Below are 72,089 nucleotides of genomic sequence, written 5' to 3'. Positions count from 1 at the left end.
CAGTCACTAATGCTGCATAGGGTACCTCCTGTACCTAATTAAATGGCCACTGAGTGTATGTTCATGGTCTTCTGCTGCTGTAGTCCATTCACTTCAAGATTTGAGGTGTTATATGTTCAAAGATGCTTTTCTGCATACTATTGTTGTAATGCAATGTTACTTGAGTTTCTGTCACTTTCCTGTCAGCTTGAACCAGTCTGCCCATTCTTCTTTCATTAGTAAGACACTTACACTCACAGAACTGCAGCTCACTGAATTTTTGTTTTTTTTGTTTTTTCTACCATTCTCTGGAAACTCTAGAATCTGTTGTGCACAAAAATCTCAGGAGATCAGCAGTTTCTGAGATACTCAAACAACCCTGTCTGGCACCAACAATCATTTCACGGTCAACATCACTTAGATCACATCTCTTCCCCGTTCTGATGTTTGTTCTAAACAGCAACTGAACCTCTTTGCCATGCCCACATGCTTTTAAGGGAATAATCGTGGTCTTCAGAAAAGTGCAGACAAACCATCCCCCTCTGTGAATACGTGGTTTTCCCGCAGAGAGAGTTAAGTGCACCAAGTTCCTGGGAGTTCACATCACCGATGATCTCACCTGGTCCTTTAATATCACCTCCCTGAACAAGAGGGAACATCAGTGCCTCCACTTCCTAAGAAGATTGTGGCAAGCAAAACTCCTCCCCCTCCCCCGCCGCTATCTTAACTGTGTTTTACAGGAGCACCATTGAGAGTGTCCTGACAAATTGCATCTCCATCTGGAAGGGGAGCAGTTGAGCATCACAACTGAACTTTACAAAGAACTGTGAGAACAGCTGAGAGGATCATAGGGGTCTCCCTACCATCCGTCAGGGACATTTATCGGGAGCGCTGCATAGGCAGGGCCCTTAGTAAGGATCCCACCCATCCATCCAGCGTCCTCTTTGATTTTCTATTATCAGGCAGGAGACTCCGATGTATAGAGACGAGAATGGTTAGGATGAGAAACAGTTTCTTCCCACAGGCTTCTGAACTCCCATAACATCGTATTCAAAGTGTCACTGATTAATCTGTTCCGCACCTTACAATATTTAATATTAATGCACTTTAGTTTGCTAGTTATGTGTGATTCATCTTTAGATTTTAGCCGAACCTTCATAAGTTATCATGTGTTATGTGTACTACTGTACTTTACACCCTGGTTTGAAGAAACATTGTCTCATTTCTACATACATTATATAGTTATATATGTTATATACATATATATAGTTTAAACTTGACTTGACTTTTATGCATTGAATTGCATCCACGTGATTGACTGATTAAATACTTGTATTAATGTACAAGTGTGCTAATAAAGTGACCACTGTGTGTATATGCACATATACAGTACACCCTGTGCACTGACTTCATACGTTTAGGTAAATCCGACCAGCAATGGTTTAATATCTCATCTGGAAGACAGGACCACACCCACCCCTCCAGGACTGCATTGGACTTTCAGTCTAAGTTCTGTGCTCAACTTTCTCAGAGAGCTATAACTCCAACCTGCAAGTCTGAGTGAGTTAGGGTACCATAAGACCATAAGATAATAAGATATAGGAGCAGAATTAGGCCAAGTGGCCCGTAAAGTTAGCTCCATCATTTCATCATGGCTGACCATTTTTCTCTTAGCCCCAATCTCCTGCCTTCTCCCTGTAGCCCTTCATGCCCCAACTAATCAGGAACCTGTCAATTTCTGCCTTAAATATACCTGATGACATGAATATGAGAGACATCAGTGTTCTGAGAGATTTTCTATTGGCTACTTGTTCGATGTATATATTTGGTTGGAAAATGAATGTAAAGGAAAACACATTCAAATAGTGTTCTGTTTCTGTATGTTGGCATAACGTATAATTAATAAAGTACAGTGCTGTGAAAAAAGGCATGTATATATAGCAAGGAAACCCAAGACTTTTTCGCATTACTGTATTTGTCAGGTGGGGTAGAGAATGAATGCCAGGGGCAGGGGTTGGTGTGAGTGCAGACACACCCAACCCTGAGAAACCAGGCGAGGCCATTTGATTCCAAACAATCGGTTTATTGTTCATTACCAAATCTCTCTCTGGTGCTTCCTGCTTCCTCCCCTCTCCCTTCCCCTTTTCCCAACCATGATTCCCCTCTCTCTTCCCCCTTCCCACCCTCAATCCACAACAGAAACCCATATCAGAATCCGATTTTATCATCACTCACATAGGTCATGAAATTTGATTTTATTTTGTGGCAGCTGTACAGTGCGACACATAAAATTGATCTCTTACCCATTAAATGAAGACAAAAAAAAGTGAAATCACTAGGATTTTAGTCTAGAGGGGGTGAAATGACAAGTTATATTGCAATTGTTGTGAAAACTGACCAGAGCACACTTGTGAATAGTGCATTCAGTTCAAGTCACCACACTAAGATAAATATACAGATGCTGGAAAGGATACTGCAAAGATTTACAAGGATGATACTGTAGCGGTGTGCTACACGCAGCGCTAAAATTACGACACGGAGTCGGTAACTGCAGTCGAAGGAAAAAACTTTATTCGAAAACTTCAGCCTCACTTTTAAGCCTCCCTCAACCGGCCCCCCATGGCGCAGAGGCTCCAAAGCTCTGTGCTCGCAAACCCCCGTAGGCTATCTAATTGTGAGTGGTTCGGATGCGCCAGGAAATGGGTCGCCACATAACCCCCCCCCCCCCCAGAACCGGCGATACACCCCCCAATGTCCACAGTCTGGGCCAGAACCTGCTTGGGAGGTCGGCCTCTGCGCCGAGGCGCCGGAAACTCGGCCGGTTGCGCCAGGTCCACATGGGCCGGTTTGAGGCGGTCCACCGTGACGTCCCCCCAACGTCCAGCACGAACGTGGACCCGTTGTTCCGGAGCACCATAAACGGCCCCTCGTATGGCCGCTGCAGCGGCGGCCGATGCCCGCCCCTTCGTACAAACACAAACTTACAGTTCTGTAGGTCTTTGGGTACGCAGGTCAGGTGCCGCCCGTGCTGTGAAGTGGGTATGGGGGCCAGGTTACCGAGCTTCTTGCGTAGTCTGCCCAGGACTGCTGCGGGATCTTCCTCTTGCCCCCTTGGGGCTGGTAGGAACTCCCCGGGGATGACCAGGGGCGCGCCGTATACCAACTCGGCCGACGAGGCGTGCAGGTCGTCCTTGGACGCTGTGCGGATGCCGAGTAGGACCCAGGGAAGCTCGTCCGCCCAGTTGGCTCCTCGCAGGCGGGCCATGAGGGCCGACTTCAGGTGACGGTGGAAACGCTCCACTAGCCCGTTCGACTGTGGGTGCTAGGCAGTTGTGTGGTGCAGCTGAGTCCACAAAAGGCTGGCCATAGCTGACCACAGGCTGGAGGTGTACTGGGCACCTCTGTCGGAGGTAATGTGGGCTGGTACACCAAAGCGAGATATCCAGGTGGCGATCAGGGCTCAGGCGCAAGATTCGGAGGTGTCGGTGAGCGGGACCGCCTCTGGCCATCTTGTGAACCGGTCCACGATAGTCAGGAGGTGCCGTGCTCCACGCGACACTGGCAGGGGGCCCACGATATCCACATGAATGTGGTTGAAACGCCGATGGGCGGGATGGAACTGCTGCGGTGGGGCTTTGGTGTGCCGCTGCACCTTGGCCGTTTGGCAGTGCATGCACGTTTTGGCCCATTCACTGACCTGTTTGCGGAGTCCGTGCCAAACGAACCTGCTGGAAACCATCCGGACAGTTGTCCGGATGGAGGGATGTGCCAAGTTATGAATGGAGTCGAAAACGCGGCGCCGCCATGCTGTCGGGACGACTGGACGGGGCTGGCCGGTGGCAACGTCACAGAGTAGGGTCCTCTCACCTGGGCCCACGGGGAGGTCCTGGAGCTGCAAACCGGAGACTGCGGTTCTGTAACTCGGAATCTCCTCATCCGCCTGTTGCGCCTCTGCCAGTGCCTCAAAGTCTACCCCTTGGGAAAGGGCATGAACGGTAGGGCGAGAGAGCGCATCCGCCATGACATTGTCCTTACCCGAGACGTGCCGACATCCGTCGTGTATTCAGAGATGTAGGACAGGTGGCGTTGCTGGCGGGACGACCAGGGGTCGGACGCTTTCGTAAACGCAAAGGTAAGCGGTTTGTGGTCCGTGAACGCGGTGAAGGGCCGACCTTCTAGGAAGTACCTGAAATGCCGGATTGCCAGGTAGAGCGCCAACAGTTCCCGGTCGAAAGCACTGTATTTGAGCTCGGGTGGTCGCAGGTGTTTGCTGAAAAACGCCAGGGGTTGCCAGCGACCTGCGATGAGTTGCTCCAGCACCCCACCGACTGCCGTGTTAGATGCGTCCACTGTGAGGGCGGTAGGGGCGTCCATTCTGGGATGTACTAGCATTGCGGCATTCGCCAAAGCTTCCTTCGTTTGAACGAAAGTGGCGGCGGACTCCTCGTCCCAGGTAATGTCCTTGCTCGGACCCGACATCAGGGCGAACAGGGGGCGCATGATCCGGGCAGCTGAAGGGAGGAAGCGGCGGTAGAAATTGACCATACCTACGAATTCCTGAAGGCCTTTGATCATGGTGGGTCGGGGAAAGAGGCGGACCGCATCTACCTTAGCGGGCAGAGGGGTTGCCCCATCTTTAGTAATCCTGTGGCCCAGGAAGTCAATGGTATCGAGTCCGAACTGGCATTTGGCGGGGTTGATTGTAAGACCGTACTCATTCAGTCGGGCGCAGAGTTGACGGAGGTGGGACAGATGCTCCTGACGACTGCTGCTGGCTATGAGGATGTCATCCAAATAGATGAACGCGAAGTCCAGGTCCCATCTCACCGCGTCCATTAACCGCTGGAACGTCTGTGCGGCATTCTTCAGGCCGAACGGCATGCGGAGGAACTCGAAAAGGCCGAAAGGGGTGATGAGAGCCGTTTTGAGGACGTCGTCAGGATGCATCGGGATTTGATGGTACCCTCGGACGAGGTCTACCTTGGAGAAGATCCGTGCGCCGTGCAGGTTTGCTGCAAAGTCCTGAATGTGCGGCACAGGGTAGCGGTCCGGTGTGGTAGCCTCGTTCAGCCTGCGGTAGTCGCCGCACGGTCTCCAGCCCCCCGTCGCTTTGGGCACCATGTGCAGGGGGGAGGCCCATGGGCTGTCGGACCGCCAGATGATCCCCAATTCCTCCATCCTCTGGAACTCCTCCTTCGCCAGTCGGAGCTTGTCCGGGGGAAGCCGCCGAGCGCGGGCGTGGAGGGGTGGTCCCTGGGTCGGGATGTGGTGCTGTACGCCGTGCCTGGGCATGGCCGCTGTGAACTGCGGTGCCAGAACCGATGGGAACTCCGCCAGGACCCTGGTGAAGTTGTTGTCGGACAGCGTGATGGAGCCGAGGTGAGGGGCTGGCAACTGGGCTGCACCCAGGGAGAACGTCTGAAAGGTCTCGGCGTGTACCAGTCTCTTCCTGGGCAGGTCGACCAGTAGGCTGTGAGCCCGCAAAAAATCCGCACCCAGAAGCGGTTGGGCTACGGCGGCCAGTGTGAAGTCCCACGTGAACTGGCTGGAGCCAAACTGTAGCTGCACCTGACGGGTGCCATAGGTCCTTACTGTGCTGCCGTTCACGGCCCTCAGGGGGGGACCCGGTGCCCTGCTGCGGGTGTCGTAACTCGTCGGAGGTAAAATGCTGATCTCAGCCCCAGTATCGACCAAAAACCGGCATCCTGACCTTCTGTCCCACACATACAGGAGGCTATCCGGATGGCCAGCCGCCGTAGCCATCAGCGGCGCCTGGCCCTGGCGTTTCCCGGGAACTTGCAGGGCGGGCGACAACGGCGGGCTTCTGCGCCCCACCGCTGGTGGTAGAAGCACCAGTGTTCTTTGGGCCAGGGGTTGGCGGGCTCTGCGGCCGGGCCTGGACTGGTTTGCTGCCGGGAGCGTGGCTGGGAGATCTGTGCGATGGACGCCCCGCTCACCTTTTTGGTGTTCCACAGCAAGTCCGCCCGGGCTGCCACCTTCCGGGGGTCACTGAAATCCGCGTCGGACAGCAGCAGGCATATGTCCTCGGGCAGCTGCTCCAGGAATGCCTGCTCAAACATGAGGCATGTGTGTCCGTCAGCCAGAGACAACATCTCATTCATTAAAGCCGATGGAGGTCTGTCGCCCAAGCCATCCAGGTGCAGTAAGCGGGCAGCCCGCTCGCGCCGTGAGAGTCCGAAAGTCCTGAGGAGCAGGGCTTTGAATTCCGTGTACTTGTCGTCTACCGGGGGCGACTGTACAAACTCCGCGACCTGGGCCGTTGTGTCCTGGTCGAGGGAGCTCACCACGTAGTAGTAGCGGGTGTCTTCTGAGGTGATCTGGTGAACGTGGAATTGGGCTTCGGCTTGCTGGAACCATAGGTTCGGTCGCTGTGTCCAGAAACCTGGCAGTTTCAACGAAACCACATGAACAGAGGCGGCGTCGGTCATTTCTGGTCCAAAAATCGTTTGGACCGTCGGGGTCACCAATTGTAGCGGTGTGCTACACGCAGCGCTAAAATTACGACACGGAGTCGGTAACTGCAGTTGAAGGAAAAAACTTTATTCGAAAACTTCAGCCTCACTTTTAAGCCTCCCTCAACCGGCCCCCCATGGCGCAGAGGCTCCAAAGCTTTGTGCTCGCAAACCCCCGTAGGCTATCTAATTGTGAGTCAGTTCGGATGCGCCAGGAAATGGGTCGCCACAATACCACACTCAGAATCAGAACCTGAATTAGGTTTATTATCACTAACATATATTGTGAAATTCATTGTTTTATGCAGCAGTACCATGCAATTACACTAAATTACAATGATAGATAGATAGATAGATAGATAGATAGATAGATAGATAGATAGATAGATAGATAGATAGACAGATGAATATCAAGGGTATATATCTCAAGAAAGGATGACCAAATTGAGGTCATTCTCTATGTTATGTTTTAGTCAGTGTATCTTATGAATAAAGCATACTTTTGAAGATAAAAAACAAAAAACAATCGCATATTAACTCTTGCCATGAAACACTTGGCCTTTCTCATCTCTTCCAAAATTCTCATTGAACCGCCCAATCCAGATGCCATGTCTAATTTCTTTCTGGGGTAACTGACACCTCAGACTCTGCATCTTGCTGATTTCCATGATTTCATTGTTAGACTTGTCTCATGGTAATGCACTGGTAAAACCTCCTCAAAGACTACTCCCGCTATGTGTGCTTGCACTCTATTCCCAATATTACAGCCAGGGGTCTCACCATCAAAGCAATCTACCTCATCTACCTCAGACCCCTTCTCTCCCTCACCGTGTACCATGTTCAAGAAAGCAACAGATATTCAAGCCTGTTCTTCAGTGTAGCACTTTATTATCAACAGTGCCATATTTGGATTAGACAATAAACAAAGGTTTGTCTCCCCTCAAGTACTAATAAACATACCATAATACTTTTCAAAAACAGCAAATTTCTACTAGGTGCCAGTCATCCTATCACAATCTCTCATATTGCTCATTGGTTTCCCAAATTACAAATGGTGACTAAACCTTAAAAGTCTTTCATTGGCTGTGATGTCTTGAGGGCATTAAAAATTATACAATCTTTCTTTCATTAATAGCATTTCCTAGGAAAAAAATGTGTTTAATGTACCAGCAAAAGAGACCTGAGTTTCAGAGGGTAGACAGAAAGGTTTTACAAATTCTAGAGCGCATGGTCTCTCAATTCTATATCCGTTTCTCGCAATAAGACATGAGAACTCTTCAAATCATCATTATACAGAAGTGCCCAGCTCTACTGCTTGAAATCCTCCCTAACTGCAGGGAAATCATGGAACTCATTTCTTGGCAACAAGCTAAGTGCCATGAGTGCAGTGATTATTCAATTCCTTGTAGGATGCAATGCAGATGATGTGACACAAATCATGTGCTATCTCCTTAAATAAAATCCCAATCCCTTCAGACAAGAAATGAAGTAGTCTCCAGATTATATAAGAAAACATTAGAATTCTAACTGGAAAAGGAGCCAGAAATTCATTTGACAGACTTGTCAGTGAGTTCAGAAACGTCTTCATTTACTATCGGCTTTCTGCTGAGCTGCCCCAGTACAGGTGTCTAAAGCTGTTCAGGGCAGCTTGGCTACTGATGTAAAGCCACTCCCTGCATCAAGTTGCAGACTCATCTTAACACAATAGCTAGACAGTGGAAACAAAGGAATAACAAACCCATATAAAATATTTCATAACCTCAATCCACCCCAGAGCACTTTACAGCTCCATGATTTCTTTTTAAGTATGTCACACTTGCAGAAACACTGAGTGCAGAAGGATAAAAGAAAGGCAATGTAGGAGCAAACTGTTTTGGTGAAAGGTATAAATCAGTGAGCATATTGCCCCAGTACAGGTGTCTAAAGCTGTTCAGGGCAGCTTGGCTACTGATGTAAAGCCACTCCCTGCATCAAAGGAGTCAAGTTGCAGACATATCTTAACAGGATAGCTAGACAGTGAAAGGAATAACAAACCCAGTTTTTAAATGCACCAGTTCAGTAAGTTAATTTGTACATCTATGTTAAACTAGTATTACTTTGATATAAAAGGCTCATTTGGAATGAAGACAGCTCTGCACTTACTCCTATCTTATTTGTGCATGTGTTTGTAAGTGAATGTGGTTCCTGCACATATGAAGTACAAACTGAACAAGTTAGACAAAGCCATCAAATCACATCTCACCTTCTCCTCAGGTGAGCATTAAAAACTCACTGCTAGGCAATAGTTCTGACTGGTTTTGTGATTGATACCTAAAGCCAGACTATCTGATGTCTTTTACATTGCTTTTTGTGCAACTTAGTTATACAACGATATTTGTTTACTTCTTCTAATAGAAAAAGCCTTTGAGATGTCCTTTGTGAATGACACCCTACAAACACAATGTCCTTTCACTCTGTTCACATTCTATTTTTCGTTCCAAACCCTGTACATGTAGAGTACACATCTAGTGGAAAACAATCCTTCACCTCTTCTGACATTGTATAGATGATGTACATTTGGTTGCTAATACAGATGTGATTGGTGGAGCTCAGAAACACTACAACAATGCAAACTAAAGGGTAACTGGAGAACTCCCAATGCAGAAAGACTAGAGAAGTTGTTATTGTTCTCCTTAAAGAAGAGGTTAAAGGTAGATTGTATAAATGAGAGAGGCATAACAAATTGTAGATGCTGAACTTGGACCAAACACAAGGTGTTGGAGGAACTCATCAGCCAAGCACCACCCATGCAGGGAAATGGACAGATTGTAGTGGTGTGGTACACGTAACGCTGAAATAACGACACGGAGTCGGTAAACTGCAGTTAAAAAAAGATTTTATTCAAACTTCGCAGCCTCGCTTTAAAGCCTCCCTGATCCCGCCCTCCCCAGGCGCGGATGCAGTAGGGGGCACGTATTCATAGTCCCGCGCGAGCTTTTCCCTTTGTTGGTGAAGCAAACCTGGCGCCCTTTTGGGACTGGCCTTTATGCCGGCGCACTGGCTATTTGTGAGCCAGTTCGAGTGCGCTCGGAAGTGGGTCGCCACAAGATGACATTTTGGATCAAGGACCTTCATCTGGATCTAGAAACTGTGGGAGTCGGTGGGTTAGTAGTAGATGCTAATTTATAACCTACCTCCTGAGACAGAGAAACTAAGAAACAGGAGAAAGGTGTCATAGACGGACTATGTGAATTTATGTGTGATGCTTAAGGTGGTAAAAATCGATGAGTTCCCTATAATTGCAGGAGAAGAGATGGCTGCATCAATGCATTTGTCAATGTGGCAGAAGAAGAGTAAGTGCATGGTTCCCATGGACCGTTCCACATTGACAACAAAAAGTTAGGCATACTCAGCTCATGCAAGTGGCCATGGCTACACCTTTGACTTGGAGGAACTGGGAAGAACCAAAAGAGAAATTGTTGAAGGAAAGCATGAGCACTGCCAGACAAAGGAGGGTGGGTCAAGATAAAGTGTCTTAACTTAAAACATCAACTGTCCACTTCCCTCTGTAGATGCTGCCTAACCTATTGAGTTTCTCCAGTTTTTTGTGCGATCATCTAAATCAGTACGGTTGTGAGTGAATAAATATAGAGAAGCTACTGATAACAAAGAGTCTGTAGTTAAAGGATATAGATTTAAGGTAAATTGCAAAGAAGCATAGAATACTTTTAAAAACAATGCTTTACACAAGTTAAACTGCCTGTTAACATGGTGGTAGCAAGTTAAACACAACTACACTCAAAGAAGAACTGAATTCAAGAGGAAACAGCAGAAAGGTAATGTGAGATGGGTAATTTGTCCCATTTTAGCCCATGCTTGTTCTCAGGGAAGCAAATCCATTAATCTCATTCACATTTTTTATTTCTATACAGCTCTGTGACATACTCTGTCTCACGTACACCAAGCAATTCCATCTCAATTCTTGTTGTCATTACTCAACACATGGTGAAGTGTGCAGTCACAAATTAACCTACTGCCACAACTTTGGCATGCAGGAGGAACATGAAGCCACTGGGGGAAACCCTGTCAGTCACAGGGCGAGTGTGCAAACTCCACACAGGCCGTCCCCATGGTCAGCTTTGAACCTGGCTGCAGCACTAACTATTACACATTGTGTCAGCTGTAGTGCTCCATCAAAGGATTGGCACAAGTACATTGCACCAAATTATTCTTCATGCCTATTCTACAAATTATAGATGACTTATACTTCCCTTCCTTATAAATTTATGTAGCCTGGGGAAAATTACACACGCAGGACAACAAATACTTTATCAGGTCTTTAATTCCTTTATCTGTTTAGAAGTTTTATTGCAGAAAGAGGGTTTCAAAATAAAAACAACAAAATTAATTTTTACGAAGTTCCCGCTCTTACAATCTCAGCTTGACTTCAGACCACTCCCTTGTTACGTATGCAGTATGAAAATAACTAAAACAAAATATACAAAATCAATACAGGGTAGTGGCAATTATTTGGCACACAAACGCTTAACTTTCAAACACAAATAGGCTAGACCTTGACAGGAGTTCCCTTCGCTCATTCTAATAGGCCGATTAAGGAACTTCGCAATCACACTGTTCCAACGTTGATCAATTTTTTCTCACAAAAATCTTTCCTCACCAAACCTGGGTAATGCATTCGAATGCTGTCCTTTCTAGAACGTGGCAATTCTTATACACCATGCATTCAAAATAACATCACCATTTTCTCTTAAAGGCACAGGCAGCTATTTTAGCAATACCAAGGTGAACACATGAGTGCACTTTAACAATAAAAAAAGATATTCAATGGTCACCTGGTTACATAAACCTAGATCTCCATGGTAACACAAGCTTATCACTAGTGCCCCAAAGTCTGACAATAGTCATCAGCAGATTGCTCTTGACACAAAAACAGTATAATTCTAAAGAAAGGATTTTTTAAATAGTTGGGAACAGTAGATTTGGAGCCACTTGAACAGATAACCAAAATATTTTTGAAAATCAATGGGGCTAATGGAAATGTAAATTTCCTGATTTGGATTTTTTTAATGTCAGTGGAAAACCTTAATTTAGTGCAGGAAAGCAATCCTTAGATTCTCATCAGTGAGGTCTTGTACCAGTATGGGCCTTCGATCTCCCACAGTATCGGCATGCAGAGGTGGAAGAGACAAAGTCTTGTCCACAAAACAGCTGAAACAAACTTTGAACATAGAACATACACCATACAACAGTACAGCACAATACAGGTCCTTCAGCTTATGATATTGTGCCAACCTTTTAAACTACTCTAATATTAATCTAACTCTCCCTCCCATATATCTTTCTAAGGTTCTCTTAAATGTCCCTAGTGTATCTGCATCACCCATGGCAGTGTTCTCCATACATGTGAAAAAAATCTAACTCTGACATCACCCCCTGTACTGACTTCCAATCACCTTAAAATTATGCCCCCTTGTATCAAATTCGTTTAATTATCATTGAACCATTTAAGAACACAGATGTCCTTTGGGCTAAAGTGCAAAACTTAACATAGCAGATTCAAAATAGCAGGCAAAAAAGCATAGTCACACAAAAAAAAACAGATATATATAGCACAAATCGCTGAGTGACATGTCCCACAAATTGATGGTGCAGATCTTGGCAGTGCACAAACATTTGCACGCAATCCAGCCAGTAATTCTACTAATTGAACATCGCAGGGCAGCATCCACTGGAGAGGCCAGTCCCCAACCAAGCAGGATGCCATGCTACACTCCCTCTGATGTCTCCTCTCCTGGCCTGCAGCAGCAGGCAAGCCCAGGGCTTGAGGCCTTGTCCTCACTACAACCAAGGCCAAACAAGGGAAACAGGCGGCATCTTACACTATCAATGTCCAACAGGGTCTTGCAATCACAAGGGAAATGTCTAAGGCAATCACCCATGGTTACACTGCACGCTGCCTTCACACACCAGCTCCAGTGCCTTTGATGCCTTCCTGTAGCAGGCAGCAACATGGTCTGCGCCAGTCCAGCACCTCTGCCAACAAGCTGATGAGGTAGACCTGCAGTACCCAAAGTTCTTGGAGTCCAGCATTGTCTTGTGATCATTAAAAAAACTTATGGGCCCTATGTACAACCTTAAATTGTATTAGTGAATGTTTGGCACATAACGATGATGTATTAACTAATTGAAGAATTCTATCCCAATTCTCACTAGAAATACTAAAACTAAGCTCTCTTTCCCAATCCTGTTTAGTCTTATAAAGGGGCTCTGAACGTATCTTCATAATTATATTATAAAGTTTTGAAATAAGCCCTTTTTGAAAAGGGTCTAATTCAAATAAACTCTCCAAAGTATCTGAAGGCACAAAATTTGGAAACGTAGAGAGTACAGAACTTAAAAAATGTCTAATCTGTAAATATCTAAAAAAATGAAATCTCGACAAGTTATATCTGTTGGATAATTGTTCAAAAGACATGAAACAATTATCTAAAAATAAATCAGAAAATCTTAGTAATCCCTTAGTTTTCCATAAGCTTGATCTATAATGGAAGGGTGAAAAAAACAATTAGATACAATAGGACTACTTAAAGCGAATTGAGTCAACCCAAAAAATCTCCGAAATTGAAACCAAGGATATTGTCAAATTGTCCAAGGATAAATTAGCTCATTTTTACTCTCATATAAGTCCTATTTGTGATAGATGTCATTCTGAAATTGCGTCTTTAACTCACATGTTTTGGTCGTGTTCATTTTTGGAGAAATATTGGAAAGATATTTTTGATATTATTTCTGCGGTTTTGAATATTGATTTACAACCTCATCCTATTACCGCAATTTTTGGTTTACCAATGTTAGATTCACAGCATTTATCTTCTTCAGCCCGTCGAATGATTGCATTTCTAACTCTGATGGCTAGAAGATCTATATTGTTGAATTGGAAAGAAATTGATCCTCCCACTGTATTTAATTGGTTCTCTCAAACTATGTTATGTTTAAATTTAGAAAAAATTAGAAGTGGTACTTTTGAGACTTCTATTAAATTTGAAAAGTTATGGAGACCATTTATTCAACATTTTCATATGATGTAATATGACCCTGTGCCAAGTACATTTGATTTCCCAGCTTTTAGCTTATGTATTTTGAGAGGACCGGAAGTGACGGCATTGATGAATACTTATTTTTGTGAGATATTATAAACAGCCCACTTTTTTTTTTCTCCTTCTCTTTTGTTTGTTTTTCTTTCTTTTATATTACTTATTAGTTATAGTTATTAGATTAGATTAGTTAGTTTTGCATTATATAAATTTTTTTTTGTTTTTTTTTCTTTCTTTTTTCTGTTTTTTTTATATTATACATTATGAAATATTTAGATTTACTATGTCCATACATATACCTTATGGCTTATGTCTTGGTAAACTCATTTACATTGTAACTATTATGTATGTTTTTTTTCATATGTAATGGAATGTGTATGTTGGTAATTTCTTTATCAATATATCATCTGTATTCTGTCCATATTACTAATATTAATAAAAAGATTTAGAAAGAAAGAAAGAAAAAAACTTATAATTTAAAAAAACCTTTGGTAGGCCCCCAAGAGGCCACTGCATTTGAATATGCAGCCACCTTCCCAAAAGTCAGACTCCTTTTATTAGCTATTTCTGCCATGCGATAAATTCCCTATCCCCTTTGCCTTTTAATGTCTTGTAAACCTTCCCTCCCACATCTTCGGAAGACAATTAAACCACATGCCAGCTTAGCTAACTGTCAGAAGTATAAAACTATAAACATCTTTAAACTAAAAAGCTATCTGTGTTAATAAAATGTTTTGAAACACTTAGTAAGTTTAAAGATAAAAACAAAGAAAACTAGCAGAATTTTAGCTCTTAAAAACAGAAAAGAAACATTGTACAACATCTAAATAAATTAAAAGTTGTTACAAATATCAGTACTTGATGCTGTCATTCATAGTTGAAACCAATGGAGACCTTCTTGTATCCCTTCCCCAAGATGGGACATATTCTTTGGACATATTCCCCCCCCCCCCCCAATGTAAATAGTGAGGAATATGTTGCAACTTCTTGCTCTTATATTGGTCTTGTAACAAGTTGGTAAAACACCAGTGGTCAACCATTAGAAAAGTTGGGAATCTCTCTGTGGGTACATGAATACAGACAGAAACATAGAAAGTAGGTGAAGGAGTAGGCCATTCAGCCCTTCAGAGCCTGCACCGCCATTCAGTATGATCATAGCTGATCATCCAACTCAGAACCCTGTACCTGCTTTCTCTCCATACCCCCTGATCCCTTTAGCCACAAGGGCTATATCTAACTCCCTCTTAAATATAGCCAATGAACCGGCCTCAACTGTTTCCTGTGGCAGAGAATTCCACAGATTCACCACTCTCTGTGTGAAGAAGTTTCTCCTCATCTCGGTCCTAAAAGGCTTCCCCTTTATCCTTAAACTATGACCCCTCATTCTGGACTTCCCCAACATTGGAAACAATCTTCCTGCATCTAGCCTGTCCAATCCCTTTAGAATTTTATACATTTCAATAAGATCCCCCCTCAATCTTCTAAATTCCAGCGAGTATAAGCCCAGTTGATCCAATCTTTCTTCATATGAAAGTCCTGTCATCCCAGGAATCAATCTGGTGAACCTTCTCTGTACTCCCTCTATGGCAGGAATGTCTTTCCTCAGATCAGGGGACCCAAACTGCACACAATACTCCAGGCATAGTCCATCCTCTTCAGGGGACTCTGCCCCTCTGCCAGTGTCTCTCCCTCTAGCAAAGTCACTGGTGGACATGCTTCCCCAGTAGTCTGTCTCACCATTGGAGACTCCATGGTACTGTCTACCTCTGAGCCTCTGATCCTGTGTCAGGATCATGACGCAGGCGCATGTGGTCCTGATGTCTGTGGAAGACACGTCCATCAGTCAGCTTAACAACATAGGAGACTAGACCACTCTGCTTAAGAATAACCCCAGGTAGCCATTGCTGACTGTTTCTGACATAGACATTGTCATCTGGTTCTAACTGTCTGTCTCGCGCATGTTGATCATGTCGCTCCTTCTGCTTTTCCTGCTTTCTCTCCACTTTTGCCTTCATGTCCGGGCGCAGCAGGTCCAATCTTGACTTAGGCCTACGCCCCATCAGCATCTCTGCTGGAGTGTGTGCAGTCATAGTCTGTGGAGTGAGGCGGTATTTAAACAGGAAACCTGAAAGCCGGGTACTAAGAGAGTCTCCTGTCATCCGCTTCAGGCCTTCCTTCACTGTCTGAACAGCCCACTCAGCCAAACCATTTGAGGCTGGGTGGAAAGGGACCGTTCGAATGTGATGAATGCCATTCTGCCGCATGAACTCACTGAACAGCTCACTGGTGAACGTTGGGCCATTATCAGTGACCAGAGAGTCAGGCAACCCGTGGACTGCAAACCCTGGCCTGAGTTTGTCTATAGTTGAGGGGGCTGTGATGTGAGTTTCGATCCATTTGGAATGCGCATCTACCATTAGAAGAAACATCTGTCCCATAAAGGGGCCAGCAAAGTCCAAAGGTAGCCCAGACCAGGGGTGGTCTGGCCACTCCCATGGGTGCAAAGGAGCTGGTGGTGGCATGTTCTGATTGGTCTGATATTGTGTGCATGACTTTACCTTGTTCTCCAGATCCTGGTCCATTCTGGGCCACCAGACGTAGGATCTTGCAAGGCTTTTCATTCGAGACACCCCTGGGTAAGTCTCATGAATTTCCTCCACAATCTGTGAACAGCCAGGGGGAGGCACGATGACCCTCACCCCCCAGAAAATGCAACAATCCTGCAGACTCAGTTCAGTCTTGTGTTTGGCATAAGGTCTCAGTAGCTCTCCTTCCACAACTCTGGGCCAACCTTGTAAAAGGAAAGTCTTGACCTGGCACAGGACTGGGTCCCTCTCTGTCCATTGCTTGATCTGGGTCACCTTTACAGGTGTCACGGACAGCCTCTCCAATGAAAACACAGTCTCCGGAGGCACACATGTAGTAACAGGCGTTTCAGGTATAGGGAGTCGACTCAGCGCATCGGCGTTTGCATTATCCCCAACCCCTCTGTACACTATAGTATACTGGTAGCCTAACAATGTGAGAGCCCAACGCTGTATCCTAGCTGAGGCTAGCGGTGGGATGCATCTGATCTTCCTAAAAAGGCTCATCAGTGGTTTATGGTCCATATAAATTGTGAATGCACGTCCATAGAGGTACTGATGAAAACGTTTGACTGCAAAAACAATGGCCAGACCTTCTTTGTCTAGCTGTGAATATCCCTTCTCAGCAGCCGTCAGGGTACATGAAGCAAAACCAATAGGCTTCTCTGAACAGTTTTCCATTGCGTGTGAGAGGACTGCCCCGACTCCATAGGGTGAAGCATCATGTGAAAGGGTGATCCCTTGTCTGGGTCATAGTGAACGAGCAGCTTCGCAGAGTGGAGGAGTTCTTTCATTTCATTGAAATCTTCCTCCTGCTCTTCACCCCACCACCACTTAGTGTCATTGTGAAGCAGCTTATACAGTGGGGCCAAACCCTTTGAGAGATCTGGAAGAAACTTGCCGTAATAATTCACCATGCCCAAAAATGACCTGAGTTCAGTGACGCTCTTGGGGCTTGGGGCCTCCTGGATAGCTCTCACTTTGCCCTCCACTGGGCAAACCCCTCAGCTTAATCCTGTGTCCCAGGTAGGTCACGCTCGGAGCCAGGAACACACATTTTCCACGTTTCAACCGCAGCCCTGCTTCTGAGAGCCTCTTCAGCACCTGTTCTAAATTAGCCAGATGCTCCCCCTCCGTGGCTCCCGTGATCAAAATATCATCAAGATACACTGCTACATGCAGAACCCCTGCAGCAAAGAGTCCATTGTCCTTTGGAAAATGGCGGGGCTAGATGCCACTCCAAACACCAGGAGATTGTACTTGAATAATCCCTTGTGCGTATTGATGGTGACATAGCCCTTTGAATCCTCATTGAGCAGCAGCTGTTGGTAGGCATGGCTCATGTCCAGCTTTGTGTACAGCTTACCCCCTGACAGGGTCGCAAACAGGTCATCCACCCGTGGCAATGGGTACTCCTCCAGCTTAGAGACCTGATTCACCGTAAGCTTGTAGTCCCCACATATCTTCACCATTTTATCTGCCTTCAAAACTGGAACAGTGGGAGCCGCCCACCTTGAAATCTGGACGGGTTCAATGATGCCCAGCCCCTGTAAACGTATCAGCTCCGCCTCGACTTTGCCTTTCATGGCATAGGGCACTGAACTGTGCTTAAAAAAACGTGGTGTGGTCTCGGGTTTGAAGTAGAGTTTCACGGTCACACCCTTCAGTGTGCCCAGCTCGTCCCTGAACACGTCACTATACCGCTGCAGAATGTCCTCTGTCGTGCGTGCATACTTAATTTCATGCCAGTTGAGCCAGATTTTGCAAAGCCAATCGCGGCCCAAAAGAGTGGGCCCACTGCCCTTAGCTATCACCAGCCTGGCTTCAACCCCCGGCTGAAATATCCACATATAACACCCCTAAGTGAGGTATGGGCTGCCCCGTATAGGTCCCGAGTTGGAGCTTAGATGGTCTGATGGGAGGCAGGTTGGACCCCCATGTCCTCCGGTAGGTCTCTTCACTAATGACCGATGCAGTAGCCCCTGAATCAATCTCAGACTTAATGTCCTTTCTCCTGACAGTGACTGTGGCATAATATGGTTCAGGTGGCCCCTCATCTGTTTCCACCCCAAACATGTTGTAGGCACACGCTGCCTCTCTGTCTGCTCCTCCTAGGTGGTGTGTGGCTGCCTGGGTCTGTTGAGCTTTCGCCTGCCCAGGCTTAACCTGACCCTTTATGCTCCTGCACTTTTTAGCTGAATGTCACTTCTTGCTACAAGCATGGCAGACAGTATCTTTGAACTTACAAACCTTTGCATAGTGTGTTCCTGTGTTCCTCCACACCAAAAACATTTCACCCGCTTTGCCTGTTTACCAGTCTCCCTCCTGACTTGGAGCACTGCCGTCGACTCCGACCCCCCCCCCCCCCCCACCCAAATTCCTTTCTGTATATCCTTGGCATTATCAGCAGCCATCTCCATGCCTTGGGCAATCTCTAGGGCCTTCTTGAAAGTCAACGGTGGGGTTTCCCCCAACAATTGGCGTTGTACAGCGACATTATTAATGCCGCATACTAATCTGTCATAGAGCATGTCATCCAACAACGCTCCGAAATTGCAATGCTCCGACAGCTGCCGAAGCTCGGCCACAAAACTGCCCACAGACTGACCTGGCTTCCGGACATGGCTATGAAATCTGAACCGTTGAACGAAGGCTGCAGATCATGGTGGTTTCCTACGAGCTTGACCAGTTCATCGTATGGAAGTTCTCCCAGTTTCCACGGTGTAGCTAAGCTCCGTATCAGCTTGTACACCTTTGCTCCACACACACTCAGGAGAATAGAGCACTTCTTAGCCTCCTCAGTAATTCCACTGACCGTGCCGAATGCACCATCCAAACACGAGGCTCCTCGTCCGCTCACAGCTCCTGATTGAAAACGGGGCCGACCCATCCACAAAACCAGTTTACCTTGTCGCCAAAAATATCTGGTAACTTCTACTTTACAAAAAGACCACTCGAACATCTTTATCTGGGACGGCAAGTGATATTTACAATACAGAGGCTTCCAGGTACCTCGTGCGGCATGGGTGGAGGAACTATATACAATGTATACTGGGAGTAGAGAGAGCCGAAATAAAGACCCTGCCAACCCCGGATCCTGCCTCTTGCTACCAACAGCTTCCCGACTAATATTAACTTACTTTTAATAATACTCACATAATAACACTCAGCCACACCCACAAAATGCTGGAGGAGCTCAGCAGGCCAGGCAGCGTCAATGGAAAGGAGTAAATAGTCGATGTTTCCAGCTGAGACCCTTCATGAATCCTGATGAAGGGTCTCAGTCCAAAATGTCAACTGTTTATTGTTTTCCATAGATGCTGCCTGGCCTGCTGAGATCCTCCAGTATTTTGTGTGGGTTGCTTGACAGTCCAGGATCTGCAGATTTTCTCTTGTTTGTGACTGAAATACTCAACAAGTGAAGCAGTGTCTGTGGAGAGGGAAGCAACATTTCCAATCAATAGCCTGGTGACCGTAGGGTTGTTTAGCCCATTATTGAAATGTTCCCATAACCAAAGGACTCAATTCCAATCTCTCTTCATCTCATGTTCTTGATATTTCTTGATTATTATTATTATTCTTCCTTTCTTTTTTTTGTTTTTGCACAGTTAGTGTCTTTTGCACACTGGTTGAATGCCAAAGTTGGTGCAGTCTTTCATTGATTTGATTATGATTATTATTCTATTATGAATTTATTGAATATGCCTGCAAGAAAACGAAGCCCAGGATTGTATGTGGTGAAATATATGCACTTTAATAATAAACTTACTTTTGAACTTTGAAATATTACCTCTGTTTCTACCTTCAAGCTTGGACAGTATTTCTAGAATGGTTTTTTTATATTTCAGAATTCAAACACCTACAGTATTTCCTAAGAGGATAAGCTGAAAAGACTAAGGCTTGCGTAGCGAGTGCCATGTGATAGAAATTTTGCAAGTTTAGACCTTTCTGCAGTTTGATTCGTTGTGATATCCTTCTGGTCAAGTACTCAAACAGTCAAAAATTCAAAAGAAAACAAGTTAAATTAATGTTGGTTACCAAGTCTGGGGTTGGTAGAGAGTTGAAGTGTTTCATTGTTCAACCTTAATTTACATTCAACTTCAATAGTACCGTCACAACTCCTGAAACATAATTCACTTTAATTACAAACTATTTTTTAAATGGGAAAACAAAAGAAGGTACTTATAAACATTTTTCACTGCATACAAATTATATTTGGTAGATTAATTTGCCACTGTAAATAGTCCCTCATGTGTAGCTGAGTGATGAGAATGTGGGGAGAATGAAATACAATCAGTGAGGATTAATGTTAGGTAATCAGCACTGACTCAGTGTGTTGAAAGGACTGCTTCCATTCTCTTTTCATCTATCACACTGCACACTGGATCTAACAATAAGAAATTAATAAGAAAAGTAATTTTTTTCATTGGATTGTTTATATTTCCACAGGCATTGGTGAATGTCAGAATTTCTTTCCCAATGTTTGATCACAATATATGTGAGACATCAAAAGATGCAAGTTACTTCTGTCTCAAAAGAAGATCTCAAAAATAATTATATGGCAAAGAGTAAACATTTACGCTATAGGATAGCAATGGTTTTGACACTTGAGGAAGATTTTTAAAAATAGCAGTAAAATTTCAAGGTAGTAAGTATCATCATCATTTGCCATGTTGTATGATGTGAGCCCCTTGGTCTTCATGAACATGATTGTTCCTGGCAAATCTTTCTACGGAAGTGGTTTGCCATTTCCTTCTTCTAGGCATGTCTTTACAAGATGGGTGACTCCAGCCATTATCAATAGTCTTTAGAGATTGTCTGCCTGGTGTTAGTGGTCACATAACCAGGACTAGTGATATTCACCACCTGCTCCAATGGCTTCATGTGACCCTGATCGATGAGGGGGGCGGCTAAGCAGGCGCTACAGCTTGCACAAGAGTGACCTGCAGGCTAGCGGAGAGGAGGAGTACCTTACACCTCCTTCAGTAGAGACGTATCTCCAGATCACCACCCAAGTAACTAAGCACAGCAAAATACTTGTTTTCAGATTATATTTTCTTAGCAGTCCTGGGGAAGGGTCTCAGCCCAAAATATCAACTGCTTATTCATTTTCATAGATGCTGCCTAACCTGCTGGGTTCCTCCAGCATTTTGTGTATATTGCTTAATATTTTCTTATGATCGAAGGCCATTTGGCCCATTGATTCTCAGAGGAACTCCATCCATTGTATTTCCCAACTCCAGCTCTCAACTTCCACAGTTTGGCTGCACTGAAGAAAGTGGATGTTCTAAAGTCCATGGAGATTACTGATTATTATTACATTTCGCAGTGTGTAAGGGTTTAATATTTGATTTCAAGCAAATTATGTTGTCAAAAATAAATAAAAATCTGTTTCATAATTTATGACACTTCAAATGAAGAAACAATTATTTTCTTGCTGCTTCTCAAATATGAAAATAAACCTAGCTGTTAATAAACATATATAAAACTAAAGCTATATAGATCTTATATAGAAATAAAACTATCAGTATCTTGTTATGTATGTTCACAATGAAATATCTTTCACATGGGCGGATGTCCAGAATGATTCAGATTGTTTTTCTGACCATCTCCATTAAAGTCGACAAGGATGCTCTGAGGGTTATGTAACAATGAAAGTTTACATGAACCAAGCCTGCATTCACTAGAATTTAAAAGTATTGCAATGGTTTACTTGAAGTTCTAGGATTTTGAACCTGGAGAGTCTACAACACAGACACACCTTTAAATCAGTGGAGTGTTCAGAAACTCTTCTTTATACAAATAAAAATGCAGTGGTATGCATCTCTGGAGAAAGCAGCTGACTAATTAATGATTTTATCTTCAGGATTCCAGCAAGCAAAGGATATTATGAGATAGAAAGCCAAGGCAAGTGTATAGAATTAGGATGAAGATCTGCCATGATCTAATAGAATTGCAGTATTAATTTCATAGGCTGACTTGCCACTTTGTTTTTTTTATTATTGAGTTTTCCATTTGTTCGATATATTTTCTGTGACATGAATTGGGTCTTTGCTGAACCACTTTCTAATGGAAGCTGCAATAGCTATTCTTTTCAATCCCTAGCTTTTGTCTACATAATAATGATTAAATCATAAAATTCGTGTGCTGTGACAAACTGTAGAACATTCTAAAAAACTTACAAAGTGCTGCCCAATTAGTGCATAAGTCAAATTTCTGGACATGCTTGGAGATGGATCAAAAGGAGGGAGGTGGGCCTGAGCTATACATTTCAGTGTATTATATAACAAGGTTAACATTTGTAAATCCAACAATCATTTTCCTAAAACACCTACTTGCTAATCCCTGTGTTCCACTGTCTTTCTCTCTGAATGTATATGTACATTGATGTAACTTATACCCCATGTCTCACTGTAACACATGTGAATTATTTCCTTTAATATCACTTGATCTTCTGCAGATCTAGTTATGTATCTGTTATAAAAATGTTATTATTGGCATTCAACATATGTATTATGTAAGCACTATATTTGTGTGGTGAACTACATATACCTGTCTGGATACGCCCACTGCTGACTGCTCCTGTGTCTCCTCCCACACACCCCGGTATAAAGGCGATTGAGGCCTGAGCCCGGCCCTCATTCTCCAGGATGTAGTACGGTGGTCAACTACTGCTTGTTCTTTCTTCCAGTCAATAAAAGCCGATATCTCGCCTTTACGTCTCAGCGAGAGTTATTGATGGTGCATCAATTTTATTGACTGGAAGTTTTAAAACATGGAAAGCGTTTTACATCTGGAAAGATTGGATTTGGACCTCCAAGACCCTGAAGCAGCTCTTGCCTTTGAACTCTGGCTTGTATGCTTCCAATCATACTTGGAGGAGGTTAGTGCAACTGAACCCGTTGTTATGCACTGAATTCTCCTCTCGAGGGTCACCCCGAAAGTTTACTCACTTATCAGGGGCCTGCCGACCTACGAAGGGGCACTGGACGCCCTCGAAAGACAGTACCTGCGGCCGGTGAACACCATCTACGCAAGACATCGCTTAGCTACCCGACAGCAGCCTGGAGAATCAAGCGCCCAGTTTCTCCAAGCCCTACAGACACTCGTCAGGACTTGTGACTGCAAAACGCTCACAGCGGAACAGCATGCAGAACTCTTCGTAGAGGACACCTTTGTTACAGTTATCAGATCAGTGTATGTACGTCAGCGGCTGCTGGAAAATGCTGATCTTACCTTACGCTCGGCGATCGAGATGGCCGACATGCTGGAGGCTGCGCTGCACAACGCTGACGCTGTCCAGCCGCGTGATTCCCCACCAGTTCCGTGGACACTGCAGACCCCGCCGCTGCCGGTTCCCGCGAGCAAATTCACCAACGCCGCTGCCAGTCGCGATTCCATGTACTCCCCGAACCCAACCACAGCTGCGGCCAGTCGAAAGCCCGAGCTGTGTTACTTCTGCGGACTCGAAAGCACCCCCGAAAACACTGTCCGGCCCGAGAAGCGACCTGCTCCAGCTGCGGGAAGGAGGGCAATTTCGCCAAGGTCTGTAAGTCTAAACCACAAGCGGGGTCAGGCAGCGCTGCGTGTGAGACGTGGGGGCCGCCATCTTGCATGCCCGGATGGGGGCGGCCATCTTTGTCAGTGCCAACATGCCCCGCCCCCGACCCACCAGTGTTTACCGGGCACCAAGACAGCACCTCAATTCTGGCCACCGTAACCCTCGACCAAAGTGCCCCACACCAGCTTGCAAGGTCAATGATGGACATCCTGGTGGTGGGGCACAGGACCAGCTGCCTGTGTGACACGGGCAGCACTGAGAGTTTTATTGACCCGGACGCAGTGCAACGCTGCGGACTTGTGACACGGCCGGTAAGCCAGAGGGTCACCTTGGCTTCTGGGTCACATTCCACAGACATTCAGGTGGGTTGTGTAGTGACATTGGTGGTGCAGGGCACAGAAGATCAGAACTTTGCGCTACTGGTCATGCCTCAACTGAGCGCACCTGTGCTATTGGGGCTGGACTTCCAGAGCCACCTCGAAAGTGTGACTATGGCATATGAGGGGCCTCTCCCACCACTCACTGTCAGGAATCCTTAGTTTGGTGGGACTTCGTCACATTCCCCGCTACTGACCACACACACACACCGAACCACACATCCCACCCAGCACCATGCCGACAGCTGTGCTACCGACACCACTTGCAGCCTCTCCACCCTCAAGATCCCTCCCCCATCACTGTTCGCCAACCTGACCCCCAACTGTAAACCTGTGGCAACTAAAAGCAGGAGGTACAGCGTGGGGGACAGGGCCTTCATTCAGTCGGAGGTGCAGCGGCTGCTCAGGGAGGGGATCATTGAGCCAAGCACAAGCCCTTGGAGGTCCCAGGTGGTTGTTGTTCGGACTGGGCAGAAAAATAGGATGGTCGTGGACTATAGTCAAACCATCAATAGGTTCACGCAGCTTGACACTTACCCCCTACCCCGCATCGCGGATATGGTCAACCAGATAGCTCAGTACAAGGTGTACTCGACAATAGATCTGAAATCCGCTTATCACCAGCTCCCCATCCGCCCGGAGGACCGCCCCTACACCGCCTTCGAGGCAGGCGGCAGGCTCTATCACTTCCTGCGCGTCCCCTTCGGTGTCACGAATGGTGTCTCTGTCTTCCAAAGGGAAATGGACTGGATGGTGGACCAGTACCAACTGAAGGCCACATTTCCCTATCTGGATAACATCACCATCTGTGGTCATGACTGGCCGGATCACAACGCCAACCTCCAACGATTTCTCCAAGTGGCCGAAGCTCTGAACCTTACTTATAATAGGGACAAGTGTGTGTTCTGAACCACCCGCCTCGCTATCCTTGGGTATGTCGTAGAAAACGGGGTCATTGGCCCTGATCCCGACCGTATGCTGTTAGAACTCCCTCATCCCACCACTCTCAAAGCCCTTTGACGGTGCCTGGGCTTCTTTTCCTATTACGCCCGATGGGTCCCCCATTACGCAGACAAGGCCCGCCCCCGGTCAAGTCTACCACTTTTCCCCTCTCTGCTGAGGCCTGCACGGCCTTCAGCTGCATTAAAGGGGACATTGCCAAAGCAACGATGCATGCGGTGGACAAGACCATTCCCTTCCAAGTAGAGAGTGACGCCTCTGATTTCACGCTTGCTGCTACCCTCAATCAGGCAGGCAGGCCAGTAGCATTCTTTTCTCGTACCCTTCAAGGCTCTGAAATTCGGCACTCCACGGTGGAGAAAGAAGCCCAGGCCATAGTGGAAGCTATTAGGCACTGGAGGCACTATCTCGCCGGCAAAAGGTTCACCTTGCTGACTGACCAACACTCGATTGCGTTCATGTTCAGCAACCAACAGCGGGGCAAAATCAAAAATGATAAAATTTTGCGGTGGAGAATAGAACTCTCCACCTACAACTATGATATCCTGTACCAGCCTGGCAGACTCAATGAGCCCCCTGATGCCCTATCCCGGGGAGCGTGTGCCAGCGCACAGCTTGACCAGCTATTCGCCCTCCATGCACATCTTTACCATCCGGGGGTCACCCGATTTTACCATTTCGTGAAAGCCCGGAACCTGCCATACTCCCTGGAGGAAATCAGGACAATGACCAGGGACTGCCAAGTCTGCGCTGAGTGCAAACCGCACTTCTACCGTCCTGAAACGGCGCAACTTATCAAGGCCACCCGCCCCTTTGAGCAACTGAATGTTGACTTTAAGGACCCCCTTCCCTCACACCGACTGCAATGTCTATTTTCTCAATATTATCGACGACTACTCACGGTTCCCCTTTGGCATCCCCTGCACAGACACCACTACCACGTCCGTCATAAAAGCCCTGCGCCAGCTCTTCACTCTGTTCGGATATCCCTGCTATATCCACAGTGATAGAGGGTCCTCCTTTATGAGTGACGAGCTGTGCCGGTACCTGCTGGCTAGGGGCATTGCTACTAGTCAGACCATGAGTTATAATCCCCGGGGAAATGGACAGGTGGAGAGGGAGAATGCCACAGTGTGGAAGGCCACACTCTTAGCCCTTAAGTCAAAAGGGTTGCCAGTCTCTCGATGGCAGGAGGTCCTCCCTGAGGCACTCCGCTCTATCCGCTCCCTGTTATGTACGTCCATCAATGCCACCCCTCACGAGCGCCTATTCTCTTTTCCCAGGAAGTCTGCCACTGGGACCACCCTACTAGCGTGGCTGACGTCCCCAGGGCCAGTGCTGCTCCGGAAACATGTGAGGAGTAATAAATACTCCCCGCTGGTCGAGAGGGTTCACCTTCTACAGGCGAACCCCCAGTATGCCTACGTGGTCTTACCTGATGGGCGGGAGGACACAGTCTCCGTCTGCGACCTGGTGCCCGCAGGAGCAACAGATCACTACCCCGAACACTCCACGGTAACTATGAACCCTGTACCCGAGGTGACACCGTGAACACCAAGCCCTACACAGACTCCTCACAACACTCCTATACCGGGCATCTCGTACGCGTATATACCAGGTGCCTCGCACATGCGGGAGGGATCACTGACGCCTCGTGGGCTGACACCTCCAGTTAGGCCGGAACCAGCACAACCTCCGTGTCCAGTGCAATCACCACCGGCACCTGTGCTGTCTCCACCACCGGCACCTGTGCAATCACAGCCGGTGCTATGTAGATCGCAGAGACAGATTCAACCACCTGATAGACTTAACCTATAAATATAATTGTAAGAAACTTCACCACATGGGGACTCTCTTTTAAAACAAAGGGGGGGGGTGAATGTGGTGAACTACATATACCTGTCTGGACACGCCCCCTGCTGACTGCTCCTGTGGCTCCTCCCACAGACCCCTGTATAAAGGCGATTGAGGCCTGAGCCCGGCCTCTCAGTCTCCAGGATGTAGTATGGTGGTCAACTACTGCTTGTTCTTTCTTCCAGTCAATAAAAGCCGATATCTCACCTTTACGTCTCAGAGAGAGTTATTGATGGTGCATCAATTTGTCCAAGTCCAGCTATTGCCTTCACAAAAATATCGCTGATACCTCCTCTTATTCACCCCTGATCATGACCCTGCTCAGGAGCACCAGGCCACTGTCTCCCACACCATCACCAACCTTATCAGCTCTGGGGATCTCCCATCCTCTGCCACCAACCTCATAGTTCCCACACCCCACACTTCCTGTTTCTACCTCCTACCCAAGATCCACAAACCTGCCTGTCCAGGTAGACCAATTGTCTCAGCTTGCTCATGCCCCACCGAACTCATTTCTGCATACCTTGATACTGTTTTATCCCCTCTTGTTCAATCCCTTCCCACCTATGTTCGTAACACTTCTCACACTTTGAATTTTTTCAATGATTTTAAGTTTCCTGGACCCCACCACCTTATTTTCACCATGGATGTCCAGTCCCTATATACCTCCATCCCCCACCAGGAAGGTCTCAAAGCTCTCCGCTTCTTTTTGGATTCCAGACCTAACCAGTTCCCCTCTACCACCACTCTCCTCCAGCTAGCCAAATTAGTTCTTACTCACAATAATTTTTCCTTTGGCTCCTCCCACTTCCTCCAAACCAAAGGTGTAGCCATGGGCACCCGTATGGGTCCCAGTTATACCTGCCTTTTTGTTGGCTCTGTGGAACAGTCCATGCCTATACTGGTATCCGTCCCCCTCTTTTCCTTTGCTACATCGACAAATGCATTGGTGCTGCCTCCTGCACGCATGCTGAGCTCGTTGAGTTCATTAACTTTGCCTCCAACTTTCACCTTGCCCTCAAATTTACCCGGTCCATTTCCGACACCTCCATCCCCTTTCTTGATCTTTCTGTCTCCATCTCTGGAGACGGCTTATCTACTGATATCTACTATAAGCCTGCAGACTCTCACAGCCACCTGGACTATTCCTCTTCCCACCCTGTCTCTTGCAAAAATGCCATCCCTTTCTCTCAATTCCTCCACCTTCACTGCATCTGCTCTCAGGATGGGGCTTTTCATTCCAGGGCGAAGGAGAAGTCTTCCTTTTTTAACCAAAGGGGCTTCCCTTCCTCCACCATCAACTTTGCTCTCAAATGCATCTATCCCATGTCACGCACATCTGCCCTCACCCCATCCACCCACCACCCCACTTGGGATAGGGTTCCCATTGTCCTCACCTACCACCTCACCAGCCTCCAGGTCCAACATATAATTCTCCGTAACTTCCGCCACCTCCAACAGGATCCCACTACCAAGCACATCTTTCCCTCCCCCCCTTTCTGCTTTCCACAGGGATCGCTTCCTACGCAACTCCCTTGTCCATTCGTCCCCCACCATCCCTTCCCACCAATCTCCCTCCTGGCATTTATCCTTGTAAGCGGAACAAGTGCTACACCTGCCCTTACACATCCTCCCTCACCAGCAATCAGGGCCCCAGACAGTCCTTCCAGGTGAGGCGACACTTCACCTGTGAGTCGGCTGGTGTGGTATACTGCGTCCGGTGCTCCTTGTGCGGCCTTTTATATATTGGTGAGACCCAACACAGATTGGGAGACCATTTTGCTGAACACCTACGCTCTGTCTGCCAGAAAAAGCAGGATCTCCCAGTGGCCACACATTTTAATTCCATGTCCCATTCCCATTCTGATATGTCTATCCATGGCCTCCTCTACTGTCAAGATGAAGCCACACTCAGGTTGCAGGAACAACACCTTATATTCCATCTGGGTAGCCTCCAACCTGATGGCATGAAAATCGATTTCTCTAACTTCCGTTAATGCCCCTCCTCCCCTTCTTACCTCATCCCTTATTTATTTATTTATTTATTTATTTATTACCCCCCTCTTTTTTTCTCTCTCTCTGCCCATCACTCTTTGCCTGTTCTCCATCTCCCCTAACCCGTTCTTTCTCCCGAGGCCTCCCGTCCCATGATCCTTTCCCTTCTCCAGCTCTGTATCCCTTTTGCCAATCACCTTTCCAGCTCTCAGCTTCACCCTCCCCCTCCTGTCTTCTCCTATCATTTCACATTTCCACCTCCCCCCACTACTTACAAATTTCTTACTATCTTTCCTTTCAGTTAGTCCTGACGAAGGGTCTCAGTCTGAAATGTCAACTGTACTTCTTCTTATAGATGCTGCCTGGACTGTTGCATTCCACCAGCTTTTTGTGTGTGTTGCTTAAAGTTCCAGCATCTGCAGATTTTCCCGTGTTTGTATTTTGCCTTCATGCGTGCCTTAGTTACCAAGCCCAGCAGAACCATTTCTACTGACAGGAGAAGGGTCAAAAGCGGGTTACTAGTGCCTTAAAGGCTGTCGCTTTGGGAAGATGGGGTTCATCAGCCGTGGTTGGCAGCTCCTCCAGGAGAAAGAAAACTCTGATTTCAAACTTCCACTGCATTGCAGCTGTACCCAGCCATGGGAAAGGCTTCGTGAGTAAACTCTGAGGGAAAAAATCTGGATTTGAAGTCCTTAGGGCAGTCCTATGTTGAGTTCAACACTGACTGCGACACCACTAGTGCCAAACAGTGTTGGACTCTGCTGTTCCTTTGGATGAATTGGCTATGTGGAGGGGAGGAGCCTTCTGAATGGGAAACAGCTTGACAGCTTGCTCTCCTTATCGTACTGCCCTAGCTTGCATACCTCCTTGCGTGTCATGCAGACAGCTGGGACACGTTATCCATGGCTGACCCCGACCAATGGAGGGCCTCAGAAATATTTGTGAGTTTTCTGTATATATTGCATGTTTTGTATATAACCATACATGCTCATGTAAGCTTAGGGTTGTACAGTATAGTTGTATACATATACTTGAGAATTTATTACTGTGAACAGGTATATTTGTCAATGCAAGTGTATGTATTATACGTATATGTGTGGATGTAGGTTTATGTTGCTGTGTATCAATAAAAGTGTGTGTGTGTGTGTGTGTGTGTGTGTGTGTGTGTGTGTGTGTGAGTGTGTGTATGGAGAGGTATCCATATACATGTGTACTCTTTATGCCAGTTGCATAATACTTCAATATATTAATCATCATCATGATCATTATATGCCTTATCATATGACACAGGCAATCATGGTCTTGGGCCATGATTGTTCATGGCAATTTCTCCTACAGTAGTGGTTTGCTCTCTTCTGGACTGTGTCTTTACAAGATGGGTGACCCCAACCATTATCAATACTCTTCAGAGACTGTCTGCCTGGTGTCAGTGGTCACATGACCAGGACATAGAACCATAGAACATTACAGCACAGAAACAGGCCTTTTGGCCCTCCTTGGCTGTGCCGAACCATTTTTCTTCCTAGTCCCACTGACCTGCACCTGGCCCATATCCCTCCAAACCCCTCTCATCCATGCACCTGTCCAAGTTTTTCTTAAATGTCAAAAGTGAACCCACATTTACCACTTCATCTGGCAGCTCATTCCACACTCCCACCACTCTCTGTGTGAAGAAGCCCCTCCAATGTTCCCTTTAAACTTCTCCCCCTTCACACTTAACCCATGACCTCTGGTTTTTTCTCCCCTGGTCTCAGTGGAAAAAGTCTGCTTGCATTCACTCTATCTATACCCATCATAATTTTATACGCCTCTATCAAATCTCCCCTCGTTCTCCTACGCTCCAGGGAATAAAGTCCTAACCTATTCAACCTTTCTCTGTAACTCAGTTTCTCAAGTCCCAGCAACATCCTTGTAAACCTTCGCTGCACTCTTTCAACCTTATTAATATCCTTCCTGTAATTTGGTGACCAAAACTGTACACAATACTCCAAATTTGGCCTCACCAATGCCTGATACAACCTCACCATTACATTCCAAATCTTATACTCAATACTTTGATTTATAAAGGCCAATGTACCAAAAGCTCTCTTTACAACCCTATCTACTTGTGACGCCACTTTTAGGGAATTATGTATCTGTACTCCCAGATCCCTCTGTTCTACTGCATTCCTCAGTGTCCTACCATTTACCTTGTATGTTCTACTTTGGTTTGACCTTCCGAAGTGCAATACCTCACACTTGTCTGCATTAAACTCCATCTGCCATTTTTCAGCCCGTTTTTCCAGCTGGTCCAAATCCCTCTGCAAGCTTTGAAAACCTTCCTCACTGTCCACTGCACTTCCAATCGTTGTATCATCAGCAAATTTGCTGATCCAATTTGCCACATTTTCATCCAGATCATTGAAATTGATGATAAATAACAATGGACCCAGCACTGATCCCTGTGGCACACCACTAGCCACAGGCCTCCACTCAGAGAAGCAATCCTCCACTACCACTCTCTGGCTTCTCCCATTGAGCCAATGTCTAATCCAATTTACTACCTCACCATGTATACCTAGCGACTGAATCTTCCTAACTAACCTCCCATGTGGGACCTTGTCAAAGGCCTTACTGAAGTCCATGTAGACAACATGTATACAGACTTGTGATACACACCAGTTAGTTGCTCATATGACCATCCACCAAATGCTCCCATGGCTTCACGTGATCCTGATTGGTGGGGGGGGGTTGCTAAGCAGGTATCACATCTAGCCCAAGGGTGACTTACTGACTAGAGGAAGAAAGGAATGCCCTACACCTTCTTTGGGAGAGACATATCTCTACCCCACCACTCAAATATGTTAAAACACACAAAAAAGAAATATAAAGTGCTGGAGACAAAGGTGGAGACGATCAACAGAGTTAACATTTCACCTTTCATTAGAACATAGGACATAGAATGGTGCAGCTCAATACAGGCCCTTCAGCCCACTATATTGTGACGACCCTTTAAGATCAATCTAACTCTTCCCTCCCAACTTAGCCCTCCATTTTTAGGGTGAGGAATGTCTAAAAATGGACACATTTTAAGTTGCAGGGAAAGGAGTAGAGAGAGAAAAGGGGGTGTGTGTGATAGGATAAAGAGGGAAGTGAATAGTTAAACTACCTTTTAATAGATTATCTGCAATTAACATACCTTAACCTATCTCTCTCAGCCAGCACCATCACTACTTGTGTATTTCCAGGATTTTCTGTTTTCATTTCAGATTTCTAGTACCGAAGCTTTTTTTTTTACCTTCAGAGAAAAACATGCTATAGCTGGCCTGCAGCCAAATTTTTAAAATCACTGGACAATATGACTGAGATTAGTATCAAATGAAACCTATACATCTGGTTGTAGATGACTTGCACTGCCCTAACCTCATCAATCATCCTCATTGGCTCCACAAAAACTGAACTGAGTTGCTAAAACCTGACAAAGCCACGTTGACTGTCATTAATAACCTGATGCTTCTCCAAACTGCCTCCACATTGACAATTGCGAAGGATATGATGCTGATCTACCCATTTGTTCTATCCAATGTTTATAACAACACAGAAAGAGACCATCTGGCCCATCAAGTCTCTGCCAACTTCCAAGGGAGAAATGTCCCTTAGTTTCATGCCCCATCTCCTATTCCCCTGCACCTCCGCAGCTTATTGGCTCTCTCATGCCCACAAATTCCACCTTGATTCTCTTGGCCATTAATCTAGTACACTCACTTAATGTCCCACCACATCTTTAGGATGTGGGAGAAATCTGGACCATTAGCAATTGTCTGATGTTGTTATAAAGTTACAAACACCACACAGACAGCAGCCGAAGTCAGGATTGAGCCTGGGCCACCAGAATGGTCAGATGGCCGAACTACATGCACCGTGCTGTAGCTGCATCAGTAAATGGAGAAAATCTTTAGTGGATTAGAGGAATGGCAAAGAAACTCTATTTTCTTCCATATGATTAGTCTACCTTTGTTGCTTCATAGGCATGGTCCAGGAGAAGCAGACACGAGTCTGGCCTTCAGGAGCCAGAGTTAGATCAATCTTCACCTGGCATCTCATCCACAGCCATTCCAACATGGATGGCCCTGAGTTGGCATCGCTTGATGGAGTCCTTGAAGCACACAAACCTCCACATGATGTCAATGTGTTACCCAGGTCATGAAGGACTAGTGTACCTGCTACAGTTAGACAACTGTGCTATGATTTTAGCCAATGGGGCTTTGCTGATAATACTGATATCTAAGGTCATGGAAATATGGGCAGAGTACTTTTTGTTGCATGTAGTCCATGAAATGGCAGAAATGTTGTTTACCATTTATCATTTATCACCCTGTGTTAAATGCCAGCTAGGTCTTACCGCATGCATGCATGAAAGGATTTTTCGTCTGAATAAAATCAGCTGAACAGCTCATTGACAATAAAACACTGATCCGACTTAAAATGATAATGATAGTATTCCTCAAATTAAATGATTAAATGGCAGATTAATTGGATTTTTTTCTGTGGTTTCATTTTATTTCCTATATCATTCTATAGCATGGAAATGTAATGCTCCAATTGCATTACATTTAATCCTTAACCCCTGATACATTTAAATCATTCTTGCTGACAACTGCATTCAATATTAGCGATTAGTGCACTGAAGTGGTGTGGGATTACCCTACTAGTAAACCAGAAACCTGGAGTTACAATTATAGGATGAAATTTCAAATCCCTCTGCAGAAGAGGTGGTATTTTTATTCAGTTAATAATCTGCTTTATTCTATAAACTTCTAAAATCCCATTCAATTCTTAATTGACTTACTCCTCCACTATAACCAGTTCTGTTTTCAGACTTAGGGCCCAAACCTCTGGAATCTCTTCCTGAAACCTCTTCCTAATTTGCATAGTGGCACGACTAATTAAGTCGCTCTCTTACAGCTGTAGTGATGTGGGTGCCATCCTGATCTGTGGTGTCATCCGCTTAGAGTTTGCATGTTGTTCCTGCAGAAATTTCTCGGGTGCTCTAGCTTATTCCAGGATGGTAGGTCAATTAACCATGTAAAAAACCCTTCATGGACAGGCAGGTGGCAAAATTTGAAGGACATTGATTGGAATCTGGTGAAAATAAAACAGGATTAGCTTAGGTGAATTTCGATGAGTGTTTGATTGTAGTACAGACTCAGTGCTGTTTAACTCTGTGACTCTAATTCCTTCCTAATTGATCAAATTTTTACTTACCTGATGCTCTTTGAATCAGAGTCTGATTTCATTCCTGTCATCCACTTTGGCATATCTTTTCCAGGACATCAGAGATGTCTTTCTTCTTCAAAGAATGGGTTTCTCTTCCACCACCATTAATGCTGCCTTCATCTGCATCTCCGCCATTTCCCAGTTCATCCCATCTACCGGCTGCCCTAACAGGGATAGAGTTCCTCTTGTCCTCATGTACCACCCCATCAGCCTCAAAATCCAACATACTTTTCTTTGCAACACCCACCACCTTCAACAGGACCCTACCACAAAACACATCTTTACTTCCCTCCTGACTCACAGCTTCCCACAGGGATTGCTCCCTCTATGATTCCCTTGTCCATTCGTCCCTCACCACTAATCTCCCTCCTGGCATCTATCACTGCAACTGACAGAAATGCTATCCCGCCCACTGACCTCCACTCAGGGCCAAAAACAGTCCTTCTCCTGCAAATCTGTTGGAGATGTTTAGTGCATCCAGGGGTGCTCCCTATGCGGCCTCCTCTACAATAGTGAGACCCGATGTAAACTGGAGGATCGCTTTGTCAAGTGCCTCCACTTCATCCACCAAAAGTGGAATTTCCCGGTGGCCAAACATTTTAATTCCAATCCTCATTCCTGTTCCGAGATGTTGGTCCATGGTCTTCTCTTCTGCAATGATGAGGCCACTCTCAGGGTGGAGGAACAATACCTTATATTCCATCTAGGTAGCCTCCAATCTGATGGCATGAATGGTCATTCCTCCTTCTGGTAATTTCTTTTCTTTTTTTCTCCTCTCCTTTCCTTCCTCTTCCATTCCCCACTCTAGCCTTTTACCTCTTTTCCTCACCTGCCTGCCACCTCCCCTTTGGGCTCCTCCTTCTTCCCTTTCTCCCATGGTCCACTCTTCTCTCCTATCAGATTCCTTCTTCTCCAGCCATTTACTTTTCCCTCCCACCTAGCTTCAAGTTTGTCCTCCTTCCCCTCCCCAGCTTTTTTTTTAATTTTGGTGCAGTCCCCCTTCCTTTCCAGTCTTGATGAAGGGTCTTGTCCCAAAGTGTCAACTGTTTATTCATTTCCATAGATGCTGCCTGGCCTGCTGAGTTTCTCCAGCATCTTGAGTGTGTTGCTTGGGATGTTTTACTGCATAAAAGATGCAATAGAAACACAAGCTGTCACTATTGTCTAGCGTTTTAACACTATGAAGATGAAGTGGGTCCTTTCCAGCAGCTCCCCTTGATTCAGGTAGCTTCTTTTAAATTAGAAGAGGTAAGAAGGGAAGCTCAGAATCAACCAGGAGAGGAGCCTCACATTTAAGAAGGATAAAGCTGAAATTCCATAAGTGGCCTTTTCTTCCAAGCATAGATAATAGAATAGAATAGGAGTAAAATAGAATAGAATGGAATGGACCAAGTACCTTATATAACCCAGGTCAAGACCCACAGCTTCTCACAACATCCAAAAATTCCTTCAGTGGAAAGAGAGCAGGCTCAGCATGATATCTCCATAGTGCATTCTGTCATACTCCCAGTAGGAAATTAAAAGAAGTCTATAGAAGTTCCAAGGCAACCTGACTTCTTCTTTGTTCCACCTAAAATCAGACCCATTGATCTTTCCCAAATTTTACAATCTGTGGTTCCTTTTACAAATAGAAGTTGTTTTTTTTTCCACAACAGGAAAGAAATATTAATTTTCACTAGTTCCAGTTTAGATGCAAAATAAAGCTCCCCTTGATCTCTGATGCCACATCAAATATCTCTTGAGGGGCCCTTCAAGAGAACCCAAATTAATGCAATGCACAGGGGTTGTAGCTATTTACACGAGTGTGGAGGAACTAAAGAAAGATGCTGGAATTCTGAAACAAAAAAAAAGCAGAAAATGTTCGAAATTTTTAGCAGATCAGGCAGCAACTGTGCAGAGCTAAGAGTATAGCTCGTGCTAAACAAGGCCCGTCATCCAGATTCACCAGTGGCAGCCTTCACTCAATCATCACAGTGTGATACTGCATACAAGAGTCAATGTCGACCATCAACCATCCATTTGTACAAATCTTACCCCATCCTATTTTATTCAACCCACGTTCCCATCACTTCCTTCCAGGATTACACACTACAGGCAATTTACAGCAGTCAATTAACCTATTGACTTCTATGTCTTTAGGATGTGGGGAGAACAGTGGATCACCCAGAGGAAACCCATGCAGATACAGGTAAAATGTGCAAAATCCACACAGTCAGAACCACAGGTCAGGACTGGAGCCTCGTTGCCGGAGATGTGAGGCAGCAACTCTTCTTGCTGCAGCCCTATGCCACCCAGTTGTACTCGCCTGGAGTTGGGTGATGAGGCCCTGGGGGGAGGGTGGGGAGAATATCATTGAGGCCCCACCCCACGTCCTGACTGAATGCAGAGGCAAAGCTGAGGAAAGTGCTTTGCTTTGAGTCAAAGGCTAGAGAGACTTTCAAAGACCTCTCATTTTCAGAGGTATTAAAAACCAGAATGAACTATAGATAATTAAAAAGAAAAATATATTTTAAAAATAAATCATCAGAGCACATTAATATGCAAGTCAATAAAATTGATAAACAAAAACACTTTTCCCATTCCCGGGATGAATTTGCCCTGTCCATGCTGATGACACTAATCCCATTTGCCTGCATTAGATCTATGTCCTTCTATTCCTGCACATTCAAATGTCTATTTAAATCTCTCTTAAGCTTAATGATTCCACCAGTTCCTCTGGTAGTGACTAACTATCCTCTGTGTAAGAAAAAACTTATGCTTCAGCTCCTATTTCTCACCTTAAGCTTACGCTCTCTTGTTTTTTTTAAACATACCATGGGAAGAAGATTCTAATAATCTATCTCCATCTTCATATCATGTACCTCTCTCTGTAAGGTCACCTCACAAGCTTTCTTTGCTCCAAGGAAAACAAGTCCAACCTATCCAAACTTTCCCAAAAACCAAAATCCTCCAATTTGGGCAGCATCTTAGTCTCTCCAATATAACAAATTTCTTTTCATAGTGTAGCAATCCGAACGGCACAGTATGAAGTTACAGCACACATGAAGGCAAGAATACCATCAGCCTTCTTCATGGCCTTATCTATCTGTGTGGCCACTTTCATGAAATGATAGACTTGAACCTAAGATCTGTCTGATCATCAACATTCCTTAATGTGTTTCCAGAATGCATCATCTTGCACTTGTCAGATTAATTGTTAGCTCCGTTGTGGGCACAGCTCTCCCTACCATCAAGATGTAGTGCCTCAGAAAGGTACTAAGAACTGTCATTGTCCAGGAATATCCTTTTCTCATTACTACCATCAGGGAAGAGGTACGGGAGCCTAAGGGTTCAGGCTGAACAATTCAGAAACACCTTCTTCCCCTCCATCATAAAATTTCTGAATGGTCCATGAACTGATTAACAAGACCTCATTATTCCCTTTTTTCTACTAATTATTTATTGTTGTCATTTATAACATTTTTATGCATTTGCATTGTACTACTGCTGCAAAAGAACAAACTTCAGAAAAAGTTCAGAAGAGTGAGATACAAGTAGGCAGTTTAAATGACTTGGCACAGACTAGATGGGCTGAAGGGCCTGTTTCTGTGCTGTATTTCTCTGTCTCTTTGGCAAGCATAAAAATATCACCAAGTCTCCACAGAGTGAAACCTGAATGTAGAGAAAACACATGTTAAATGCTATGAGTAGAATGTCTTTATCAGATTAATTATTGAGGCATAAATCAGACAAACACCTTTTACTCTTCACCTGTCCTGACAATCCACTTGATAATTATTGACAGCTCAATTCAATTAGATGCCAAAAATACTTGAGTTCTGGCTGGAGTATTGTAATGAACAATAGTTAGTTTGACCTGGCAGAGACCCACGAATGTTATTCTCACAGTCAACAAAGCTAATGTTGCTACCTTGATTTACTGGAAACAAAAAGATTATGTAATTACAGGGATTAATATTATGTAAATCATCCTGAATTGCTGCAATTTACATTTGCTAATCCCTCATTTAGGCAGTCAAACCCCTAGCAATTATCCACTCTCTGAAATTTGCCTGGAATCTGTTGCCAGAAGAATGTAATTTATGCCACTTTACATTGTGCTGGTGTTGTCCCCTGTTTCATGGTGACTTTTGATCATGTGCAAAGCCAACCCAAGATGCCTCTTCATGCCATGCAACACTTCTTGAGGGGTGGCTCCTCTCACAAAATGTAGATATCTATGATGAAGCACAGCAAAAAGCCCTTTGGCCCATTGATTCTGTACTCACCATCAGACACCTATTTGCAAATAATCCTACACTAATCCCATTTTATTCTCCCCATGGACCAATCAATTCCCTTCAGACTCTAATCTACAGACTCTAAGTCTACAGATGCTGGAAGTGAAAGCAACACACACAAAATGCAAAATTTTGAGTGTGTTCCCTTTAGACACTGCCATTTGCTTGCAGACGTGGAGCAAATTATATTGGTGAACATCAATGAGCTAGCATAAATTTATGATTGTGCTTGAGGATTAAGAACTCAAACCTGCCACAGTCAAACTCAGAAATAGCATTTCCCAGCTTCTTTCTGAAACCTGGACTACCTATAGTAGGCATCTGTACAGCACAGGAAAATTACCACCAACACTGCCTCCAAAAACCCTCCAATTTCATTGGAAGGATAACTGAACTAGTATCAGTGTCTTCTCCCATGACAACAACCCTGATATTAAGCTCTAGTTCCAATCAGATGGCTCTGTTATACTGGCCTTGACCCAAAACCGACACCTTTCTCCAGTTTATATCTTGGGAAGAGATAACTAGGAAACAGAGGAAAAGGTTAAAGGATGCGCTCAAAGAATCCTGGACAAAAACTGCAATTTCCCCACTGATTCCCCAGCAGTTCCGCAACTGCTCAGAATAGGTAACGACCATTCAGGGAGGATCTGAGAACTGCAAAGGTGTGCATAAGGATCACAAATGCACCCTGTGCATGTGGTGAAAGGAGTGCATCAGAAACCTTGCAGGTTACATGCCTGCCTGGCCTGTCAGCCACTCCCTGTGAAGGAGTCTGCAGCTACTACAGTTCCATTCAGCCACAGACCAAGGTGGAAGTAAGTCTACATCAGTTTTGAGGGAGAAGAGAAGCCCCTACCAAAACTGCAACCTCAACTACTTAGAGATGGAAAGGTATGGGTGTTTCGAGGGATCCGATTGTCCTTCAATATGGTTCACTGAAATTTAACATGCAGGTGGGGAAGTAGTTTGGAAAGTGAGGAAACAAGATTTGGGACATTACTTTAAGCAGATATGAGTAAAAGAGTAAGATTCAAGATTGTTTAATGTTATTTCCTATTCATAAGTGTAAAGGTGAACAAAATAATTGGTACTCTAGATCGTATGGAGCATAAAAAAACACAAAAGAAAAATCACAATAATAGTAAAAACACAATTATTATAAATACATAACATAGCTTACATATGGTACATAGATTGATTGTCTGTCCATAAAGTAATTCTAGGCTGCAGAAATCCCATAGCTTCCTGTCAGGACTTTGTATGTTTTCCCTGTGGCCATGAGGGTTTCCTCCGGGTGCTCCGGTTTCCTCCCACAGTCCAAAGATGTACCAGTTGGTAAGTTAATTGATTGTAAATTGTCCTATGATTAGGCTAGGATTAAATTGGGGCATTGCTGGGCAGTGATTGCTGGTGGAGTTAGTGGGTGGAAGTCTTGATCAATCTTATTGCTTGGGGAAAGTAACTGCTTTTTAGCCTGGTGATTCTGGCATGGATGTTATGTAGCCTCCTTCCTGATGGGAGTGAGATAAACTGTTCATGAGCAGGGTGGGTGGGATCCTTCATGATGTTACTGGACCTTTTTCACCACCTTTATGTATATACGGTACATCCTTGATGGCTGTTGCTGGTGATGCATTGAGCAGTTTTGACTACCCATTGTAGAGGCTTCTTGCCCACTGCAGTGCAGTTTCAGGATGCTCTTTACTGCACATCTGTAGAATGATGTTGAGTATCTCCACTGTGTAGAAAAAGCCAGCGTCAGATTACAGCAGCGTAAATTGAACTCTGACCAGCAATCAATCAGTGTTTGGGATGATTAGCAAGGGCAAACTAAAGGAAAGGCAGGGGCAAGCTGTGCAGCCATCATTGGAGTGGACTGAGTTAGAGTGGCTTTTGCTCTTCAAGACTTTAGGGAAGAGAGGCTTCAGTAAGAGAAAGCAAAAAAGAAAACCTTGATGTATGTTTTTTTCTTTCCTTCTTTATATCTGCTCAGCTAGGACAGTAGAGATGCTGGGCAGGATAGTGGAATGCTCTTCTTGTTTGTTGTGGGAGGGTAAGGAGACCTCCAGAGTGCATCCAGCTGTAGCTTCTAACAATCAGTGTTAAAGAGTTGGAGCTGGAAATGGATGAACTCCAGATTATTTGGGAGGCTGAAGGGGTGATAGATAGGACATAGAAAGAGGACAAATGAAACTGGGTGACAGTCAGGAATGAGAAAGGGGTTAAGAAGACAGCACTGAGTACCCCTGTGGCCATCCCCCTCAACAACACTTTGGATACTGTTGGTGGGGGGAGGGTGTGGGAATGACCAAATAAAGGAAAGTCACAGCAGCCGGGTTTCTGGCACTGAGTCTGCCTCTGCGACTCAGAGGCAAAGGGTTGGGGGAGTGAAGAGGCATGCAGTGGTGTTGGGGGAGTCAATAGTTAGGGAACAGATAGGGGTTCTGTGGACAAACAAATGAGATGCTTATGGAGTACAAGAAATGCAAGAGAATCCTTAACAAAGAAATCAGGAAGGCTAAAAGAAGGCGTGAAGTTGCTCTAGCAAACAAAGTGAGGAAGAATCCTAAAGGATTCTACAGATGTGTTAAGAGAAAAAGAATTGCAAGAGGCAGAAATGGCCCTCTGGAAGACCAGAAAGGTATTCCATGTGTGGAGCCAAAACTTATGGGGAAGCTTTTAAATGAATCTTTAATGAATCTTTTGCAACAGGATTTACTCAGGAGACAGACACAAATATAAAAGTGAAGCTAAGAGGCATCAACTCCATGGACCCTGTACAGATTACAGAGGGGGAGATGTTTGCTATCCTGAGGCAAGTCATTGTGGATAAATCCTCAGGGCAAGATAAAGTGTTCCTTTGGACTCTGAGCAAGTGCAGAAATAGCCAAGGCCCTAGCAGAGGTACTTAAGTCATCCTTAGCGACAGGAGAGGTACCAAAGGATTGAGGTATATCCAATGTTGTTCTGCTGTCTAAATATAAACCAAGAAATTATAGGGCAATGAGTCTGGTAGCAGTTGTGAAAAGTTATTGGAAGGTATTCTAAGAGACCGGATATAAAAGTATTTGTATGGACTGATTAAGGATAATCAGTATGGTTTCATGTGGTGGGTCATGTCTAACTGATCTTTTCAAGGAAATTACCAGGAAAATAGCTTAAGGCAAGGCAGTGGATGTTGTCTACATAGACCTTAGCAAGGCATTTGACAAGGTCCTGCCTGGCGGGTTGGTTAAGAAGGTTCAGTTGCTCTGAACATTCAAGATGAGGTAGTAAATTGGATTAGACATTGGTTTTGTGGGAGAAGCCAGAGAGTGGTAGTAGATGGTTGCCTTTCTGACTGGAGGCCTGTGACTCGTGGAGTGCTGCAGGGACTGGTGCTGGGTCCCTGATTGTTATGTATATCCACAATCTGGATGATAATGTGGTTAACTAGAACTGCGAATTTGCGGATGACACCAAGAATGGGGGTGTGGTGGACAGTAAGGAGGGCTATCACGGCTTGCAGAGGGATCTGCAGCAGCTGGAAAAATGGGCTGAAAAATGGCAGATAGAATTTAATGCAGACAATTGTGAGGTTTTGCATGTTGGTAGGACCAACCAGAGTAGGTCTTTCACAGTGAATGGTAGGGTGCTGAGGAATGTGATAGAAAAAAGGGATTGGGGAATACAGGTCCATAATTCGTTGAAAGTGGTGTCGCAGGTAGATAGGTTCATAAAGAAATCTTTTGACACATTGGCCTTCATAAATCAAAGCATTGAATACAGGAGATGAGATGTTATGTTGAGGTTGTATAATAGACAATAGACAATAGACAGTAGGTGCAGGTGTAGGCCATTCGGCCCTTCTAGCCTGCACCGCCATTCAATGTGATCATGGCTGATCATACACAATCAGTACCCCGTTCCTGCCCTCTCCCCATATCCCTTGACCCTGCTATCTATAAGAGCTCTATCTAACTCTCTCTTGAATGCATCCAGAGACTTGGCCTCCACTGTCTTCTGGGGCAGAGCATTCCACATATCCACCACTCTCAGGGTGAAAAAGTTTTTCCACATCTCTGTTCTAAATGGCCTACCCCTTATTCCTGAACTGTGGCCTCTAGTTCTGGACTCACCCATCAGCGGGAACATGCTTCCTGCCTCCAGTGTGTCCAATCCCTTAATAATCTTATATGTTTCAATCAGATCCCCTCTCATCCTTCTAAATTCCAGTGTATACAAACCCAGTCGCTCCAATCTTTCAACATATGACAGTCCTGCAATTCCGGGAATTAACCTTGTGAACCAACGCTGTACTCCCTCAATAGCAAGAATGTCCTTCCTCAAATTTGGAGACCAAAACTGCACACAGTACTCCAGGTGGGGTCTCACCAGGGCCCTGTACAGCTGCAGAAGGACCTCTTTACTCCTATACTCAATTCCTCTTGTTATAAAGGCCAGCATGCCATTAGCTTTCTTCACTGTCTGCTGTACCTGCATGCTGTAGGTGAGGCCTAATTTGGAGTATTGTGTGCAGTTCTTAGGTGACTTACCTACAGGAAAGATGTAAATGAGGTTGAAAGAGTACAGGGAAAATTTAAAAGGATTTTGCCCAGTCTAGAGATCCTGAATTATAAGGAAAGACTAACTAGATTAGGATTGTATTCTTTAGAACATAGAAGATTGAATGATTGAAAGAAGATTTGATAGAGGTTTACAAAATTATGAGGGGGTGTAGATAGGGTAAATGCAAGCAGCTTTTTCCACGAGGTTGGGTGAAACTATAACCAGAGGTCATTGGTTAAGGGTGAAAGGTGAAACTTTTAAGGGGAACATGAGGGGAACTTCTTCACAAAGGGTCATGAGTGTGTGGTATGAGATGCCATTACAAGCAGTGAATGTGAGCTCGATTTCAACATTTAAGAGAAGTTTGGATAGATTCATGGATAGTAGGGATGTGGAGGGCTATGGTCCCACTGCAGATCGATGAAAGTAGGCAGATTTAATGGTTTTGTCATGGACTAGATGGGCCAAAGGGTCTGTTTCTGTGCTGTACTTTTCAATGACTCTGTTAATCTATGGATGTGTAAAACCCAGATTGCTTCAGCCTCCTCAGAATGTAAAGGTGTTGGTGAGCTATCTTGACTGTGTAGGATGTGTTCTGTGACTATGAGGTGTTATGTGTGATGTGCACCCTGAGGTCTTTGAAACTGCTCAAAGTCACTACTGCTATGCCACCGATGTAAAGGGGTTTGAGCTCTTCTGGTTGATAACCATCTCCTTTGTCTTGTTGACATTAAGGAAGAGGTTTTTTACTTGGCCTCAAGCTCTTCCACCTCCTCTCTGTAGGCCTTCTCATTGCTGTTAGTGATGAGCCCCACCACTATCATGTTATCAGCAAACTTGACAATGTGATTTCTTGGGAGTCTGGCCGTGCAGACATGAGTGTACAGCAGTGGGCTCAGCGCACAGCCCTGGAGGGCACCTGCATTGAGAATAATGGTGCGGGAGGAGTGGTTGAGCATCCTGACTCTCTGAGGTCTGTTGGCTGGGAAGTCCAGTTGCAGAGTGGTGTAGTTAGACTGAGGAGTAGGAATTTGTTCTTCAAGGTCTATGGGACAATAGTGCTGAATTCCAAACTGAAATCCAGATTCTGACACAAGTGCCCTTGTTTTCTAGCTGTGTCAGGGCCAGGTGTAAGCGATTCTGTCAGTGAGCATATTGGTGAGTGTCCAGCGTGGCAGAAATGGAGTTCGTGAAATGTGCCATTATCAGCCATTCAAAACATTTCATGATGATTGGCATCAGTGCCACCAACAGGTAAGTCTATTCGTTCTGAAAGAGTGGAGTCCTGTGGTACAGAGATGATGCTGGCATTTGGGCACAGCAGCCTGGTTCAATGACACAGTTTTGCCTTGTGTAGTTTGCAATGTCCTTGGTGTATAACCACGTAACACTGGGGATCATTATCGGACGGGTATTCTTCAATTTTCTGTGCGTAGGCAACCTTCACCCTCTTGATACTCAAGATGTGGATTCCCTTGAATGGTCAAGAACTGTTCTGTCTCCAGAATTGAAGGCAGCATCCAAGGCTTTTAGTTAGGAGTGTACCTTTGCGTAGAGCCAGGGTCTGCTGGTTGGGCCATGAGGTGGCCGATAGGTGGTCTGGACTGTTTACTCCATTCTCAGCAGTGTTCATTCTGCCGGGATTAACATTATGAAGGTGTAGTCAGAGAGGGCAAAGTGAGGCCATGGGATGGCTTTGTAAGCAGCATGTTTGTTTGTATAAACATGGTCCAGTCCATCTGTTCCCTTAGCGGCCATAGTGACACCTTGGTGGAATTTGGGTAAAAAGTCCTGCAGATTAGCAATTCTAAAGAGACCGTCCGGATGCTTATTTTGTAGAAAGCTGATGATACTGTAAAGCTCTCCCAGGGTGATCTTGGCACTTGTACTTGAGGAGCCTGTAGACAACTGGAACAGTAAACTCCCTGAGGAAGTAATGTAAAGATGCCTTACTGCAAATATAGGGCTCTGGCGAGATGGCATCTAGAACATTGCGTAAGTCTTCCGATCTAACAAAGTGCGTACTCACCACAGATGGTGTGCAATAAAGATTCAGCAAAATAGTTCTAGGGGTGGGAGGATTGTTAAAATGAGTAATTATTTATTCTACATGGAAATCCTTAGAAGAGTGGAAGGTCATTTCACTGATAGGTACTGAATTGTTATGGAAATCAACATGGGTAATGCAAGGATGATGTTTCCTCTGACTAGAATGAGCAGAATCTGGAGTGGTGAATAATGGCATTCAGGACTGAGTAAGAAATGCCTTCACTTTGAGGCTAATGAATCTAGAACTCTGTGCAGGAGGGTTGTGGATACCCAGGTAGTTGTGCTTGCTCAAATGAGGCAATGATAGGTTTTTGCACGTTAAGTGAATCGATTCATTCAACATACACTAATGTCATCAACTTGCACTAATGCTGTTATGTTTATTTTGTTTACTTGTGTGGGATGAGTTATATATAACTCATGTTTGTCTTTTTATCATGCACTGTGTTGCTGCTGCAAAAGAACTAATTTTCATGACATTTATATGCTGCGTATGTACAACAGTAAGCTCGAACTTGAGCATGTGGGGTGACAACAAGAAAATGGTGCGGTAGTTAAAATCAGCCACGGTTTTATTGAATGACAATAAGGGGCTGTGTGACTTACTCCTGTTTCAATTTTCTCCATATAGCATGGAAAAACATCTCTACCTTCATAAAACTATACGACATAAGGGCATAATTAGACCATTCTGTCCATTGAATTACTCCAACATTCCATCATGGCGGATTTATTAGGCTTTTCAATGCTATTCTCCTGCCTCCTCCTTGTAACCTTTGACAGCCTTACTAATTATCGACCTTTGCATTAAATGTATGCACCCAACGACTTGGCCTCACTTCGAGCCACACAGCAACCCGATGTAGAGGCATCTCACTATTCCTTGATTGCCACCAAGGCAGAATCCTGGAATTCCCTTCCTGGGAGCACTCTGAGAGAATTTCACCAAATGGATTCAAAAATAGATCAGCATCCCAAAGATAACCAGGCACTTTGCAAGTGATCACCAGTTCAAAAGACTGAATTTTAAAATATTTCTATGAAATATCAGTGAGCAGACAAATGTTTGCTTTAACATTTTAACTAACAAACAGCATCTCGAACAATATAGTACTCCACCAGTATTTGACTGGATATTCAGACAGGATTACATAATTGGACATCTCTGGACTAGAATTCAAACCCTAGACTTTCTGCCCAAGCGGAGGTGAGCTTAAGTGGAGCAGTGATGGTAACTCATCGTGAAACCCAGATATTATTTAGTGCAAAGCAACACACAAAATGCTGAAGGAACTCAGCAGGCCAGGCAGCATCTATAGAAAAGAATAAAGAGTGGATGTTTTGGGCCGAGACCCTTCATGAGGACTGCTCTGGATTTCCAGCATCTGCAGATTTTTATTATTTAATAAAATAATTATTTAATGCCGTTAAACTCTGGGGTTCTGTGATGACAGACAAATAACTTCCCTTGCAATCTAATGAAACTAGATCATTCTAAACAACAGCAGATGATCCTCAACATACCCATGGACCCGTAGTTCGGCACAACAACATACTGCTGACACACAATTTGCCCAAGTCAGGGTTTTATTATCTGCCTGTCAAGGGACAAAGGTTAAGAGTGGGCCTCAGTCCAATGAAATACATGAGGATATTGCAGATGGGTTAGTGGGGATTTTCCACAGGACCATAGGTTGTAAAATTGTGCAGTTGGATTAGAAATTTACAATTGAAGAAGGTTAAAAGGCAAGGAAACAGCAGACTCATCAATTTGTCAAATGCAAGAAATCTATCATCTGTGACAGAGTGGCTGGGGACTTTAACAAAGAAGACCACGCCCCACTGCTGACTACTCGTGTGGCTCCTCCCACAGACCCCTGCATAAAGACAATTGGAGGCACTGCTCCCCCCCCCCCCGCAGTCTCCGAGATGCCGTGCTCCATTTTGCTGATAATAAAAGCCTATCGTTCACCTCTTGTCTCCAAGAGTTATTGATGGTGCACCAAAGAGGTGAAGGAAGAAAGGCAGCACACATTTTTAAAGGATGGTTAAGTGGAAATAATCTTGATGTATTTTTTTCAGGAGGGCACTGGAATGCAGGATAGGGGTATATCCAGGAATTGTGTTGTGTACAGAGGTTTTGTAGAGAACACTTGGTAAGATTCTAGAAAATAAAAGAATAACAAAAAAGTGCAGTGAATTAGAAATAACTCTATAAGGTTGGGAGTTGAGAGACTGGGATGGGGATTAGAGGCATTCTCACCTATCTGCTGGTGAGGCAGGGCTACCCTGAGGCATCTGTTCAAGAATCTCAGATTTACAACATAAAAATTAATATCCTAGAAGCAGGATTGTTTATTCAAGTTTGTAGCTGAGAAATATTTCAGCAGCTCAGTAAATAACAAAGATATAGAGGTAGATGAAATAGAGCAGATCGCGACTTTGTAAGACTGTATAAAACAGATCAGCAGCCCATTTCAGCCGATTTAATGCCTCTTCCAACTTTTGTATCCAGTAATCTTGATGGAAATGAAGAACATTAATCAGACTGCTGATCTGCTATCATTTTATACCAGCACAAAAAATTAAGATCCAGCCTAGTGAGAGTGACAGATAGAGCCAAAAGTCTGGGAAGTGTGAGGCTCTGACATTGGGGGAGAAAGAATGTATCATGAATTGTGAATAAGCATAGATTCATGGAATATAACTGTCTCAATTCTATACTAAATTAACAACCTCAACTGGCTAAGACCTTGCAGTTTTTGACAGATATAGAAGAGGGCTGATGGTGATAGATTTAGAAATTTTTGACAGGTGATGTGACAGTTGAAGAAATGGAATTTAATTTCTGGAGAAGCTTCGACTCTTGACATTTTATTTGTGTTATTTTGCAATACTTACTGTACATCAGACATCTTCAGCAGAATACCAAACTAGTTCTCACATGAAGTCGCACTTACAACAACACCAAGAGTAGGAGATGCGCGAACATGTGACTGGAATCCTACGCGTGGCAACGCTGCTCGGATGTCTCAGGAGATCATCTCCAGTTATTTCCAGAGAGACTCACAACTGATGGCCCATCTGCTGCCGTCATATTGTGTTGCAATCATGAGAGTGAAACCTTGCACATAGAGCACACTACAGTACAGCCTAACACAGGGGTGGGCAAACTTTTTGACTTGTGGGCCACAAAGGGTTCTAAAATTTGACAGGGGGGCCGGACCAGGAGCAGATGGACGGATTGTTTTGGTAATACACCTCATAAGAGAAAATAAAATATCATGGGATATGTAGAAAACATGCGCTTTAATTTCAATTGAAAATGAACAAATGCATTACAACAAAATCTCTGTCTTTGAAGTCCCATGGTATTTAGCTATTTATTGAAATGACTTTTAAAACACTGAAAATTAAATGAATAAAATACAGCTTTTTTAAATAGTAACAGTTATTATTTTAAAGCACTGAAAATTCTGTTATCCTTCAAGATATTATCATCATCACTCTCCTCCTGACTGTCTTTATTTCAAAAACGGTAGGAGATGCAGGTCTACTTGTCCTGCTCCTTCTTATTCAATTGTCCCCTGTGCCGAAACTCATCAACGACCAGCACAAGGACAGAACAGTATGTGGAACGCGTTATTTGACCTGGAGCGCATTTTTTATTTTGAGAACGTACGTGCACCTGCGCACTACTCATGTCCATCACTTAACAGAAATGACATGTAACATGTAAGGCTTATTGAAAAAAATATTTTCAAATGCATTTTTTACATAACACAACGAAGAAACTTATTTTTAATTTCAGTGGGAACAGTGTTGTTGGTCTCCCTTTTTAGCCAGCGCATCAAAGTCTGGATTTAGTTTTGTTGTGGCGATTCTCAGGATGGATCTGAGGTGTTGGTCAGTTAACTTGGATCTGTGGCTGGCTTTGTTGATGTTCATGACGCTGAACGCCTGTTCACACAAATAGGTTGAGCCGAACAAAGAGTAAAGCGAAAATGTGGAGTAATATGCTGCACCTCAACAAAGGTCAATGTATATAGAGTGCGTCATCTATTGGGAAAACGCCAGAATTGCGGGGAAAAAACGTTAACAAGGTTTATAAATATAATTTCATCAAGTTCTGCCGGCCGGATTAAAAAGCTTAACGGGCCGTAGTTTGCCCATGCCTGGCCTAACAGCTGACACTTTGACCGACTCCAAGATCGGTCTAAACTTCACTCCTGCGTAACGCTCCACTTTTTCTTTCGTCCATGTGTCTATCCAAGAATCTCTTAAATGTTCTTAATGTATCTGCCTCTACCAGCACCCCATGCAAGGCACTCCACACATCTAGAACTAGTGTAAAAAACTTACTTCTGATATTCCACCTAAATATTCCTCTAATCCGCTTAAAATTATGTCCTCTTGTCTTAGCCATGTCTGCCCTGGGGAAAAATTTCAAGTTTCAAAGTTCAAGGAAGTTATTATCAAAGTACATAGATGTCACCAAATGCTACCCTGAGCTTCATTTTTCTTACGGGCATTCACAGTAAGTTTGAAGAAATGTAATAGAATCGATGAAAAGCCACACACAACAAGACGGACAAACAACCAGTGTGCAAAAGATAACAAAGTGTGCAAATGCAAAAAGATGTAAAAACAAAATAATAATAATAAATATTTTCAAAATGAGATGAGGCGCTGTTGAAAGTGAGCCCATAGGTTGTGGGGTCAGTTCAGTGTTGGGGTGAGTGAAGTTATCCCCTTTGATTCAAGAGCCTGATGGTTGTAGGGTATAGTTGTTCCTGAATTTGGTTGTGTGGAACCTAAGGCTCCTGTACCTCCTTCCTGATGGTAGCAGTGAGAGGAGACCTAGATGATGGGGGTCTTCGATGCTGGATGCTGCTTTCTTATGGATGGTGAGGTTTCTTGATGTGGATGCTGCTTTCCTGCGACAACGCTGGCTGTCCATACTATCAATGCCTCTTATCATCTTGTTCATCTCTATCAACACACCACTCATCCTCCTTTGCTCAAAGGAGAAAAGCCCCAGCTTGTTCAACTTTTCCTCATTCTTCCTAATCCAGTCCGAATCCTGGTAAATCTCCTCTGCACCTTCTTTAAAGCTTCCAAGTGCTTTCCATAATGAGGTGACCATAGCTGAACACAATACCTCAAGTGTGTTCTAACCAGAGTTTTATGGTGCTGCAATGTTATCTTGATGCTCTTGAACTTAGTCCCCAACAGGCCATTCATCTTCTTAACCTTGTTATCATCTTGCACGGCAACTTTGAGGGAAAAGAAATGCAACAGAATTTACAGGTGCTGGAAAGCTAGAGCAACACCCACAGAATGCAGGTGGACCTCAGAAGGCATGGCAGCACAATTGGAAATGAATAAAGACTCATGTACGATCCTAATGAAGGGTCTTGTCCCAAAACATCGACTGATTACTCTTTTCTATTGATGCCGCCTAGCCTGCTGAGTTCCTCCAGCATTTTCTGTGTCTAAATTTGAGGGATCTATGAATGTAGACCCCAGGACCCCTCTGTTCCACCACACTGATAAGTAGCCTGCTATTAACCCTGTATTCTGCCTTCAAATTTGATCTTCCAAACTGAATCACTTCACACTTTTCTGGGATGAACTCCATCTGCCACTTCTCAGCCCAACTCTGCATCCTGCCAATGCCCTCTTGTAACCCTTCTCCACAATCCACAACACCACCAACCTTCCTGTCATCTTTGAACTTACTAACCCATCCTCCAATTCCTTATCCAAGTCAATTCTAAAAATCACAAAGAGCAGGGGTCCCAAAACAGATCCTACTTAAGGTCACCAACCTCCAGGCCAAATATGCTTCATCTCCTACCTCCCTCTGCCCTCTATGAGAAAGCCAGTTCTGAATCCATGCAGCATTTCCCTGGATCCCTTTCTGAATGAGCCCACCATGGGAAGCCTATCAAGCATCTTAACAAAATACATGCACCAAATCAACTGCTCTACCTTCAGCCATTTATTCCTTTGCTTCCTTGAGGAATTCACGCAGGCTCATGAGGCACAAAGCCATGCTGACTATCCTTAATCTGACTATGCTTCTCCAAATGCTTTGGAAGTCCTGTTTCTAGGAATCTTTTCCATTGTACAACTTTGACATTATGAACAGCAACTGAAGGAGGTTCAAAGGAAAGACAGGTCGGAGAAGGAGGAAAGTGGTCATCGCCTTGAGAAGAAAGTCAGTCTGTGGTGACAGGGAGAGGGAGGGAAGAAGGAAGAGGGAAAGATGGGGTGGGAGAGGGAGAGAGAGAGAGAGAGAGAGAGAGAGAGAGAGTGGCAGGGAGAGAGTGGAAAGAGAGGGGGAGGGAGAGGGGAGAAAGAGAGAGGGAGGGAGAGAGTGGAAAGAGAGGGGGAGAGAGAGGGGGAGGGAGAGGGGAGAAAGAGAGAGGGAGGGAGAGAGTGGAAAGAGAGGGGGAGAGAGAGGGGGAGGGAGAGGGGAGAAAGAGAGAGGGAGGAAGAGAGGGAGAGGAAGATTGATTCCAAATTTGTCAATGTGGAGTGGAGAGTGGGTTTGTAAATCTGGCAGGAAAAAATGATGCTGGGAATGGTGAGAGTCGTGCACCATTGGAGGGGTGCCGGGATGGGGGCAGCATGGGGGCAGACATATCCAACTCTGAGACATCAGGCAAGGTTATTTGATTCCAAACAATTGGCTTATTGATCATTACAGAATGTCTCTCTGGTGCTTCCTGTTCCCTCCCTTTTTTTTCAACCGTGATTCCCCTCTCCCTGCCCCCTACCCACTCTCAGTCCACAATTGAGACCCAGATCTGAACCAGGTTTATCATCATGAATTTTTTTTACAGCAGCAGTACAGGACAATACATAAAATTACAGCAGTGGTGTGGAGAGGTTTTTAAGGCACTCTAGATATATATAACCTAAACTTGTGCACAGTAATACTTCATGCAAAGCACTGGTGTGAGCCCTCCGTGGACGACTAACTTCTCCATGAGGATAAGGTCGAAGGGCTTTGTCTTCGATCTTCATATTGGAGGATGAAACAAAAGTTGCGCAAATGACATCAGAGATATAGCAAAATGAGGAAGCAAATAGAAAATTGCTCATCTATGAGGAAAGAATGATCCCAAGACTCTTGGTTTGTGAAATGTTAATTCTTCTACATGTTGTAAAATGGTTTTCCGGCAAGCTGCTGAGAGTCATTTCTAATTATCATGACCCATAAAATTCTTCCAAGCGCTGGGCTTCAGTACGGTACATTTCCTTTGATAACAGGTAATGACTATGAATCTGTTGTCAACCCTCCTTCCTTGCTCAGTAACATCCACATAGCCTGACAAGAGGAAATGAAGGCTGACAAGTGTCATGGCTGGAATGACAAGCAAAATCCATCTGAAAAGCTCGAAGAGTAACTTATTGCATGGCTTATAAATTGCTGCCAAGAAAGCATTCTGACCCTATTGCTTTCTATTAAATTAGCCTTTTACCTGGCACAGATCCACCATTCCATTAATACAAAGGCAAAATACAAAGGACAGAAGCAAAACAGTGCAGATCCTGGAAATTGGAAATAGAAACAGAGAAGGACTAAAACATTCAGCAAGTCGGGCAGCACTCGCAGTGAGAGAAACTCACTGGTGGGGTCCAGGCCCAGAGCATATCGAGGCAGTGGGGCCTGGGTCCTAGTGCAAGGGTCGACCTGGTGTTTGGGCAATTTAAATGCCGGGGTAGATGGACTGAAAAGGTAAGCTGTCAGGATCGGAGGCAAGGGTCGGACCGGTTCTGCACAACGTTCCACGATGTTGACTCCACTCTCCATGGTGCTGAGGCTGTGTCCTACTCTGGACTGCAAGCTCCATGACCATTTGCTCTGCTTTGTGATGAACTGAGGCTGGGGCTGTGGGCCTGCTCCAGCAGCTCCGGGCTTTGGGTTTATGGACTCACTTACAGTCTGAGTGCTTGCTTTTATTGTTCACATGATTTCTGTTTCCTTCTCTTTCTGTGCTTTGGGTGTTTGTTGGATCCTTTTTTTAATCAGTTCTTTTGCCTTTCGTGTTTTGTGGCTGCCTGTAAGGAGACATCTCTCAAGATTGTGTAATTTATACATATTTTGATAATGAATGTACTTTGAACTTTGAACTTGAACACAGTGTAGTTCTGATGACAGGTTACAGACCTGGAAAGTTAACATGGTGGCTGCTGAAATCTGAAATTTAACAAGAATGCTGGAAATACTCAGAATAGAGTAACACACACAAAATGCTACAGGAACTCAGCAGGCCAGGCAGCATCTAGGAATCTACTACAGTTGACATTTCGGGCCCAAACCCTTCAGCAGGACTGGAGAAAAAATGCTGAGGAGTAGATTTAAAAGGTGGGGGGAGTGGTGAGAGAAACACAAGGTGACAGGTGAATCTTGGAGGGGGGAACGGATGAAGCAAAGAATTGGGAAGTTGATTGGTGTAAGAGACAGAAGACCATGGAAGAAAGAAAAATGGGGGAAGAGCACCAGAGAGAGGTGAGAGAGGGAAAAGGGAATGGGACATGGTATTACCAGAAGTTTGAGAAACCAATGTTCATGCCATCAGGTTGGAGGCTACCCAAATGGAATAGAAGGTGTTGTTCCTCCAACCTAAGTATAGCCTCATCACAGCAGTGGAAGAAGCCATTGATAGCCATATTGGAATGAGAATGGGAAGTGGAACTAAAATGGGTGGACACTGGGAGATCCCACTTGTTTTGGTGGACAGAGTGTGGATGCTTGGTGAAGTGGTCTCACCAATATAATGGAGACCTCACCGGGAGCACCGGACACAGTATATGACCCCAACAGACTCATAGGTGAAGTGTCGCCTCACCTGGAAGGACTGTTCAGGGCCCTGAATGTTAGCGAGGAGGAGGTGTAGCGGCAGGGGCAGATGTAGCACTTGTTCCGCTTACAAAGGTAACTGCCAGGAGGGAGATCAGTGGGGAGGGATGAATGGACAAGGGAGTTGCGTAGGGAGCAATCCCTGCAGAAAGTTGAAAGTGGGGGGGGGGGAGGGGGAGAGGGAAAGATATGCTTGGTGATGGGATGTGCTTGGCAGAAGTTTCGGAGAATTATGTGCTGGACGTGAAGGCTGGTGGGGTGGTAGGTGAGGACAAAAGGAAGCCTATCTCTGGTAGGGTGGCAGGAAGATGGGATAAGAGCAGATGTGCATGAAATGGAAGAGATGCAGTTGAAGGCAGAGTTGATGGTGGAGAAAGAGAAGCTCTTTCCTTAAAAAAGGAAGACAGTTCCTTTGTTCTAGAATGAAAAGCCTCATCCTGAGAGCAGACGCGGTGGACACAGAGGAATTGAGAGAAGGGGATAGTGTGAATAGAGTGGGCATTTTCGGACAACTTACTTCCTGTGAGAGTTGTGAAAGTTTAATTTTAAAATGGAGGACATGTTGGGTGGGGCCAGATAATGGGGAGCAGGAAAGGGCAAAAAGAATGCTCTGTGAAAAGATGGAAAACAAGCATGGTTAAATTGAGATGAGGACAATGGTGCAAAATGAGCAAGGTAGATACTGCAAACAATGGAATTTGGATTAACACGCAAAGTGCTGGAGGAACTCAGCAGGTCGAGCAGAACCTTCCTCCATGGAAATGGACTGTCAGTCTTGTTGGTTCACCTGGACTGGACTGCAGTGTGGTAATGCAGGAAGGTAAGCGCCTAGAAGAAGTGCAAGTGGTTACAACGTAGTCACTTGGGTGCCGCGCTAGCATAGCTGCTAACTCACAACCCCAGTGGCCCGGGTTCCGTCCTGACCCAAGTTTGCAGTGACTGCGTGGGTTTCCTCCGACATCTCAAGGATGTGCAGGTCAGTAGGTTACTTGGTCCCTATAAATTGTCCCTGAGTATAAGCAGTGATGAAACATGGGTGAGTTGATCAGAAAGTAGGGACTTGGTTACAAGCTAAATTTTGGGGGAATATACCAAATGGCCTGTTCTTTGACACCAGAAATGTGGAAATGCATGAAATGAATCTTCAACGTAAGAGAACAATGATTGGAAATAGTTGATCATATTGCTGAGACGTAAGGATGTAATTTGCTTCATTGGAAGACAATGTGTCTTCCTCAAGCTTTCATTCTGCTTGAGGAGAACTGTGTTAGCTAGAGAGACTAAAATGGGAGTGGGGCAGACAATTAAGCAGATGGATGACCAGAAGTCAAGTAACCCTTGAAACTGAAAGAGGACAAGGCTTGTACCTTGAAGGAGGTACAATTGAAAGAGGTACAAAACTGAAAGAAGTTACAAGGTTTTTATATCTGGAACTTGCAAGATGGGAAGAGAAGAGGTGAAACGATTAGTGTGTCACCTCCTGCATTTCCATAGGATGATGCTAGGGATTTGGTATTGACAGTCAATGAAGGATAGAGCAAAAGGACATACTGTAGACACAATTGTCTCTCCAGACTGCTGCAAGAGAAGACAGGAAGAAATATGTGGGTGCTAGCAACTTAAGGGATGCAGCAGAATGCCACAAAAGATCTGCAATGCCATTGTCTTGCTAGTATATGTTTTTGGATAATTAAAATAATCTATGATATTTGCATTATGTCCTTTATTCATTTTGCCTGTATCTGTGCATTGCCCATTAGGATCCATGTTTTAAATGTCTTCTTTAAAATGAAGTAGTTCAATCCATAAACAAATGTCACTATTCTTCTGGTAGTGACAGCCATTTACATCCAGTGTCACCATATTAGCTCTAATTAATGCTTCTACTGAAGATCTCCCACTTGCTTCACTGTCCTTCATGATTGTGTTTTAACCATTTCATTTCCAGTCGTATTCACCATGAAGATGTATTTTTGGTGTAAGTAATTCAGTTCTCCACCAACAAGCATTCAACGACCTACTTTTCCCCACATCTCAACAGTTATGTCCTGTTTAGCAATGTTTATGTGTTTGTTTTGTAACTACATCGGTCTGTTTTAGTGCTTATTTTTAGCTTGCTCAGATGTTTACACTCCACTAACCTTTTTTCCCAAACATATCACTTTCACCAGACCTCCTTAGTACCATCTCCTCCCTCCCACTAACCCAAGCTCTCCAGCAACCCCTTCCCCCCAGCCACCTTCTACCTTCCCGACCATATTGGTTTAAAAATGCCCCTACTGGTTTCAAGTCCCAGAAACAAACTTCTTTATCTTTTCTGCTGGAACACTTGTCCCATTCCATTTCACATGAGGCCACTGCTGGACTACAGCTCTGTAGGATCACAGTATCACATTCCAGTACAATATCATAATATGATATTGCAGTATCATAGAACATAGATTATGGATCATATGTTAGTACAGTATAGGAACAGGTCCTAAGGTCCATCCAACCTGTGTCAGCTATGATGCCAGTTTTAAGCTAATCCCATCTTGGTCTATATGCTTCAGTTCCCTGCCTGTCCATATGCCTGTCTAAGTGCCTCTAAAATGCCACTTCCACCATCACCCTGGCAGAACATGCCAAGCTCTTAATAAAAAGCTTATAACACATGTCTCCTTTAAACTTTCTTTTTCTCTCCACAAGTCTATGTCCTTTAGTATTTGATATTGTTACTTCAGGAAAATGACACCGACTATCTGCCCTTCCTATGTCTCTCACAACTCTAAGGTCTCCCTCAGCCTCGGATGGTTCAGAGAAAACAATTCAAGTTTGTCCAATCGCTCTTTATACTAATCCAGGCAGCGTCATGTTCAACTTCTTCTGAACCGTGTGTTCCATGACTGCCACAAATGCTTTAGTCTGATGGGATTTTGGGCATTATCTGTCAGAGACAGACTGGTTAACACCATCAATTCCATCCAACGTATGAAATGCACTTTCATACTGGTTCCATTGCATACTGATCTCTGGTTGGTAGAAAGATCAAGAATTTTAAATGAACAGAGCTATTCCTGACATCAGAGAGCTTTTACTCACTTATTTAAGGTCTGATCTATGGTGGTTGTTGTGTATTCAATATTTCAGTAATATTTGTACAATATTGTAAATATTGGTTGATTAAGCATTCTTTTTTCTTTACATTATGCATTGCAGATTATATGTAAAAGTACACAATTAGTTTTATGTTTTGGAGTTACAAAACATAATGGTTGTTGATATCAGTCATTCCAACACCCATTTGATACAGCACGCCCAGGTTAGAGGGAATAAGCAACTGATGTTACAATTCCTGATCACCTGCTAATGTTTCTTGTTAGGTAATCATTTATGTAAATTTTCAATGAAGATTGCAAATATAATGAAATATATTTCTCCTCCCTCGCAGTCAGTGGATCTAGATCCTGGAATTCCGTAACCAAAGCATTGAGTGAGTGACATCATCATGATCCCAGGAGTTCAGGAAGGAGAGCAATTCTTACAAGGGCAACTGAGAAGGCTCACACTCTCCATTACAAGGGCAATTAAGGAGGCTCACTCCCTACATTACAAGGGCAATTAAAATGAACAATAAATGTAGATGCTGTCAGGAACACCTAGCTTTAATTAATAATTTTAAAAATGCAATGTGATAAAATATTAATAATATTTATTTAAAAAGCAAATTATATTGTCATTATTCGAGTTACTTTTATGCTAAATGTTGAAAACTGATAGCAGCTAAGTGTGCGTTTGCTTGGGTTTTCCTTGGTCCTCCGAGTTTCTTCCATATCCCCAAATCCCCTTGGTTAACTGGCCACTGGAAACTGTCTCTCTTAGAGTAAGGAGAACAACAGAGATGACGTGGGTACGTGAGTGAGAACAGGTTACATGGAAATAACTGATAGAATGAGGCCACCGAGAGCCGGCGTCGATCACTGAGCAGCAAAATATAAGGAATTTATCTGATGGCTTGCTGATTGTTAGGGCTATACTTTGCCAGAAAGACCACTCATAGAGAAGCTGACCTGTTAAGTCACTTTATGTTCCATTTGCTGCCCTTTACTCCTGTGTTTCTGCTCAGGTTTGTAACAAGCTGTACTCTATGTCATCGATTATTTACTGGGTACTGCATGTTTCATGGACAGTCTGATTATATACACAATGATTATGATCTCAAATGATTACACAAGATTGAAAACAGTTTTTCTGATTTGTAGCCCTGTGACTACATTTGTTTCAGTCTAAGGATACCAATAATTGCTGTTATTTATGGTTTTAATTACACACACTATCAGCTCTGTGATGTTTATACATTGTAAATAGTGTTTATTATTTTGGTGACAAGGTGAATATTCTGTATTTTTATGGTTGTAATTATAATTTTGTAAATATACTGGTCCAAGTATTTGCTGGTACACCTTGTAGAGCAGGAGATCCCAACCTTCTTATGCCAAGGACCCCAGGTTGGGGACCCTTCTTCACAGGTATAAAATTAAGACACTAGTATTTTGAAAATAGTAGATCCCTGCATTCCTATCCCATATGTCACAGGATTTCTCCTCTAGGCACGCTGGAGCACGCCAAACAAAGAACACTGGAAGAGCTCAGAGGGTTCCTCCTGCAAATGACAGTCCATTTACCTCCACAAATGCTGCCTGACCAACTGAGTTCCTTCAGATTTGAGCATCTGCAGTCTCTTGTGTCTACACTGGACCAAGCTCCTCTTCAATCAGCCAAGCTGATCTGTGAGCAGAATGGGGAGCTCTTTGTAATATTTCAAATACAGGACCTATGCCTATTACAAGCAACTCCTTTGACACTTGGCTATTCCAACAGCTGACCAGCTACACAAATTACAAGTGACCATAATCTTCACCCAGTGGGTTTGATTGCTACATGAAAATTAGTTGCTGATTTATCCTTTGGGTCTGACTGTTAACTTGCTGATTATCTCCAGCTTGGATTTCAAAACCCAAGATTTAATTCTGGTGCTGGGGCTACTTTCCAAGTATCTTTGTCTCATCCACAGGTGATCTAGTGGGACCGGAAACTTTGGGCAAACACGTCCATTCCATCCCTCAAGCACCAGTTAATGCTAATCCTACACAAACACCAGTTTGATTTTTCGTCACCTTCCTGTTGGAATGAAGCCACTCCGACCATAGTTCTTATAGGGGGCCATCTAATACATCCTTCAAGGATTCAGGTCTCAGTCTATTCTATCTGCACTGCAGTGGGCTGAGCTAAGGAGAATTCTGGGGAACCTTCCCCGCAGAACCTTACTGGTAGCTGCACCAAGCCTCAATGTGCCCCTCAACGCATAGTCCTGCAGCCTGCATTGTGTCAGTTGGCAGCCACTTACAGCCATTTCCTCACACTGGAGGACCAATTAGTTGTGTCTTTCACTGAGCTGATAATCTTCCAATAGCAGCTGATGCTTGTGGGGTAGGACCATAGAATAATGATCTGCTGAGAGAGCTGTGTAACAGGGAAAATAAGTGATATTGGTACCTTGTTAGAGAATGAATTTGTTTGATGGTACAAAGAATACGTTGATTTGATAGCACACATGATTAAGAAAGATGTGCGATTGTATTTTCCTGAATATACAGTATTTCTATGAGTAATTTTTTTGACATAACAAAAGTTCTAGGCGACCTTCTACTCATTGATTAGATTGTATGAATCCTGATAACATTGTGCTAACCAACAAGTTAGAGGCAGGGTGTAACTCATGGTTTTAATTTACAGAGTGTCTCAACTCCTGACTGAAACTCTGGCAGAATCTCCAGACCAGAACAAGGCTATTAGAAAGCATTCTGTCTGAATGCATAATGGCCTGGTATGGCAACTGCTGTGCATGTGGCTGCAAGAAACTGCAGAGAGTTGTTGAAACAGCTCAGCACATCACAGGAACCAGACTCCCCTCTGTGGACTCTGCCTATACCTCCTGCTGCCTCAATAAAAGAGCCGGCTTAATCAAAGACACACCCATCCCAGACACTCTCTCCTCTCTCCCATCGGGCAGAAGATCCAAAAGCCTGAAAATATGTACTCCCAGTCTCAGGGACAGCTTCGATCTAACTGTTATCAAATTCTTGAATGGATTTCTTGTAAGATGTACTCTTGGCCTGACAATCTAGCTCATTATGAGCTTGCACTTTATCATTTACAACTATGTAAAATAAGCTTTTTACTGTATCTTGGTCCATGCGACAGTAATAACTAATACCAATACAATTTTTTGTCCTGCAAAATGCAGTGACTGAAGGTTAGTTACTTCAGACAAATTGTATTTATGATGTCAGTCCAGTCATCCATAGTAAGTCTGCAGACACAAATGGTATAGAATTACTCAGTCATCTCATCTCCATTCTGTCACCTTCAGAGAGTTAGTCAGAAATATCAGGCCAAGTGGTAAATTAGTAAATTCTGTCTGTTAATCAGGTAGCATAAGGAATCTAATTATATTAATTGTGAAAAGCACACATTGTTCATATATGTATTTAGAATAGGGTATTCCTCAATTCACTAATGTTCCATTTATGATTAGCACTGTGTGTGTCTGTGTCAGTGTCTACGTCTGCGTGTGTGTGTGTGTGTGCGCGTGTAAGTGAAAGACCAAGCAGGTAGGCAGGGTGTGCAGGTTAGGGAAGAAATATACTGTTGAAAGTATCCTGAAATTGAATGCAGAGGAGCACAAGTTGGAGAGAGTCGTGGACTCTGTCCGATACGTCACGGGTACATCTCTCCCCACCATCCGTCGTATCTCACTGAGGTGTTCCCTCAAGGAGCCAACAACTATCAGCAAAGGTCCCCATGCCATCTTCTCACAGCTATCACCAGGCAGGAGTTACAAAGGCCTGAAGTACCACACTACCAACTTCAAGAACAACTATTTCCCTTCAACTATTTACTTCCTGAACCAACATGCACAACCCTAATCAGTACAGCAACACTATGATCTACTTCACTACTTTGCTCTAAAAAGGACTTCGCTTTTTTTTTGTTCTAATTATGCTCTTTTACATGAAAAATTAGCATAATTTATGTTTGATTTGTTTTTCTAGTGAATGTGATGTATCTGAAGCTATGTGCTTGTGACACTGCTGCAATTATTTCATTGCACCTGAGCATACGTGTAGTTGTGCAAATGACAAGTTGTTTGTTGTATTAACTCCGACCAGGTTCAAGTTAAATTGTCATTCAACTACAGATGAATACCCACGAATACAGCCAAATGAAACAGTGTTTCCAGGGCCAAGGTGCCAACAGTCATGAACAGCACAAGGCATGTACAGCACATATAAGACAGCAGTAAAATATAGTTACACAAAAGATCCACCTTATCCATGTCCCTCATGATTTTATTAACCTCTACAAATTTAACTCAATAGTTCAGCCTCCTTCACTCCAAGGAAAACAGTCTCAGTCTATCCATTCTCTCATAATTCACGTCCTCTTGAGGCCTTCCCATTCTTTTGTGACAAAGAGAGTGGGAAGAAGTTAGGTCATGTCATTAAAGTGATAGCTAATTGCATCTTGTACACTGATTCTGAGTCATTACTAATATTATGAAGTGATTCCTTGGTGGGTATTAAATACAGTGCAAAAGATGAGTTCTGACTGCTATTTTAGATATTGTATAAGAGTTCCCCGGGAGTATTTGGTGAATAATCAGTAATTTACAACATCGTTTGGTCATGGCTGAAACCTCCTTCATTCAAGTCCAAGCAGCATTTCCATTCCATTGTTTATTTAATAGTTTATTCTCCTGTCACTTCACTTTTGAAGATCCTGAGTACATACAACTTTACAGGGAGAGGCCATTTGACCCATTGTTTCTGCACCAGCTCTTCCTTCAACCTGCTCAACACAAATTCAGAAGAGCATAAGAAATAGAAGCAAGAGTAAGCTACTCAGCTCCTTCTGCCTTCTCCACTGTGCAATAAAGTCATAGCTGATAATTTACCCCAGTATCACTTTTTTGCACTAACTGTGTCCCTTGATTCCTTTAATATTTTATAACCCACCAGTCTCTGTTATAGAATCATTCAGCATGGAAAAAGGCCCAGGTTGTTGAAATGAACGAAGTGAACCCAAACACAGGCAGAACTGATCTTGACATGGAGCATAGAAAGGGAAGTGGCAGAGAAAACTATTCTTAGCACGGAGAGACGGAGTTACACAGGTAAACCTCGGTGTTGAGGCAAAACTTAGAATACTATCTTGACACGGAGAGACTGAGTTTCACAGGTAATTCTTGGTACTGAAGCACAACTTAGAACACACAGTCCTAAGTGGCCAGGAAATGTTAATTACCACACAGGCAAAACCAACGATCTGACAACTAGCGGTTGCAAAGCCAGGGTTCTTATTCTGCAGGTCTTGATGCAAACCAAGTGAGCTGCCATCAAAGGAAATGAGGAGAAAATGAGGAATTAATTGTTGGAAGTGTGGCACAATCAAAGGGAATTAGGAGAAAATGGGGAAGTAACAGCCGGGACCGTAACAGTGCACCACCCCACCCCCACCCTAGTGGGAGCCTCCAGGCGAATCATTAGGTTTGTCCAGATGTCTCGATGCAAAACTCAGATGAGGGAAAGGTCCAAGACGAAGGAGTGGGGAATCCAGGTGCACTCCTCAGGACCGTATCCCTCCCAATCGACCAGGCACTGGAGGCCCCTGCCTCGGCGGCACACATCAGGCGGTGTAAGCTGGGTAGTTGTCAATGATTCGGGCGGGTGGAGGAGGTTCAGCAGGAGGGCACAAAGGGCTGACAGACATAGGTTTCAGTTGGGAGATGTGGAACATGGGATGAATGTGCATGGGTCTGGGCAGTTTGAGTCTGACCACCATGCCGACTGATGGTTGATAATGCTCCCAATTTCAAATGGTCCGAGGTGGCAAGGGATGAGTTTCTTGGATTCATTCTTGAAGGGGATGTCTTTAGAAGACAGCCAAACCTTCTAACCTGGCCGATAATTGGGTGCAGGAATTCGATGGCAATCGGCAATCCTCCAGTTGCAGTCAGCTGAGCTGAACAGGGCTGCACATGCATCCTTCCAGATCCTGCAGCTCAGGTGGAGATGGGCCTGAACTGAAGGCACAGCAATGTCGTCTTCATGAGCAGGAAACAGAGGGGGTTGATAACCGAGGGAGCATTCTGACCAGGGTGATGTGGGTGTACTCCCCCCAAGTGAGATGGGTGCTCCAGGATAACGAGTTGTTGGTGGTTATGTTGCATAGTGCTGCTTCCAAATCCTGGTTTGCTCGTTCTGTTTGACCGTTAGTCTGCAGATGGAAACTGGAAGACAGACTTACTGAGGCTTCAAGGGCTTGACTAAAGGATCTCCAGACTTGAGAGATGAATTAGGGGTCCCGGTCAGAAATGATATCGGAGGGGATTCCATGAAGGTGGACGGCATGATGGACAAGGAGGCTGTTTCCCAGGCTGTAGGGAGTTTGGGAAGGGCTAAGAAGTGCACGACTTTGGAGAAATGGTCCACAACGGTGAGTACAGAAGCGTTCCCATGTGAAGGGGGTAGTCCAGTAACGAAATCCAGAGCAATGTGAGACCAAGAGAGGCTAGGGTCAGGTAAGGGATGAAGCAACCCAGCAGCTGGTTGATGGGAGGCTTTTCTGCGGGCACACACGGAACAGGCAGAGACGAAGGAGTGAGTGTCAGCATCCATGGAAGGCCACCAGAAATGTCGCTTCGAAGGGACAGAGTTCGATCAATTGCGGGGTGGCAGGTGAAACAAGAAGTATGCCCCCACTGGAGAACCTGAAACTGAACAGATACGGGCACAAAGAGGCGACTGCCTGGGTCAGGTTGGGCCTGTTGGGCCTCTTTGAATATGGATTTGATCTCCCAGGCGAGAGCTGCCACCACACAGGATGGTGGAAAGATAGAATCGGGGTTTGGAAGGCCTTCTTTCGAGGCGTATTGACGGGAGAGAGCATCGGGCTTCCTGTTCTTGGAGCCAGGATGATAGGTGAGTGCGAATCTGAAACTGCCAAAAATTAATGCCCAACAGGCTTGGCGGGAATTCAGGCGTTTGGCAGTTTGGATGTATGTGAGATTCTTGTGATTAATCCAGACAATGAATGGATGGTTCAGCTCCCTCCAGCCAGTGCCTCCACTCCTCCAAAGCGAGTTTGACAGCCAGTAACTCCCGGTTCCCAATCCCGTAGTTCCGTTCGGCGGGGGAAAGACGGCGAGAGGAAAAGGTGCAGGGATGGAGCTTTTGGTCTGGGCCGGAGCATTGGGAGAGGACCACTCCCACCCCAGAGGCTGAGGCATCGACTTCCACAATGAATTGGCGAGAGGGGTCAGGTTGGAGCAGGATGGGGGCGGAAGTGAAACGCCTCTTCAGCTCCGAGAAGGCTGAGTCTGCTTCAGAGGCCCAATGAAAGGAGGTCGCAGGAGAAGTGAGTCAAGAAAGGGGCACTGCCACCCATTTGTAATCCCTGATGAAGCGATGGTAGAAGTTTGCCAATCCCAGCAATTGCTGGAGTTGTTTGGGCATCATGGGTTTTGGCCACTCTACCACCACCTGGATCTTTTCGGGATCTTGCCCACTCTCAATGATTTACCCCAGGAAATTGACAGAATGGACATGGAACTCACACTTTTCTGCCTTAACGAATAGCTTATCCTCCAAAAGCCTCTGAAGAACCTGACGGACATGGTGGGTGTGCTCCTGAAGAATGCGGGAGAAGATTAAGATGTCGGCCAAATAAGCGAAAACCAAGTGTTTAATAAAGTCCCTAAGGACATAGTTTACCAGGGCTTGGAAGACGGCGCAAGCATTGGTGAGACCAAATGGCATGACCGGATATTCGAAATGACCGAGGGGGGTGTTAAAAGCTGATTTCCATTCACCTCCCTCCCTTATCCTGACCGGTTGATAGGCATTCCATAGATCCAACTTAGAGAAAATTGTGGCTCTGTGAAGGGGCTCGAAAGCAGAGTTGATAAGGGGCAGGGGATACTTTATGGTGATACTATTCAGGCCACAGTAGTCAATGCAGGGGTGCAGTGAGCCATCTTTCTTCCCCACAAAGAAGAAACAGGGGAAGATGAGGGTCAGATAATGCCAGCCGTGAGGGAATCATTTAGGTAAGTCTCCATTGCTTCCCTTTCTGGTCGGGACAGGTTATACAGCCAACTGGTGGGTAGAGGAGCTCCGGGGAGAAGGTAAATTGTGCCATCGTAAGGGCGATGTGGAGGCGGGGAAAGATCCTGTTGTTTGCTAAACACTTCTCCCAGATTGTGATACTCTATTGGAACCTTGGATAAGCCGGGGGTTCAGAGGTGGTCGACGTCACGGTGACCTCCACTGGGGAAAGGGCTGATTGTAGACAAGTGGGATGGCAGAACGAACTCCAGCTGACTATCTTCCCGGTGGACCAGTCAATATGGGGGTTATGGCAGCTTATCCAGGGGTAACCAAGAACTATAGGAGCTTGAGGAGATGAAACTAATTTGAATCATACCTGTTCCCGATGGTTTCCGGAGAGAAGGAGAGGCAGGGGTTCCGTGCGGTGTGTGACTCGGGCCAGTAGTCTATCATCCAGCGCCCGGGCTTCCCAGGGGGTATTCAATGGCTCACGAGGAATTCCAGCTTGGAAAGCTAAGTTCTCATCCAAAAAGTTTCCCTCAGCACTGGAGTCCACTGGTGCTAACAGAGGCAGTGACTGCTGATTGTAACGCAAAGTGGCTTGAAGCTGCATCCAGAGTCAGGGGACGAAAGAGAATGTTGTCTGGCTCACCAGGGTCCCCCTTCCTACTAATGTCTTCCCTTTTTGCCGAAGGGGACAGGTAGCAAGCAAGTGGCTGGACTGGCTACAATATAGACAGTCACCTGCTCTCAATCTTTGGAGTAGTTCTGTGGGGGGAAGGTGGTTCCATCCCAGCTGCATGGCCGTGGAAACGGCCGGGCTGGGAGCTACTCTGGGAGTAGGAGGAGGAGAGAGGGTTGTTCTGGCAGGAGGTGGTAATGAGTGGCGAGGAGTAGCCAAAGGTAGTGGACGCCTAGTTCTTTATGGCATTCTTGGAGGCGATAGTCCAACCTGGTGGCTAAGGAGATCAGGCTGTCAGTGTCGCCTCTTGCCGCCAACTCATCTTTTACCATGTCACTGAGACCATTTCGAAATACCCCTTAGAGTGCCTCATCGTTCCACCCCGAGTCGGCCACTAACATCCGGAACTCCACGGAATATTCAGCAACACTGCATGAGCCCTGACGCAGAGTGAGTAGACGCTTGGCGGCGTCTTTACCACAGACAGGGTGGTCAAAGATCTTCCTCATTTCTGCGATAAAGGTGGCAAAAGAAGAGCGGCTATCCAGTTTGTTATCCCAAACAGCTAAGGCACTTCCCCGCGACAACCCCATGATATGAGCAATCCTTGACTTATCCGTGGAGTACGTGGACGACTGATGTTCAAACACCAAGGAGCACTGAAGAAGGAAGGCCTGGCACTTCTCCAAATCCCCGGTTCATGCTCTGGTTCAGGTACGTGATGCTCTCTTGGTGGGGGGGTTACTGACACATAGGGGGTTGCCGCTACAGGTTTTCTGGGCTGGTTAGACAGGGTTCCAGAAGTGAGTCAAGTAAAATGAGTGGATACACAGTCCGAACAGACAGGGTATGGAGGTTCTCCATGACCTCCCGGAGGAGTTGGTCGTGCTGTCCAAGTAGGGAGCCCTGGCAGGTGAGGGCTTGCTGAAGAGTATTCGTGTCCACTGGGTTCACGGTGGCCAGATCATTCTGTTCAATGAACAAGGTGAACCCAAGCGCAGGACACAGGCAGAACTGATCTTGACACGGAGCATAGAAAGGGAAGTGGCAGAGAAAACTTTTCTTAGCACGGAGAGACGAAGTTACACAGTTAAACCTCGGTGCTGAGGAAAAACTTAGAATACTATCTTGACACTAAGAGACTGAGTTTCACAGGTAATTCTTGGTGCTGAAGCAAAACTTAGAACACACAGTCCTAAGCGGACAGGAAACATTAATTACCACACAGGCAAAACCAATGATCTGGCAACTAGTGGTTGCAAAGCCGAGGTTCTTCTGCTGCAGGTCTTGATGCAAACCAGGTGTGTCGCCATCAAAGGAAATTAGGAGAAAATGGGGAATTAACAGTCGGAACCATGGCACAATCAAACGGAATTAGGAGAAAATGGGGAATTAATGGTCAGGACCATGACACAGCTAGTAAAGAACCAAGATTCCCATCCAAGCTAGTCCCACTTGCCTGGGTTTTGCCCCTTGACATTTAAACCTAAATGTTTTGGACAAATAATTTCACGATACTTTATCCTCTGGGTAAGGAAAAGTCTCCTAATGCCCTCTCTGATTGATTGGTCCTGTATTTTTAGGCTGATACTCCATTGATACTATTCCTGGTCCACTGCAGAACCTGAGACATTTCCAAATCATCTCGTCATTGAGCATCAATTGCATGATTAACTCCCTCATTTAACAAGTTTATGTCTTTTATAATCTCAGTTAGAAGCAGCCAAAGCAATTCACTTCATACTGAACTGGATCCCAGTACCAGGCTTCATATATAGAGATCACAAGATTCACAAGACAAAGGAGCAGAAGTAGACCATTTGGCCCATCAAGTCTGCTCCGCTACTCCACCATGAGCTGAACTATTCTCCCATCTAGTTCCAATTTCCGGCTTTTTCCCCATATCTCTTGATACGCTGACTAATTAGATACCTATCAATCTCCTCCTTAAACACCCTTGATGATCGGGCCTCCACAGCTGTATGTGGCAAAGAATTCCATAAATTCAGGACCCTCTGGCTAAAAAAAAATACTCTGCATCTCTGTTTTAAATGAGTACCCTCTAATTCTAAGACTCTGGCCTCTTGTCCTGGACTCACCCACCAAGGGAAACAGCCTTTACTCTACTCCGTCCAACCCTTTCAACATTTGAAATGTTTCTATGAGATCCCCTCTCATTCTTCTATACTCTAATGAATACAGTTCAAGAGCTGACAAACGCTCCTCATATGTTAGCCCCTGAATTCCAGGAATCATCCTCATAAATCTTCTCTGAACTCTCTCCAACATCAGTACATCCCTTCTAAGAAAAGGGGCCCAAAACTGCACACAGTATTCCAAATGAGGTCTCACCAGTGCCCCATAGAGCCTCATCAACACCTCCTTACTCTTATACACTATTCCTCTTGAAATGAATGCCAACATAGCATTCGCTTTCCTTACTGCCGATCCAACCTGGTGGTTAACCTTTAGGGTATCCTGCACGAGGACCCCCAAGTCCCTTTGCACTTCCGATTTTTGAATTTTCTCCCCATCCAAATAATAATCTGCCTGATTATTTCTTCCAAAATATACAACCATACATTTCTCAACATTGTATCTCATCTGCCATTTCTTTGTCCACTCTCCTAAACTGACCAAATTTCTCTGCAACCTTTTTGTTTCTTCAACCCTTCCTGCTCCTCCACCTATCTTGGTGTCATTCACAAATTTAGCCACAAAACCATTTAATCCATAATCTAAATTATCAATATACAGTGTAAAAAGAAGCGGCCCCAACACAGGCCCTAACACCAACCCCTACGGAACACCACTAGTAACTGGCAACTAACTAGAACAGGATCTCCTTTATTCACACCCTTTGCTTCCTGCATATCAGCCAATGCTCCACCCATTCCAATTTCTTTCCTGTAATTCCATGGGCTCTCATCTTATTAATATCTGTCCAGCTTCTTTCTAACCCAAGGGTTTCCAACCCTTTTTTATGCCATGGATTCTACCGTTAACTGAGAGGTCCATGAACCCCAGGTTGGAAACCTCTGTTCTAACCTCTTTTCACTACACACAAGTAATTCAAGATTATAGGGGAGAAGCATTGGAATCCAGTGCACATTCATATGTTAACACCTAAGACAAAAGTGTTGTACAACAGCTTAAGGAATTCTTGAGTGCAGACAAGCTAGAACACTCATCAGTTTTACTTCAAAGTACTCAGACACTGGTTACAATAGGACAACTGATGAACGAAGGCTGATTGAAATGCACGTAGATATGTCTGAGGACTTATCCATCCTGCCTGAACACTTGAGTGAAGCAGTTAAAAATATAAATGAGTCTAGCTCCAACAGAATTTCGCCTGGATCAAGAAATTAACCTAGTCAGAACTGAATTACAGACTAATTTTATGTCAACTCTCACACACCCAATCTGAGTGCAATATCTGATCATTGGGGTCACAGACTATACCGCAGAATAGATACAAGCCTGCGGATCAGTGGGTTAGTACCTGGATCACTGGTATGGAGAGGCAATATATGTGCCTCATCTCTTAGCATTTTGAGTGCATTGTGCCTTTTATGCTTGGAATTATACTTTTGAAAGTTTCCTTTTGCAATATGTCGACTAAGAACTCAATTGGATTTTACGATACATTTTGCACCTCAATTTAATTCCAGTATGTATTAAAGAACATGCAATACTCAATCGAATTCCTTGAAAAAGCATTTGACTGTAAACAATCTAGCAAAAATTATTTATTGTGAGCAATTTAATTCCTTCATCAGCTTCTGAACTTCCCAACCTGGAGCCAGCACATGGCAACTCATTGCAAGTTGCTTCCTGCAGATCAGCCCTTTGTTTCTATTATAATCGTTCTGTTCCTTTAAATTGAAATTCACTGTGTACCTGCACTGCAGTTTTTCAATGCTTTTTACACTTTATTCTGCATTGTTATTGTTTTATCTTTTTGTACCTCAATGCACTATGTAATGATCTGATCTGTATAAACAGTATGCAAAACAGGCTTTTCACTCTATCTTGCTACATGTGATAATAATAAACTAATAATAATAATAATAATAAATCAGCTCTGAATTTATGCTTTCTATAAGCTAGAAAGCTAGCTCATTTAGTTCATCTTGGAACCAATAATCCACTGTGGCGATCTTTCAAGCAGTTCTAAATGGAGTCCAATTCACTGCCAGTCTTCTCCCCCTATAACTCAATAATTCTGCAGCATGTCAGGAGAAGGAGTTTGATATGACATTCCTTTTTACTAAGGTGTCAATTCCAGGTCTGTATCTTAAATTGAAAACCAGATCCGGATCCCAACTTGAGGTGACCCAATTTTGGAAAAAAAAGCATAGGGAAAGACAGGGAAATAGATTGCCACAATCATTCAGTAATCTTTTCAGGAGTAAATTATTGGATAAGGTTATGGGAGTAGAGGCCACACATTTGTTGTAATTGATTGTGAGGGCACGGGATAAGGGTCAGTGACATATTGATTTTAACTGCACTCTAGCAGTAAGTTACACCAGTCTCCTCTGGTTGCTCACATGATCTACACTGAACTCCGATTTATTCTGGGATAAATGAGGTTCAAAAGCATTGGGTTTTGACAAAGTTAGGCCAATGGTTCCCAGGAGCTTCTGTTCATCTGTCATAATTTTCTGATGTATTAGCACATTATTTATATTTTGCTAATAGTGTTAACATCAATGTCCTTCAGGTTGACTAATTAATGTACCTTCATGGAAAAAAAAAACCCATAAAAAAACCATTAAATTATGAGAACAAGTCTTGAAATCCAGGCAACAGTTTTACCGAGCACAAAGTTTAAGGGGCAATGTAATTGAGTTGTTCAAGATGAGCTTAATAGGTTGGACAGTGGGAAGATATTCCCAGTGGTGTGTGAGTGTAATGTAAGTAACAAGATCAGAGACAGGCAAACCAACCAGCACTCCCTGAAATAAAATCTGTTGAAAATCCAGAGCTCTCTTTCCCAAAAAGCTGCGGGAGCTCAGCTAATTGAAATGTTTATGTCAGGGAAGAGCATTAAGGGCTACGAAATCAAGCTGGGTAAATGAAGTGGTGGTACGGATTCCCTGTGATCTCAGAGGATGGTGAAAAGGACAGAGTCCTACCCAAATTGCTTCTGTTCCCCAGATTACTCCAAAGGAGCTACCCCTTGGAGGTCAATGTGATAAGTGCTTGTAGAGGTGACTAAAACTCAATGTACAGCATCAAAGTTCCTGAGATATTCAAACATGACTGTATCAAATCAAGAAAGCCAACTTGTCTCAGGCATGTAATATCATTTGTTAGAGACACGAGAGACTGCAGAGGCTGGAATCTGCAGCAGCAAACAATCCACTTGCAGAATTTAGCAGCATCTGTGGGTGGAAAGCTTACATCAGAGCTGAGAGTGGAGAGGTGAATGCCCGATACAGAAAGAATGGGAGGAGTGCTGAGACAGAGGTGCAAGGTGATTGGTGGGTGTGAATAGGAATCATTAGGAGAGAGGCAAGTAGCAGATCAAAGCAAAACTAGATGGGAACGCGGGGCCTGAGGGTGTACTGCGAGTGTTGAGGGTGGATTGTACCAGGAGGGGGAGGAATGTGAATCATACTATATAATTTGTCAGATGTGCACTCTAGGATTGTTCTTGGCTGAACCATTAGACAGAGAAAGACAAAGGAATACTGCTGTACAGCCCAATTTGGATTTGCTTATATATGAAACACAAGAAGTCGGTATGAGGTACAGCAAATGGAAATCTGATAGGCATACCATAAGACCATAAGACAAAGATCCATGGAAACTGCTCTGCTACTCAGTTGAGGCTAATTTATTTTCTCTCTCAATCCTGTTTTCTTACCTTCTCCCCATAGCTTTTGATGCCATCAGTAATCAAGAAGCTATCATCCTCCCCTTTAAATATACCCAATGACTCAAGAACCAACTACAAGAAGAGAGTTCACAAGAATAGAAATGTTGCTGCAAATTTACATGTCATACTAATGAGACTGTTTATAATTTCAGGCCCTTTAGTCAAGCAAGATTATACTTACGATGGAGGAGGCTCAAAAATTTGTGTGACAAAGGTTTTGCATTATAGAGAACTGAGTAAGTTCAGCTGCTAGTGGTTAGAGTTTAGCAGAGTGCAACAAGATCTTACTGAAATCTCAGGAGCTCTTCAGAGTAGATGCTTTATTGAGTTACTCCCTCAAGATGCATGGGCTGGTAGATAAATTGGCCACTGCAGAACTGCCTCTGGTGAATCAATGAGTCATATAATCCAGGGGGAAGTTGATGGAGGTGTTAGAAGAGTAAAATGAGATTAATACAATCAGGTGTTTGCTGATCAG

General features: G+C 44.5%; 1 pseudogene; it reads right to left on the bottom strand.

The window, feature by feature from the left end:
* Positions 1-15,306: 15,306 nt before the first annotated feature.
* On the bottom strand, positions 15,307-64,748 carry LOC132403899 (uncharacterized protein K02A2.6-like; annotated as a pseudogene).
* Between the last annotated feature and the right edge of the window lie 7,341 nt (positions 64,749-72,089).

Source organism: Hypanus sabinus, chromosome 2 (genome assembly GCF_030144855.1).
Source record: "Hypanus sabinus isolate sHypSab1 chromosome 2, sHypSab1.hap1, whole genome shotgun sequence".
In the NCBI taxonomy this organism is placed as follows: domain Eukaryota; kingdom Metazoa; phylum Chordata; class Chondrichthyes; order Myliobatiformes; family Dasyatidae; genus Hypanus; species Hypanus sabinus.
The sequence above is the reverse complement of the archived record's forward strand: the minus strand, read 5'-3'. Positions and strand labels throughout refer to the sequence as shown.